This window comes from Oncorhynchus clarkii, chromosome 6, assembly GCF_045791955.1.
Source record: "Oncorhynchus clarkii lewisi isolate Uvic-CL-2024 chromosome 6, UVic_Ocla_1.0, whole genome shotgun sequence".
Lineage (NCBI taxonomy): Eukaryota > Metazoa > Chordata > Actinopteri > Salmoniformes > Salmonidae > Oncorhynchus > Oncorhynchus clarkii.
Window position 1 is genome coordinate 58,728,693 of NC_092152.1, and position 72,089 is coordinate 58,800,781.

A 72,089-nucleotide genomic window follows, 5' to 3' on the forward strand; every position below is an offset into this window, starting at 1 on the left:
ATAATTTTGATCCAAATGTGCGAATTGTCCAAACAGATCCTCAAGGTATATGGATTATTTTAAATATGTTATTGGACAATAAACAGATATGGCTTATTAACCTATACGGTCCGAATAATGAAGATCCAAGCTTCCTTGAAAATATATATACGAATTTATCAACTCTACAAGCAACACTAGACTCTATTATTATGGTGGGAGATTTTAATACGGTCTTAAATACCTCTATGGACCGGAAAGGAAATCACACTACAAACTATCACCCTCAGGCACTTAAGGAAATCATGAATGTAATGGATATATTGGAATTAGTGGATATATGGAGACTTAAATACCCTGACCTAGTGAGATATACATGGCGAGGCTTAATCAAGCTAGTCGCCTTGACTACTTTCTTATACCATTCTCTCTCTCACCAAAAGTTAGTGTTGATAGGGGACAGAATGCAGTCGGATCATCACATAATTGGCATATATATATTACTCTTACAGACTTTCCACGTGGGCGAGGATATTGGAAATTTAATCAAAGACTACTAGATGATAAATTGTTTAGAACTAGGACATAAGAATTTATAACTGACTTTTTCAGACATAACATAGGTACAGCAATGCAATACAGTACTCATCTATAAAACAAAAGCAATTTAGATCAAAAGAGTCCATATTAACAAAGGAAATTGAAGGACTAACAGTACAGTTAGAGAGCAATAAAAACAGTACTATAGAGGAAGTTAGAGGAAAAACAAAAAGAAATGGAGGAACTTATTCAAGAAAGATCTAGTGTAATATATTATAAAAATAAAGCGAACTGGATGGAATATGGGGAAAAATGCACCAAATTCTTTTTCAATCTTCAATATAGAAATGCTACCAAAAAAAATGTATTAACTTGTTACAAATGATGGAGTCACACATGATTCACCGGATGATATTTTGAAGGAGGAAGTAAAGTACTTTGGGAATATGTTTTCATTTCAGACTCCTCCATCTCCACTAACTGAAACTAATTGTATGGATTTTATTCCTAATAATAATGTAAAATTACTATCTGTACAGAAAGACTCATGTGAAGGCCAAATTACAGAGGAGGAACTGCTTGAGGCAATTGGGGCCTTTAAGGATGGGAAAACTCCAGGGCTGGATGACATACCAGTGGAAGTATACAAAACTTTTTTTGGTATACTCAAAGGATCATTGTTGGCTTGTTTTAACCACTCCTATATAAATGGTAGATTATCAGACACGCAACAAGAAGGTCTGATATCATTATTACTGAAACAGGACCCAAGTGGTATATATAAAGATCCAGTCCATTTAAAAAAATTGGAGACCTCTTACACTTGTCGTGGAAATTTCCTGTATTTACCAAATCATGAGAGCAAACCACACACAAGTCAGAGTTTATCACAAAGTCCATCTTTAATTATATGAGCTCCATCACAACCCTGTGACTCTCAGATCAATTCAGTGTCTATAAATGAATTCTCTGAGTCCTTTACACATTGCAACTGAGATCCTTTATAGCAAAGACACACATAGCCAGACAGCATTGGCCATAATTTATCGTTCAGCTTTGTCTCCTAAACTATGTTCTTTTCTCAAACTCAGAACCATAAACCAAATCCACATATCAACAGGCATATATCAAATCCATCCCTCCTTGACAAGATCACAGAGACACATTGACTAGCACACAGACATTGTGGAGCCAAGAGATACACGCTTGACCTCTCCCCTCTCTCCGGCCCCAGTAACTTAGTCTTGACAGAGAACAGATGACTGCAAACCCGGCCAAGGTATTATACAAAAATAAACATTCTGATGAGAAGTAAATTACAAACATATGATGAATATAAAACATCTTACCTATGTTACCAACTAATTCTGATTATTCCCCAACACACTTCAGTGTTGTGATGCAAAAATCCTAGCAAAATACTTGGCACACAGAATTAAAAAAGTATTGTCAGATATTATTCATCCTAATCAGACAGGTTTTTTACAAGGATGATACATTGGAGATAATATAAGACAAGTACTGGAAACAATAGAACACTATGAAATATCGGGGACACCAGGCCTGGTTTTCATAGCTGATTTTGAAAAGGATTTTGATAAAGTACGACTGGAGTTTATATATAAATGCCTAGAATATTTCAATTTGGGGGAATCTCTTATAAAATGGGTTAAAGTTATGTATAGTAACCCTAGGTGTAAAATAATAAATAATGGCTACATCTCAGAAAGTTTTAAACTAGCTAGAGGAGTTAAACAAGGTTGTCCACTATCGGCATATCTGTTTATTATTGCCATCGAAATGTTCGCTGCAAAGATTAGATCAAACAATAATATTAAAGGATTAGAAATCCGTGGCCTAAGGTGTCATTGTACGCTGATTCATGTTTTCTTTTAAAACCACAATTGGACTCTCTCCACGGCCTCTTAGAGGATCTAGATACTTTTGCTATCCTCTCTGGATTAAAACCAAATTATGATAAATGTACCATATTACGTATTGGATCACTAAAAAATGCACATTTTACATTACCATGTAGTTTACCAATTAAATGGTCTGACGGAGATGTAGACATACTCGGTATACAAATCCCAAAGGAAAGAAATTATTTCACTCCAATACATTTTTATAGAAAGTTAGCAAAAATAGATAAGATCTTGCTACCATGGAAAGGAAAATACTTGTATTTGTTTAAAAATCACCCTGATTAACTCCTTAGTTATATCACATTTTACCTATTTGCTTATGGTTTTGCCTACACCCAGTGACCTGCTTTTTAAATGATATGAACAAAAAATATTTAATTTTATTTGGAACAGAAAACCAGATGAAATTAAAAGGGCCTAGTTATATAACGAATATGAATTCGGTGGGCAGAAATTATTAAATATTAAAGCATTAGATCTCTCACTAAAGGCATCAGTCATACAAAAGTTATACTTAAATCCAAACTGGTTCTCTAGTCAATTGGTACGAATGTCTCATCCTATATTCAGGAAAGGCCTTTTCCCCTTTATTCAGATTACACCTGCTCACTTTCGGTTGTTTGAAAAGGAAATAATCTCCAAAATATCTTTATTTTTTAAACAAGCCTTAGAAAGTTGGTTGCAATTTCAGTTTAATCCACCTGAAAGGACGGAACAAATAGTACAACAAATATTGTGGTTAAATTCAAATATACTAATTAAAAACTGTATTTATCGAAGAAATGTTTAAGAAAGGTATCATTTTAGTGAATGATATCATAAATAGGACAGGTGGAGTTATGTCACACATGCAGCTAACACAGACATATGGAAATGTCTGCTCTACCCAAAATTACAACCAATTAATTGCAGCATTACCACAAAAATGGAAGAGGCAAGTAGAAGGGGGGAAAAAGTAAGGAACTTGTATGTCGGCCATGTATTAAAGAACATAAATGGTTAAAGAAAAGTGTGATAAATAAAAACATATACCAATTTCATTTAAGGACCAAAAACTGACAGCTGTGCCATATAAATTGCAAAATAGTTGGGAAGAGATTTTCGATGTACCCATTCCATGGCACATGGTTTATGAATTGATACGCAAAACATTTTTTGATTTTATTTTTCAATATAAATTTCTATACAAAATTCTTGCAACTAATAGAATGTTATATATATGGGGGATACAATCTTCCCAGCTCTGCAGATTCTGCTGTGAGGAGGCAGTCATTAGATCATTTATTTTGGTATTGTCCATATGTAGCTCATTTTTGGTCACAGGTCCAGGAATGGCTGAAGAATTGCAACATTTGCCTAGAACTAACACTACAGATAGCAATACTGGGTGATTTGAAAAGCCATAGTCAATCAATCAATAATATAATAATTATTTTAGCAACATTTTTTATTTACAATCTGTAGAAGCTATGAGAATAGGAAGGTTCAATTATTTTGTGAAGCATCACAGCACAGTTGAAAAATATATGGCAAGTAGAAATCCGAAATGGATGATGTTGAGAGACAGATGGGAGGGGTTGATAATAACAAGAAACAATGTAGGGCATAAGGGATCTGTAGAATGTATATAGGTTCGGACCTTTTGTGAAATAGCATAGTTACAAATAGAAATCATCAAACTGGATGGACATCGGAAATAGAGGAAGGACTAAGAACAAACGAGAGAACTATTGTAAAGTAGACTGTCTGTAGAGTGTGTATAAGATGTATGGATTGAAGGTAGAAGCAGAAGTGTTTATTAGTTTACTCCAATTGGGGGATCGGCGGAAGGGTTTGCGGGGAATAATAATAAAGGTATATTCTTTAAAAAAATATGTATGTCTATATAGGTATGTGTATGTATATATGTGTATATATATGCATGCGTGTATGGATATATATATTTACCCAAAAAATATGGGGACAATTACATTGGAAGCAACATTCTTTCCGCAATATTAAGATGATCCACCCTCAGAAAAAAAATAAAAATAAAAAAATAAATAAATACATATATGATTCATAGGCAGCTTAAACGTCTTAAATTCAACCATTAGGCTACTGTGTTAAAATACACATGTGAACAGCCATCCAACAACCACAATCCGTAAGGTGCAAATGTTGAATACTCGTTTCTGATTGGTTTTTGCAATAATGCAATTGTACCTGAGAGGGAGTGCTAAACCACTTTTTTTTTGCAAGGCTGTGCACTAGTCATACGTATGCGGCGGAGTCGAGAACCTCTAGATCAGCATAACCATCAGCATAAAAAAGTTTTTTGCACAATTTTGAGTGAACAATAGCTTTTCTACATCCGGTTACCAATGTTATCAAACGTTATTTTGATGAATGTATTTATAAGCTACTATTTCATGCCTCAACAAAAATGTGGTCGTTCAGTCTATCGGTTAGGTTGCCAGAGGCGCGACCCAGTCGTGAAATCTTTTTGTTCTATACGCGACCCAATCATTCGTTGTCTACGCTCTTATCTCTTGCTTGCTAGCTAGCCAACTATGGCTAACAAAGTCAGGTCGAAACGTGCATCTAGAATAACAGCAAAGTTGCTCCATTTGCGTTTGTTTAAGCTGTTTTAGATGCATCCATAACAATGATGCACGATTTTGCCTGGCATTAACATTTTGCTCTGTCGTCAGGACACTGTTCAGAGGAGCTAGCCAACTACACAGCAAACAGACAAATGTTTGTACAAACCTCTATTGTTGTAAAGAAAATGTTAGGCTAGAAGCAAGGGGAAATAATGTCTATATGCTTTTTACAGTGGAGATCAAGTTGAGGATCTGGCTGGCTGGGCTGATTGGACAGTGGATATGCAGGGATTGCTCTGATGGAACACAAAACAAGATACCCATTTTTGCATCATAGGCTTACCTGTGCTAAATGTTTTTTTGTATGGCTTAGAACGCATCTCAACCAATCACAATGCTTGTTTTGACCAACAGGATGTCGTGGACATTGGAAATTAAAACCAAATAACAGGACAATGGAAAAGATTTTGAGACAGTTGGAAAAGATATCGGTACACCTTGAAATCATGAAGCAATATGCGCGTAGACATGCAGACCGTACTTGTTACAGAAAGCTAAACCAACAACCACACAAACTGAAATTGTATACATTGTAAACACAGGTCCAACAAGGAAAAACATAGCTAATTTTCCCCCAACATCGGCCACCACTTAACTTCAGACACTCTCTAGCTGTTGGAGGCCTAAATCGAGTTGGGGTGGACATCGAGCTCAACATTGAAATGGACTGGAAAATAACGATAAGTTTTGCAACGAAAGACACCGTTCCAGCTAGCTGACCACCGATTTTTATTGCAATTTATGTAAGTTAAGTTAGGTTTTGAGAGTTTTTTAAAAAGTAACATGTATACACATTTTGTAGGACACACTGTATATCATAAATTTAAACAGCGCGACAGACCACACACATCATTCAATATACAACTTTTTACCTCTGAAATAACGGATTTGCTAATGTTGCTAGCTTCATTATTAAATGTTGATATAACTACGAAGTAAGCAAAAAGGAAATAAATTGTAAGTGCTAGATAATACATATCACGAAAACAACTGAATGTGTCAAGCTTTTACCTTCAATCAAAATTGTCCTCTGACGGGGGTGTTTTGTACAATCTGCAAAAAAATATTAAAAAAATATTATTTAACTTTTTTAACTTTTAATCTTACAACAGCTACATAGAGGCAGTATTTAGTCAAATGTTACAATGTCTGCATCAATATTAAACAAATTTTCATTGCAGATAACATCAAACAAAAAAGATGGGTACACTTTCAGTTATTGTGAAAACTTTTCATCATCACCTTTCATTGCCTTAGCTCTGAAATGTAAATGTATATACATATTCAGCTTATACAGTTTTTTTTATACAGTTTTCTTTTCTTATCTACCAAGGTGGATGGTGTACCTTGGCAGACCTTGGCGAACAGGCTGAGCGGCCGGGTGACCCATGGTTGTCGCAGTGGACCACCCACATTGCTAGCACCAGAGCATGAAAATTCTCTGCAGTTGTGTATCTACTGCGCCAGCCATGGGTTGCCCTTCACCAGACAGAGGCTGATGAAATACGCAGGTATTTGGTGTTGTTGTGTCTCTGACTGATTAAATTATATGACAGGCTATTTTATCAAATCGATTACCTAATGTTTTATTGATTACGTGATTGAATTAAACCATGCAACAATTAACTTGTTAATAACCTGGGGCACCACAGAAGAGTTGAAATTAGCCCTTTTAAACGTATGGACACCAGTCCGAACGCTGTCGGGAACTAAATGTTAATTTTTTTAGGTTGTATTTGAAATAAGCCCTTTTGAACATATGGACACCAGTCCTCGCGTCATTGGGAACTAAGGTTGACTTCCGTCAACAGGCTTTTGTATTGGGGGAGAGAACGGCGTGTTTCATAGTTCTCAACCAATGTCTGTTCACTTAGACGTGGCCACTGAGTGAGCATAGTTTACTTATGAAAACAATTCTCTCATTTAGAAGCTAAAATTGCATTTCATCTTTTCACAAATAGTTTCATATTTAAACATTTAAATTGCACAACAATTCCATCTGAATCTAATAACTAGAATGTGTAGACTTTCCAAGATGCAGTTTATGTCGCCCTATCATCAGATATAATGTCCCAGACACCAACTGATCTGACGTTATATTCTTTAAGTACTGACGGATACTTTCAACTGGTTGGATTACAGAAATATTGTTATATTCCCAACCTTTTGATGTTACTGTATTGCAAAGTCTCTCTCCGTGGTAACAACGGATTTTCATAAGTCAATTTTTGTAGAGTGGAGAGAGGGGGAAATCTATTTATGGGGGGGGGGGGGGGGTCATAAACCAGTGGTGGGAAGAGAGGGAAAGGGGGTTTTATGACACTCACCCAAGAGGGCAAAGTCATGACAGTGTTCTATGTGTTTATGCATGTAGAATGCTGGACTGACTGTTCTCAATGTGTGTGATGTAAATGTGGATGTGGATGGTGATTCCAAAACAAACATTTTCTTCCTGGATGGACAATTTGGTTTTATGTTCTATTGTAGGTTTCGGCACCCAGGGGAAAATCCCACCACTGGGGAAGAGGTGGAGTGAAATGTTCAGGAGGAGGGACAAGAACTTGAGCATGAGGAGGCTGGACACCCTAGATGGGGAGAGCTGAGTGTGCCACACGTCCGACAATGGATACCTTGTTTACTTCTTATGAGAAGCACTTGGAGGAGAGTGGATTGAGGGAGAATCCCAGACAAATCTATAACATAGCGACCTGAGCAGGCACAAAGTGCTGGCTCCCCGGGGCGCAAAACATGTGTACCAGCAGGCTCTGGGAGCTGAGGAGCACATCACAGTGCTGGCCTGCTTCAACACTGCTGGGGAGGATGTCCCCCCGTTTATTATCTACCCCAAGTTTTCCCTGGTGGCCACTACACACTGGGAGGCCCAATATGTGCAAGTAATTTCTTTTTTACCGGAAGGCTAGCCAACTAGTCAACTATCTAGTAAACACTTTGGATACAAGGTAGGTTTCTAATTTCTGAACAAAATGAAACAGATATACTGTATCTTATAATTGAAGAAAATAGTAAGATGGCCGATAACCGTATGCCGATAATATGGGATGTATTTTTGTTGCTAAGCCGTTTATCAAAAAGCTGATAGTAGTAGTATTTTTACTGAAATGTCAAACATGCCAATTGCTAAACCGTTAGCGAACATTTTTAAGACACCAATAATCACAAAACATTGATGGCTTGATCACAAGATAACACTGTTGAAGGTAATATATGTCTTAAACGCTGTTGAATATGCCGATAATATGGGGTTCCACGCTAGCTAGCTAACTAGCTGATTTGTTTTTGCAGATACATCAGATGCATCTGATGACCTTGGTGAGTGATGAACACAAATTTCTCCGGTCACTATGTTGCAGTCATGAAGCAAGTGGCGCTATCCTGTCAAATCCTGTTATCGGTTATCATATTGGCAGGTTTGCTAGCAGCAAACTATTTAGCTAGCTTCTAGCCTATTGCATTTGAAATGGAATGCTATCCCCTCGTAATGAACAGTGTTGAGTGTTCCTCTTCTAGCTATGCCAGACAAAATTGGGCATCATCAGCTCATTGTTACAGACATATCCAAATGAATGTCAATAGAAAACAGCTTAAACAAACGCAAATGCAGCTTCTTTGCTGTTATTCTGGCTGCAGAGGTCGTGACTGGGTTAGCCGTAGCTAGCTAGCAAGCAAGCGACAAGAACGTTGCCAGCGAGCATGGCAATGGAACATATAGAACGAACACCTGGGTCCCGTCCATAAATATCGAACTAATCAAACAAACAACTGGGTTGCATCTCTTTTTACAAGCATTTCGCTACACCCGCATTAACATCTGCCAAATATATGTATGTGACCAATACAATTTGATTTGAGCAAGTAGGAGTTCTCTTTTAAAGATGAAAGAGGCCTGAGAAAAATCAAATCCGGAAGTGCCTCATGTTTTGAAAGCTCTGCGTTCCAATGCGTCCCTATTGAGCAGTGAATGGGCTATCAACCAGATTACTTTTTCTATGTATTCCCCAAGGTGTCTACAGCATTGTGACGTAGTTTTACGCCTTTCTGTTGAAGAATACCCGTAAGCGGCTACATTGTGTAAGTGGTCACCTGATGGCTCTCAGAGTGATTCTTGCGTAAAATACAAAGGTAGCCATTTTTCCAATCGGTCCTACTGAAAAAAACATTTTCCCGGTGGATATATTATCGAATAGATATTTGAAAAACACCTTGAGGATTGATTATAAACAACTTTTGCCATATTTCTTGACCGGAATTTACAGTCGATTTCTCAGCTAAACGTGAAGAACAAACGGAGCTATTTCGCCTACAAAAATAATATTTTTGGAAAAACGGAACATTGGCTATCTAACTGGGAGTCTCGTGAGTGAAAACATCCGAGGCGCATCAAAGGTAAACTATTTAATTTGATTGCTTTTCTGATTTTCGTGACCAAGTTACCTGCTGCTAGCTGGACATAATGCTATGCTAGGCTATTGATAAACTTACACAAACGCTTGTCTTGCTTTGGCTGTAAAGCATATTTTGAAAATCTGAGATGACCGGGTGATTAACAAAAGGCTAAGCTGTGTCTCAATATATTTCACTTGTGATTTTCATGAATAGGAATATTTTCGAGTAATATTTATGTCCGTTGCGTTATGCTAATTAGTGTCAGTCGATTATTACGCTCCTGGATCTGGGATGGTGTGTCACTAGAGATTTTAAGAATGTGAAATGTCAAAATAATGTTAGAGTGATTTTTTTTCTTCAGCTTTTATTTTTTTCATCACATTCCCAGTGGGTCAGAAATGTACATACAGTACACTCAATTCGTATTTGGTAGCATTTCCTTTAAATGGTTTAACTTGGGTCAAATGTTTCGGGTAGCCTTCCACAAGCTTCCCACAATAAGTTGGGTACATTTTGGCCCATTCCTCCTGACAGAGCTGGAGTCAGGTTTGTAGGCCTCTTTGCTCACACATGCTTTTTCAGTTCTGCACACACATTTTCTAGAGGTTTGAGGTCAGGGCTTTGTGATGGCCACTCCAATACCTTGACTTTGTTGTCCTTAAGCCATTTTGCCACAACTTTGGAAGTATCCTTGGGGTCATTGTCCATTTGGAAGACCCATTTGCGACCAAGCTTTAACATCCTCACTGATGTCTTGAGATTTGCTTCAATATATCCACATAATTTTCATCCCTCATGATGCCATCTATTTTGTGAAGTGCACCAGCCCCTCCTGCAGCAAAGCACAACCACAACATGATGCTGCCACCCCCGGGCTTTATGGTTGGGATGGTGTTCTTCGGCTTGCAAACCTCCCCATTTTTCCTCCAAACATAACGAGGGTCATTATGGCCAAACAGCTCTATTTTTGTTTCATCAGACCAGAGGACATTTCTCAAAAAAGTACAATCTTTGTCCCCATGCACATTTGCAGACCTTAGTCTGGCTTTTTTATGGCGGTTTTGGAGCAGTGGATTCTTCCTTCCTGAGCAGTCTTTCAGGTATTGTCAATATAGGACTCGTTTTACTGTGGATATAGATACTTTTGTACCTGTTTCCTCCAGCATCTTCTGGGATTGATTTGCGCTTTTCGCACCAAAGTACATTAATCTCTAGGAGACAGAACGCGTCTCCTTCCTGAGCGGTATGACGGCTGCATGGTCCCACGGTGATTATACTTGCGTACTATTGTTTGTACAGATGAATGTGGTACCTTCAGGCGTTTGGAAATTGCTCCCAAGGATGAACCAGACTTGTGGAGGTCTACAATTTTTCTTCTGAGGTCTTGGCTGATTTATTTTGATTTCCCCATGATGTCAAGCAAAGACGCACTGAGTTTGAAGGTAGGCCTTGAAATACATCCACAGGTACACCTCCCAATTGACTCAAATGATGTCAATTAGCCTATCAGAAGCATCTAACGCCGTTACATACTTTTCTTGAATTTTCCAAACTGTTTAAAGGCACAGTCAACTTAGTGTATGCAAACTTCTGACTCACTGGAATTGTGATGCAGTGAATTATAATTGAAATAATCTGTCTGTAAACAATTGTTGGAAAAATTACTTGTGTCATGCACAAAGTAGATGTCCTAACCGACTTACCAAAACTACAGTTTGTTAACAAGGAATTTGTGGAGTGGTTGAAAAACGAGTTTTAATGACTCCAACATAAGTGTATGTGAACTTCCGACTTCAACTGTTTATAATGTAAATATATTTTTTTGCATGTTTTTTAGGCATTACTACGTGTCACATATCAGTTTGCAAACAATGTAAAAACAAAAAAGGCTGCATATGGTCTCTTTTTTGCTTTCTTGACTAAAGCAGCTCAAAAATGTAGGTGTTTCAGCCTAGCTCAGTGCTTTCTGTGGTGGAGTGGCAGCCAGCGGAAAATAAAGAGTGTAATGGTTGGTAGTCTTTTCTAGTTCCGCCGTGATTGGCTCAGTGTTCTGTCACTCATGGGCACAGTACGTCACTGCAAAATCTACAGGGAGAGCTAGAAAGTTCAAGCCCCTTTGGGTGCTACCATAGATTTGAATTAGAAGTGCTCATCCAAGAAGGCTCAAAGTCATTGGCCACAGATAAACTGACATCAAATCACGTTAAATCTACCGTAGCTTTGATTGGACTGACAATGTCAACATCATACTTTCAGAATCGTAGTTAAAAATTGCTAGACAAGCAGTCGTCATCAATCACGTCAACAATCTACGGGCAAATCCTTTTCAGTCCTTATCATATGAAGATAAATTGTAGATAAAATGCCATTGGACATACACTTTACACAACATGTTGGAAGTCGCAAATTCAGTGGCTAACTGCAAGCGTTGCAAAACAATCACTATTTCACTTCCCCTGCTATTCATTCGGTGGACAGAGTATGTGGTCTAAGTCTGGGTTTAAGGGTCTCTTTTCGAAGCTTAAAAGGATCAACTTTCACATGCAACACCATGGGCCAGAAAACGTTGAATACTTTGGCCATGCTGACTTCTGCAGCATTCAAAACAACTGGAAACTCTGAACTGGGAAATCTCAGACTTCATTTAGTTCAAGACAACTGGGAACTCTGAAAAAAACTAGCTCTGACTAGGAAAATACGTTTTGAAAGGTCATCCAACTCAGAATTCCAAGTCGGGAACTCGGGCCTCTTTCTAGAGCTCCGACCTGAAGATCACTGACGTCATGATTCAGCCTTGTTTTTTTCAGAGCTCTCAAATCCAGAGAATGCCAGACTTGGATGACAAAGTTTGATAACAATGTTTGCCCACAAGAAGGACCACCCCGCCACCTTCCTGTTCAAGTGAGCACAGCACAATGGTGAGTCCAAAAGTGTCTTGTATGCTGCTGAGTAAATTACTGTATGTAATATGCCAGGGAGATATGTATACTGTAGCTAAGAAATTAATACTAGGTATATGTTTTGTATTAAGCTGTTAGTAGCCCATGTGCCCCACCCTATTAATTTGGTACCTTTCCCCTCATAACTTAGCCTACTGTTCTGACTTGTTGGTGCGCATGTAGCCTATAGCCTGATTTAGAGAAATGTCGTCATCGAATATTGTAAGCGCTTTCACTCTGCTTATATACCCCCTTTATTTATCCTACGGTTCTGACTTGGTGTACAGTGAGAATACTGTAAGAACAACCCATGTTCTGAATTCTGACACTGTACATTTCAAAAGTGTTGAACAAATAGTTATATTGACTTGTCCATCTTAGCTCGTTCATTAATGTCTTAATTGAATTATGGATTGCCTCTTATCCGCACATCGTTCCCTTATGCCATAGTTTGTATATGTCAATTGTCAGCAGAAACCATATTTGTTTAAGCAAGTCAGCCATATCAGCAATGTTTTTTTAAATGCAGTAAATGAGGCTGAATGAACTGTGTCGCTGCCCGTCAGGTGTAGCGTTGTAAGGATTCACTCCATGGTGCTGAAAAGAAAGCTCTGCTGTTGGGACAGCTTTATGTAGGCCCTAACAGTTTGTGGGCACCGTATGTCATCGTTATTGAGCAATTAATGTATTGTTCAGTGTTGTGTTGTTTAGTGGCTTTGCCCCACCAAGATTTGCATGCTAAAGTCGGCACTAATCTGATTACAATATTTTTGCTTGTAACGGGTTACAGTTTTTTTGTAATCCATTACATGTAATCCATTACTCCCCAACTCTGCATGCATGTATACACTCACAGACACATTAACACAGACACATGCATGTCTAGACTCCGACACATGTACACAGTCATATGCATGTCTACTTAGACATACAGTACACAGACACTGTCACGCCCTGACTGTAGAGATCCTTTTATTCTCTATGTTTGTTTGGTCAGGGTGTGGCTCGGGTGGGAATGTCTATGCTTTCTGGTTCTTTGTTTTTGGCCGGGTATGATTCTCAATCAGGGACAGTCTATCGTTGTCTCTGATTGGGAATCATACTTAGGTAGCCTTTTTTCCTTTTCTCATTTGTAGTTGTTGTCTTTGTTGGTAGCATGTATAGCCTTACAGAGCTTCACGTTCGTTTTTTGGTTTATTGTTTTGTTGGCGACATTTAAAATAAAAGAATGTACGCTTACCACACTGCACCTTGGTCCGGTGATTTCCTTGACGACAATCGTGACAGAACAACCCACCACAAACGAACCAAGCGGCGTGGCCGGGAGGAGCAGATGGAGTGGACATGGGAAGACATTCTGGAAGGAAGGGGATCCTGGACGTGGGAGGAGGTCCTGGCTGGAAAGGATCACCTGCCGTGGAAGCAGCGAGGAAGGTGGAAGCAGCTAGTAAAGGGGCCCAGCGTTACACAGGGTCACGGCTGGCAAGGAAATCAGCCAGGACGAGTGGTGCCAGCTTTAAGCACCAGATCTCCAGTATGGCTCCCCCACAGCCCGGTTAGACCTGTGCCTGCTCCACGGACCAGGCCTCCAGTATGTCTCCCCAGCCTGGTGAGTCCTGTGCCTGCTCCAAGAACCAGGCCTCCAGTATGTCTCCCTAGCCTGGTGAGTCCTGGGCCTGCTCCAAGAACCAGGCCTCCAGTAGGTCTCCCCAGCCTGATGAGTCCTGGGCCTGCTGTGAGGGTCCCCAGTCCGGGGCCTGGCATGTATAGCCTTACAGAGCTTCACGTTCGTTTAGTTGTTTATTGTTTTGTTGGCGACATTTAAAATCAAAGAATGTTCGCTTACCACACTGCACCTTGGTCCGGTCATGTCCTTGACGGTGATTGTGACAGACACAATAATTGACAATAATGCATTATATTCCATTATTCCCCATGGATCCTTACAGTTCCACATGCCTACCTAACGTAGTGATGTGAATGCAGTTTGATCTTACCTGGAGAGAAAGGATGAATGCAGTAGCATCTACAGATCCCTTCTGTTGTGAGAAATGACGTGTTCCTGTTTGCTGTGAAAATCTGGAGCACAGTAAGGTTAGGTTTGTTTTGTTCTAACAAATGTGGAAATTGTCAATTGTGAATGTCAAAGTGAGTGGACACTTTTATACAAAAAGTTAAAGGTAGAAACAAAGATTGATTATCAGATTAAAAACCTCTACAGGATCGGTGTCCCCCCCCCCACCACCCCCAGTTGAGCTAACGTAGGCTAATGTGATTAGCATGGGGTTTAAGGAACAATAAAACATTTCTCAGGACATAGACATATGTAATATGTAATTCTTAATCTAACTGCACTGTCCAATTTACAGTAGCTATTACAGTGAAATAATACCATGCTATTGTTTGAGGAGAGTGCACAATTATGAACTTGAAAATGTATTAATAAACCAATTAGGCACATTTGAGAAGTCTTAATACAACATTTTGAAGAGATATGCACTGGTTCATTGGATCAGTCTAAAACATTACACTTACACTGCTAGTGGCCAAAATCTAAATTGCGCCTGGGCTGGAATAATACATTATACATTAAAAAAACACGTTTTTTTCTTTGTATTATCTTTTACCAAATCTAATATGTTATATTCTCCTGCATTAATTTCACATTTCCACAAACTTCAAAGTGTTTCCTTTCAAATATTATCAAGAATATGCATATCCTTACTTCAAGTCCTGAGCTACAGGCAGTTAGATTTGGGTATGTCATTATAGGTGAAAATTAAAAGAAAATGGTTGGATCCTTATGAGATTGTTAGTTTTTTTTACACAAAATGTCTTCCACTGTTGGTAAGATTTGAGAGCATGGTTTAAGGTTTTCCTAACAACATAAATGGATTTGTTCCGTAGCGGTCATTGATTTGGTCTCTGTGTCAGTGGTCCACTGAAAGATGATATTACCTTACCCTAGGGTGAATGTAGATAATAATATTTCTGTCACGCTAGGCATGGCCCGGTGACCACTCAATACCACAATAATGTTGCTGCTTCAGGAAACATGATGTTCAGATCTGTGGAGTTCAGATCAATTACTTTTGTTCTGCGGGGCCTATTTGCTGTTACAGTGCTCTGTATTGTTCAAGTAATGACGATGAAAATATTTTCCAATACGCTGAGAGTACAAAACATAAGGAGCACCTTGCTAATATTGAGTACATAATGTCTCTGTCGCTAGCCTCGATTTGGATGAAAATGTCTACTTCAACAAGTCGGCAGCTCTGGATGTTCTGCTTACTCGGGACCAGGGAGTAATCCTTCGGACTCGAAAGAGAAAGTGTCGTCAAAAAAGAGGCGGCATCCTGACGAGACCACGTCAGCGAACAAATTGACCCCATTGCCCTCTGTTCTGTTGGCGAGCGTGCAGTCACTGGAGAACAAATTGGATGAGCCCCGTTCGAGACGGTCCTGTCAACGGGACCTGGGAAACTGTAATATCCTCAGTTTCTCAGAGTCGTTGCTGAACGAGGACATGAATATACACTGAGTGTACAAAACATTAACAATTTCCTAAAATTGAGTTGCACCCCCTCCCGCTTTTGCCCTCAGAACGGCCTCAATTCGAAGGGGCATGGACTCTACAGGGTGTCGAAAGCATTCCACAGGGATGCTGGCCCATGTTGACTCCAATGTGTCCCACAGTTGTGTCAAGTTGGTTGGATGTCCTTTGGGTGGTGCAGCATTCTTGATACACACGTGAATCAGTTGCAGTTCCTGACACAAACTGGTGAGCCTGGCACTTAAATTTTTTGTCTTGCCCGTTCACCCTCTGAATGGCACACATTCATGTCTCAATTTTCTCAAGGCTTAAAAATCGTTCTTTAACCTGTCTCCTCCCCTTCATCTACACTGTTTGAAGTGGATTTAACAATTGACATCAATAAGGGATCATAGATTTTACCTGGATTCACCTGGTCAGTATGTCATGGAAAGAAAATATGTTCCTAATGTTTTATGCACTCAGTGTAGATGGTACATTGGAACAAAGTATAATTTTTACCTTGAGACAATGTTTTATTTCACTCTCCTTTGTTGAGGGATGTATCTACGGAATATGTCAGCTATTTAGGGCTTGATCTGATCATCTAATTGACCAATTAGAGATTTCCGTTGTTTTTCTATTTCTCCCGGCCCAATGGAATTTCAAATGGCCATCATGCATTGCTCATTAGATTGAGATCCATTTTTATAACCTTAATTAATTCAGCGTTTTCCATTAGAGAAGGGAAAGGTTAGCCCACAGACGGTAAGGAAGAATGATATCTCCAAACAAAAGTTCTTAATGTTTTGTATACTCAGTGTATGTTAACAATGGCAACAAAACTGAACCAAAAGTTGACATTGCTTGTTACTATAATCGCATCAACAAAGTATTAGCATAGGCTGTTGACAACGTGTGTCAAGGCATTCGAAAGCATTTCTCTGAAGAAAGTGAAGGAGAAATGTTGTTCAACACAAGGGCAGTATTCTACAGTGATGGAAGCCTTGACTGTTGCAGCAACACAAACAGAAATAATGACGGTTTCTGGGTTGTTGACAAACAATACATTATTCTAGACAGGCTGCTAAACAATCTTCAATGGCAAAAAAACCCTGCAACTCCTGGAGAGGGTGAATTGACTCTGTGTATTTTGAGGTCTCCATTCAGCCTGGACTCTTATGTTAAACAATAGGCCTACACCGTTCCATTGAGTTAGAACGGAAATGACATGGAGAAAGGAGGTTAGTTCGACAGCCTACAGTATCCATACAGGCTGAACCATATCAGCTCACACTACATATCTCTAGCACATGGAAAGACACAAATGACAGAGCAAAACAGGTCCCGCAGTCTTTACACATGGGCACACACTCACTCACAATGCAGACTACCCGTGCTTCATTTCACTTCACTCTGTGTAGTTGGTCCGTATAACATTGATTAAATCACACAGCGCAGTGGGCACCCGTCACACACTCTTAACTCAACACTGGCTTCTGAACACTCCAGCTGGGCTTCTGAGCGCCTGATGTAGTCACGGATAAGTCTACGGATTACCATATTTCAGACAAACTAATGGCTTTGTAGAGTGAGCTTAGAGCTTAAGCTCCTCCGTAGAGCACTACAAAGCCATCACAAAGAGGGCCTATCTAAAAGTGTAAGAATACAAACCAGAGGTATTTATCATTTTCAGGGTTGCCGGGATCTCTGCATTTTTGCTTCTAGACCCTGTCTACATCTTGGTGGTGGAAGCAAGAACAGAGGAGAAGAAAAGGCCTGCCATTAGGAATGACCTGCTCTCAATTACCCCCAGGCAAAAGGCTTGGATCTCAACCATTGCTCTTCTTACAGGTATCAAAAATAATTGAGGTTTATTGAATCAACCCATTACTTTGTTCCAAATTCACTTTTCTAAATCCACTTTGGGGAGGAAATGAAAATGGTAGAGCACAAAGGCGAGGCCAAAACAAAATTGAAAGGCTCTTGTCTGCTCATTTGTTATGGAAGCCTCGCTGTGTCAAAATGAAATTAATACTTTTTACAGCACTTTTCTCTCCGCCTCTTCAGTCTCCCTTGAGTCGTGGACTCGTGGTCTCTCTAATTCCTGTGTCTGAGCGGGAGGTGTATGGCCTACCATAATGCTTTTGTTGTGCACCTCCAATTGCGTTGCTCCCAACCTAATTATCTAGATATGATTATACATATACAAACAGACCACAGAGAGAGAGAAAGAGGTGTGTGTGTGTGTGTGTGTGTGTGTGTGTGGATGTGTTAAATAATACGAGAGGCGTCGTTGGGATGCTAAACACTAGGCAATAAATACGATCAAAAAAGCAATGCAATATGCCAAACACGGTAATGTCATTTTGAGTGCGCGGGCATTTGAAATGGACAGGAGAGAGGGGACGTTGTGATTGGTAGCTAGTGGGTGGGTGTGTTTGTATATACATCGTATGGGCATACATTTAAAACTGGAGAAAGATCTTTAGTGAAAGGCAGGGATTCTTATTGTGACATTGTAGCAGCGTAGACCATAACATTCCCAAAACCTTGAGTTTCAGCTCAAATAGAATACTGTAATTACACTAATAATGCTTCCTCTGTCATTGTTATTATTTTCTCACACGTCCTCTAGCCATCCACCAAACCACCCACCTCTCACTCAGCCAAACCTTTTAAAATAAAAATTATGAGCTCTCAGATTAAATCTGGTGAGCTTCTTTGGTCACGGGCCACTTCTGGGTACACTGACAATGGGATTTGTTCTCCCTTGAGAGCTACAGGTGGAAATACCCAGCTCGTCTTCATGTTGCACCGATGCTACAATAGAGAGCGCTGCTTACAGGGCCTGCTAGTGAAAGGCTCAGATAAAGAGGGTTGATAATGAGAGCTAAAGGGATTATATTCCTGCAGAGGCCAGAGACTCCAGGCAGGCACAACAGGGTAATGAAAGGAAATGGGATTACTATCTGAATAGCTACTCCCTCTCATCTCTCTCCCGATTCACAACTGCCCTGTGGTCATGACTACGATTCAGTCACCACCACCAGCCTCCTTAGGCAGAATGCAGTACCTTCCCAAAACAATATGACAGAAGAGCATGAAGAGAAAGACAATACCTGAACATACACTAGTTTCTTCAGGTAAATGTGTCTTGTATTATCTAATGCGGTGAGGACCAACACTGAGGTCATGAACATCCCAAAAGCAAAGCGCCACCTATATTTTCTTGACCTTTAAATGATGTAGGCAGGCCAATTTCAAATAGTGTCCACCTGTCAAGCTGGTCTCCTCTTGATCCATTGTCTCAGTAAGGTCCTTTTCTCAGAAGCAGTTTCCAGGCTGTACTTTATGTAAAGTGGACAGAAATTCAACTAGAAATGAGTGAAACGGGACCTCTGAATGGCTTCAGCAGAAAATAGCCGTAGGGGACAGTTTGGCGCAGGGAACAGTTTGGTGTTTCGGTTTTGCAAATCGCCAGCTAATTTACCGCATCCTTTCTCCCATCAATCTGCACTGTGTCAGCGTACAGTGTGGTTTAGATTTGTGTGAGAGTGTGAGAGTGTGTGAGTGCTTGTGTGTGAGTTTGTGTACATGTGTAGGTCTATTCATTGGAGTTAATGACATTTTTATGGTGCATTTATGCAACACATTTCTCTACTCTTGTATGTTGGTGTTGTGGATACATCTGTGTGTAGCTGTGATTGCGTGTCTTCTCAGTCCTATCCTTTTGGCAGTAACACTATCATATTGTGAAGGTCTTAAGGATGGCCCACTTGAGTGTATGGATCCAGACAATGATATGGCTCTGTGAGGGAAGGGCATCTTTAACGATTGGACATTTCAGTCATCATAAAATCAATGAGTGTTATGGAGTACTCAGAGAGTTTCTTCCAGCAGTTCTGACAGTCTTGTGATTGGTGACCACTGCAAGGACTTAATTTGCACGTGTGATTGTATGGCTCAGCCGCTGGCTCTCTCACTGTCATAATCACAGTAATGGGCAAGCTGATAGCTAATCGAAAAGGCTGTGGGCGACACCAGGCAGCACTGAATGCCTTTGTTGTTCCACTGGCAAGGCTCTAACAAGAAGAAAAAACAGAAGGAATTATCACTTAGCGTGACTCTTAGAGGCATCCCAATGACACAGCTCTGTTAGTGGAGCTAAAACGCCTCCATCATTAGAACTGTGGATGTAATGGACGAGGCAATCTCGCCAAATGGGCTTTTAAATTTCTCGCTGGTAGCATCAGGGAAACCGAGGTTAGCCAGTTTCTCTCTCTTTCTCTCTCTTTCTCTTGCTAGCTGTCTCTCTCTTTCTCTTTTTTTTTCTCTCTCTCTCTCGCTAGCTGTCTCTCTTTATCTTTCTCTCTCTTTTTCTCTCTTTTTCTCTCTCTCTCTGGGAGTAAAGGGGCTGGCCCAATTACACTGACTGTAGTGAGTGACACATGCCAGTGCTGCCCAGCATTGGCATTATTCTAAACTTTATGGCTGCCATGTGGGGGAAACAAATGGAGCATGAGTTGATGCCCGGGTAAATGTCCCTTTTGCATGACATGGTGCATCAAGTAAGAACAGATCGCGTCTGTTGTTCTTTTGAGTTCACTGTCCATTGATATCAGAGTAAGTCCGGGGAGGTCCCATTGTTTCTGACGTTCAGGTATTTGGTTCATGTATCCCCTGACATTGTCTGATCTGCTCGTTCATGAGATGAGAGTAGTAAGAACAGTGGGTTTACTCAGCACTACTTCTGTCTGAGAGATGAAACAAACTCAGTTTAGGGTCTAAACATAATTAAAACAGGATTTGTTGTAAGCCTTTAGCCAGCTTACGATTTTAATGAATGCATAAAAATTGAAATAAGTGAATGGCCTCTTAATTAAATATGTCATTAAAAGCTTAGGTGGTTTGGCATCAGGTTCCTTAGATAAGCAGCACTATTAGACTGGATGAAGAGGAGGAGACAGTGTGACGACTTTCTGAGATGAGGTGGAGGCAGGGCGTAAGGGTAAATGGGAGACGGTGAAGCTAACAGGCATAGTTAGAGAGTGAGACAGGGGGTTTAGCCAGTTGATAGGGGAGGAGCAGAGGGAAAGAAACAAGACGTAAGTGAGCTCTAATGAACCTTTAACAGGTCTGAGATTGGATTGCGCTCCACAATCCCAGTAGGATCTGGTTCTGTTGGGCTGTGTGGCTGAGTGCCGCCGGGAGCCAGTCTGCCATGCACATGCACAACCGGGCCAGTTAGTATGCAGAGCGACCTGTTGAAGTCATAAACGTGTGCAGCATGGTCCACAGCCCTCACACAGGCTCTCTGAAATTGACTGCTTCAATTGTTTTCTGTAATTAATATTATCCTCCCCAATCACATGACAAGGCATATAAGCAGTCTGGTGTGTGTTAGAATGGTTACTCTCTTCTCCATCCCGAGCATTTCCAAACGATTTCACAGAATAGTGAGCTGAAACCAATGAAACGTGGAAAATGTTGATCAACTAGTTAAAATAAATGCAAATATTTAATTCAAACATTATGATGGTTACATAAAACCAAAGAGGAGAAATAAACCAAAACTAGAACTCAGAGATATTTTCAGAAAGAAAATAAAAAACATTTAAATCTGTGAACTACTGTAAGAGAAAAGATTAACTACACGAGTATACATTCAACAGGGAACAGAAGGAGGAGAGCATCTTGAAAGGATTGGACAACGATAACTTTGCTACCAGACATCCTTGTCCCCATGGACAGGGAAAGTGGGACTGTTAAGGATTCATGGTGGAACCTGTCCCATTTGTCTGATAATAACGACTCCAATGTCCTTCCGTGGCATGTCTTCCTCCTCCTTCTCCTCCTACTGCTCCTCCACCACCACCTCTTATCCTCCTCTTCCGCCTCTCGTCATCTTCCTCCGCCTCCTTCTCCTCATCATTCTCAAAGCTTTCACCTAACCCTGACTATTTACATTGACCCTCCCCCCATTTGCTGCTACTCACTGTTATTATCTTTGCATAGTCACTTTACCCCTACCTACATGTACAAATCACCTCGACTAACCTGTACCCCCCGCACATTGACACGTAATTTTTTTTACTTTTGTTTATTTGATAAATATTTTCTTAACTCTTTCTTGAACTACGTTGTTGGTTAAGAGCTTATAAGTAAGCCTTTCAGGGTAAGGTCTACAGCTGCTGTATTCGGCGCATGTGACAAATAACGTTTTATTTAATTTGAACCTGCTTGATGTGGCAATCACAATGGTTGTGTTTAGGAGAGGTTATTTTGTAGCATTGGAGATAAAAATGACCCTCTTGATCATGTCTCCATTTTCAATGTCTTCGATAATGTGAATGACAAACAGAATAGAACTGGCTGAAAAGCCTCTTGTCATCTTAGGATGTTTGCAAAACAACACTTAAAACCCAGTCAGACCATAGGTCTCTCCAGATAACTTGGACATGCAATCATTTTCATATAAACAGACAGCCTTCTTTATTCTCTTGGACTGACTCAAAAGCTTTCATTTACTCATGTAATGCAGGTCACCAAGGTCTTCTAATAGCCCACTCTCAGAAAACCTATTGTTTCCTCAATAGACAGTTTATGGAAATTTGTGACTTTACCATCCCATCCTGTACTTTATCCCACCACACAATAAAAACGGCTGTTATGTTTAGGAGCTGAGGAGTGTGAAGTATATCTGTAGCTATGCTGCGTCTGTCACTATCAATCACTCCACTGAGCTCCTTCATAGTGTTCCCTCTCTCGCCACTGTTCCGTAGCTCCGCAGGGATTTGCCTCATAAATCACCAATGTACTTTAGGTAAAACATCACTCAGCGAGAGATGGGAAGCTCTAAAAGCCCTCTAACGATTGGGTAATAACAGTAGATCCTCAACAACCAATTAAAGGTTTCATGTCGATCGTCATTAATATGTATCTATATTTTATTATCACTTAGCAAAATATGGCTTGAGGATAAAATGGAGAGCAAGCCAGGCAGTCTCTTTTTCTTTATAAAAGTGCTACTTTGTTTCATTCACAGCCGCTTCACTTTCGCCTTGAACTTGGGATCTGGGAGACAAGTGTTGTATTTGAAATAATTTAACACTCTACAGACCTGCCAGAACTGATGTGCTCGACTACATAAAGACAAAGCATTGCATAAACATAAATGCAGGGAAAGATATTGGTGCTGGAGATTGAGATTCGTGACCTCGCCTTCTTCAGTGGTGAGATTTGTCTTGGTTCGGTCATTTAATGTGGCAGGCATTTGGGCGGTGTGTATGTGTACCTGACGGTGTGTACATATTTGTGTGCTATTAAATGTGTTCTGGCATCCAGGGCTAGTGTGGGGGTTGAAATTGACATTTCATACAGAATGTACCTATCAACACTGGCAATCTCTAACAGCTAGGAATGCGCAGCGCAAAACAATTGTATTACGGATATTGCTGGCAAATCTACACATCTCTCAGAAAAAAGTTGAACGCATGCAAATCAACTAAAATAAATCTGTGACAACTGTTGGGTTACAGAAATCTATAAATAGACCAACCCTTATGGCTCAGCCACCATTGTGAATCTGAGGTAGTGGCAGGAGAAATAGGGCTGCATGCACATTCGAGTTTAGCAGGAACATTTCTTGTGGTTTTCCCCCACAGGTTCAGGACCACGGACAGCTGCGGTGAGAATCCAGCGCTGCAGCAGCTCTCTCAACATATTCAGCACCACGGACAGTGATCATTGACACGCACTCCTGCAGCAGTTTCCAGAACACGTGCAGGACCATGGACAGCTCCTAATCACCCTCTTCAATCCACTCAGCAATCAAGAGGCTGCACAGTGGAGTCATCATTTTGGCAGGGACATAAGACTTTCCTAGGTTTTTTGAGTTCTGTTTTTCAAAATCTGAATTAGAGTACACACATGGTGTACCGAGTGTATATATATAGTATGTATGTAATGCCCCATGCTTGCCTTCTAATGTAATTACAATTATTTTCAAAATGTTTTTTTCTAAATTATAGCTATTGTTCAGGGATTTATTTTAGTTGGTTCTGGTTTAGAAATTTCCACAGTAAAATCCAGCACAAATGTATGTAATTTAGGCAGTGAGCTGCAGAAGGTAAATAATCAAATAATGAAAATAATTCCACTGAGCAACTCATGATAAATAAAAGCCTACACACCATGCATCAGGCGTAAGCCCCCTGTCTCTTCCTAAGAAGGGCGTTTATAATCTCCACTAGCCCAATGCCATGTGTAATAACAAGTGCAAATGAGTTCTCCAGAAACCCTGCAGGTTTGGAATTAATTATACAATGTAGCTACCATGGTCCCAGTGTACTGCTGGTATGATTTATAAAGGGCTGGGGGCGAAGGAAGAGGAACTAAGAGAGGGAGTTTTTTAGTAAAGAGAAAGCAATTTCCATGGCTTGCATTCAATAAGACAATTGCATTAGATTTGTCTCAATAAATACCTACCTACACATAATCCACACAATCCACACATCCTACTCAATGTATGCATGTGAGTTTGGAGAGGGGGAGGTGGCACCATTGGACGATTAGTCACTTGTTTAGTTATTTTTCAGTGCAATATAATTGATGTTAAGGATATGAAAGTTATGTTTAAATACATGATGTGCCGGATGTTTCAAATACAGCATGCACAAGCTGAACAGACATTTTTTTTTTCTAACGTTAACTATAAGCCGAATGATCTGGCCTATACTGTTCTTTTTTTTTCAGAGAGAACTGTTTTTGAACCATTTTGCTTTCTATCCGTCTGTCCCTGTTTAACCTGCTGCAATCCAATCAGCTTGTGGAGATTTAGTCAAGGATCTGTCTTTCAATGTCACCAGCTCCCTGTTGGGCTGAGCTGCCAGATGTTCAGTGATATCAGAGTCTCTGTGCTTAAAAAAAAAAACAACTTCCCTCCACCACCTCCTCTCAATCACTGCAAAACATGTCTGTTTATCTGTCGTCCTCTATGTCCTCATGCAGCCTGGTCTAGACGTAACATATTAAACGTAAATCTGAGACATTCAAATTAGTATGATATGTTACGTTTGGTATGGTTACATAAGACGGATGGTTACTTGAGGCAAAAAACGAAAGTAGGGTGGTTGGTCAGGTTGGATGGTTGGGCATGTAAAGTGAACGTCTAGCAACCAGAAGGTTGCGAGTTTGAATCTCATCACGAACAACTTTAGCAGTTTAGCTACTTTGCAACTATAGTATTTAGCATGTTAGATAACCCTTCCCCTAACCCTAAACTTAACCCTTTAATCTAACTCCTAAACTTAACTCCTAACCCTAACCCTAGCCAAGCTAATGTTAGCCAGCTAGCTAACATTAGCCACCTAGATAAAATTCCCAACATATTGTTAATTTCGCAAATTCGTAACATACTGTACGTTTTGCAAATTCATAACATTGAATATGAATTGTAATTCGCAACATATCATACAAAATGGGTGATGGATATCCAACACTTGGTACACACCATACAAAACGTAACATATCATACTAAATGAAGTGTCTCAGATTTACATACAGAATAACAGGAAATGTTCTGAGACCAGGTTGCCTCATGAGGTCACCCTGTCAGTAGCGTTTTCACAACAATAACCTTCCATTAAATTTGTGGTCAGTAATTCTACACGACAATATAGCCAGCCCTACTGATAGTGGATAAACTAATATTTGCCAGGTTTACAGGATAGCCTAAAGCATTGTAAATGAGAATAGTCTATCTAAGTGAAAGGCAGCACCTGCTGTCCACCAGTCTTCTCTGCTGTCTATTTCCCTGGCCTGCTAGCAGGAGACACGGTGTTGTGGGCTGAGGTGCAGACAATCCTCAGAGAGTGTCAGGTAGCATCAGTGTCTGTTCAGGCATGGGTTCTGCTGTAGCATGGCTGGGCCTGATATGGCTGTGTAAGTTTGACCATGGTTTAGACACTGTCACTGGGGAGGTTGTCTGCCATGCATGAAGGCTGAAATGCTTCTTCCACTGTTGACCATGCTGTTTAATTGGCTCCCTGCTTTATCAGAGAGGGACAGATTGGAGCAAGGATACTTCATCTCAACATTGAATGTTTCAGGTGAAGGATTATTATGTACACACACACACACACACACACACACACACACACACACACACACACACACACACACACACACACACAGACACACACACACACACACCCAGACACACACGTGCGCGCACACACACACGCACACACACACACACACACACACACACACACACACACACACACACACACACACACACACACACACACACAGACACACACGTGCGCGCACACACACACGCACACACACACACACACACACACACACACACACACACACACACACACACACATGTGCGCACACACACACACGCACACACACACACTGCCTTGTACAAGTTTGACAGTTATCAGTAGCCCTTGATTTCAGGATGACTGAAAATATGATCATGATTCTGCTGTTCTCTCTTTGCCAGTCTGCTGCAGTATGCTCTGGTTGATGATAAATCTAAGAACTGGCTAAGGGGAGAAATAAACTTTATGTAATGCCCCAGGCAGCATTCTGAGGTCTTTATCTAGCTCATTCATCCCTGTTGCATTTAAATAATAGACTTCTGACATGTCTCAGTCCTCTGCATCACCATGCTCATCCTGCACGGCGTAGTCAGGGAATTCTCCAGATGTGTACATTTCTAGAACAGCTTGTGACCACATTGCACATCAGAATCAGAATCACCTTTATTCACCAAGTACCTTTACACATACCTAGAATTTTCCTTGGTGAGAAGGTGCCGCCGGCAACAGACAATATACAAACAGAATACATACACAAGTCCACATAGACATCATACAGAATATAGAGTATCGGGACAGTAACCATAAAACATAGAACTCTGGAGTATAGACTGACTACAGTGCGAATACAGAGGGGTATATTACAGAGGGGTATATCTATTTATAAACTGGGTGGTTCGAGCCCTGAATGCTGATTGGCTGACAGCCATGGTATATCAGACTGTATACCACGGGTATGAAAAAAACATGTATTTTTACTGCTCTAATTACATTGGTAACCAGTTTATTATAGCAATAAGGCACCTTGGGTGTTTGTGGTATATGACCAATACCCCGGCTAGGGGTGAATCCAGGCACTCTGATTTTTGTCCTGCCTAAGAACAGCACTTAGCCGTGGTATATTGGCCACATACCACACTCCCTCGTACCATATTGCTTAAATATACAGGGGGAGGGATTCTACTGTGACAAATATATACAGTGCCTTGCGGAGGTGTACCTAGTGCCAATGCAGTACAGTGCAGATTCATATTTGAGGCAGTCACTTAATTCCTATGAGCCTGATGGTGGGTTGATGAGGGCCACAGCATGGGGGAAGAAACTGTTCAGGTGGTTTTGGTCAGATTGACCTAAACCGTATGCCAGAGGGGAGTCTTTGAAAGATGGGGTGTCTGGGGTGGGCAGGGTCGGCGATGATCTTTCCTGCAAGTTTCCTTGTCCTGTTGATGTGCAGGTCCTTGATGGAGGCAGGTGACAGCCGATGACCTTCTCTGCAGACCAGACGATGCACTGCAGTTTGCCCTTACAGCGGGCAGACGCAGACCCAAACCACACGGTGGTAGAAGAGGTGAGGATCAACTGGCTCTGTAGAACCGAACCAGAATTGATGGAGAGAGTTTGAGTTTCTTCAGCAGGCGCAGATAGTACATCCTCTGTTGAGCATTCTTGGTGACCACTGTGATATTGTCCTTACACTTGAGGTCGTGGGAGATGATAGTCTCCAGGAATTTGAATGACTTGGCCGTGCTGATGGCTGAGCCATTAATCTTAAGGGGGAGAGATGGTGGGGATCATTCCCTGTAGTCAACTACCTTCTCCATGGTTTTGACTGTGACCTCTCAACAGTAATTGGTGAGACGATACACCGTCACAGATGAGACCGACCGACCGGTGGGGGGGGGGGGGGGGGGGGGGGGGGTATCGTCAGAAAACTTGAGTAGTGTGACATTTCGTAGTTTGACATTTCGTCGTTGGAGGTGCAGTCATTGGTGTAGAGTGAGTAGAGGAGGGAGGAGGGAGGAGAGCACGCAACCCTGCGGAATCTGAAATACAGTATGTTTCCCCAGCTTTATGTGCTGTGTCCTGTCGGTGATCCACCTGCCTGTAGCCAGATACGTTCAGCTGGGTACGTTTGTGCAGTAGCAGGTCCTGAATGATTGTGTTGAAGGCCGAGCTAAAGTCCACAAACAATATCCTCACGTATGTCCTTGGGTTGTCGAGGTGTTGGTGGACGTAGTGAAGGCCCATGTTGACGGCACCGTCCACAGACCTAGGGGTGAGGGAGGAGGGGGGTGAGAGGGAGGAGGGGGGTGAGGGAGGAGGGGGGTGAGGGAGGAGGGGGGTGTGAGGGAGGAGGGGGGTGTAAGGGAGGAGGGGGGTGTGAGGGAGGAGGGGGGTGTAAGGGAGGAGGGGGGTGTGAGGGAGGAGGGGGGTGAGGGAGGAGGGGGGTGTGAGGGAGGAGGGGGGTGTGAGGGAGGAGGGGGGTGTAAGGGAGGAGGGGGGTGTAAGGGAGGAGGGGGGTGAGGGAGGAGGGGGGTGTGAGGGAGGAGGGGGGTGTAAGGGAGGAGGGGGGTGTGAGGGAGGAGGGGGGTGTAAGGGAGGAGGGGGGTGTGAGGGAGGAGGGGGGTGAGGGAGGAGGGGGGTGTGAGGGAGGAGGGGGGTGTAAGGGAGGAGGGGGGTGTGAGGGAGGAGGGGGGTGTAAGGGAGGAGGGGGGTGTGAGGGAGGAGGGGGGCGTAAGGGAGGAGGGGGTTAAAAGGGGAGAGGGAGTGAAGGAGGGGGGGGGGGGCAGGGGGGAGTGAGGCAAGGAAGGGGGGTGGCAGGGGAGAGTGTAGTCAGGAGGGGATAGGGGTAGGAAGTAGATGGTTTTAAGTTTCATGTTGTATTAGTTTCATGTTGTATATGTGCGGGATACATATGGTATACACCATCCAATGAAATGCTGACTTGCAGGTTCCTTCTCGACAATGCAACAACAATAAGAAATAATAAAAGATAGGAACATAAAGTAAATGGCTGAGCAGAATATAATACATATTTTAGCATTTGGATAATACAAGATGGGATGGGGCAGGGTGGGTGGGGGGGTAGAGTCCTAATGGCTGAGGGTTTTGTCAGCTGAGGGGCTAGATGGCAGATGGCCCTTTTGTGTTTCAAAACAACAGTAGAACTAGTTCAGCAGGTTTGGTAGTAGAGGGTCGCCTGGTGCTTGGGGGGGGGGGGTCTTTTATTTGTAGTTGTTGATCTGCTGGATATCTTCCAGAGAGACGAACAGTTGTTGGTGGTGAATTGTTGTTCTAGCTACTCCTTGTAACGACTTTTGAATTTGAATTTGACCTTACTCTCACACCACAGGATATGAATGATGTGTTCTCACCCTGACCTTAAATGTTCTGTCATGTCCCAATGCTGTAAATGGAAAGACATGTTCATAATGCATTTCTTTTTCTATTTTTTGGCGCATCTTTTTTTGTTGTTGTCGTAAAGTCTAGATTATGGTGAAGGTAACCTCTTGGTGAGCCAGTAAACGCAGCAAATTATATATTTATAGGTCTTATATAAACCAAACTGATGTTGTGCTCCAACAGTACAAAAGAGAGAACGTCTAATGACCCCATTATTGATTCAAGTGTATTCTTAGTCCGGCCTAACTAAGGCAGAAGCAGCTTGTTAGTAGGCACATGAGGTTCCTCAATAAGTATCTTCAGAGTTAAAACAAAGAGGCTAACTATTCTTTATTTAAGATATTCTCATGAGTATTGGTCATGTGCTTTTCTCTGTGCAGCACTAAGCCAAAGTTTTTATTTCCATATGCACAATCCACAGAGCAGGAGAGTGTCTGCTTTACTCTCACTTGGCTTTGTCACTTCAATGCAGTCCATCTATAACGGCAGGGGAGAGGTGTGCGCCAGAATGAATCAGACGCCGACGAGGAGTAATCATTGGGCTCCTTGTTGACTGCCTGCCTCGCCGTACAGAACGCCGTCATGTATTACGCAAACGAGATGTGGCGAAACTTCCTAATACGCATCCAATACCCTGGATGTCATTGTCCACCTCGGTCATTGGTTAGAAGAATGGCTTTAGAGGGCGAGAAGGAGACACAGAATGTATTCTTGTCGGATGTTGTGTAACACATTTAAATGCCCTTGTCAAACACTCATTCATTTGGTGGGCAAACAGCCCCTAAAAAAAGGCACTGAAACATAACCGAACATGTTTTAATGTTTTGTTTTGCTGTTGTTAGCTTTTAACTATCTGACCTGTTTATTATTTTGTGGTGATATTCGGTTTTCGGGACAAACACAGTCCGTACACAAGAGTGAATCACAACGATAGTTTTAGGGAAAGATAATAAACTACCCAATGTCCAAAGACGACATTCAACACTTGCAATGAGAATTCTGTTTGTGTTTGTATCATGTCTGCTAGGCATCTATTGAGACCAAAGGACTGTCTGGAGCCAAACTAAAGTTCCCATTCTCCACCAATATTAATGTGATAAACTGATAAACGATGAAAGATCTTGAAACAGACAACAAGAGGAGACTAGGTAGGGAGTTGCCGTTGCTCTTCCCTGGGATGCACATTCGACTAATGAAATGAACTGTAGTGGCATATCGTGCTCCTTTTTTTGGTTAGTTAGTTAGACATGCTTACACGAGCAAGAATTCTTCCGCTGAATGTGTGCCTATCCTGCCGGAAAGACTACATCACAGCTCACTACTCCCAGGGGACTGCGTTGCGACCCTCAGTCTACAACGTGGGCGCTCAAGTGGTACCTTGCGTCTGCTTTGCCAGTATCAACAGCTGCTCAGCTGTCACATATCTCCCATGGATTCAATAGAGCTCAGACACTGGTTCTGCAACTGACTTTGGAGATAGACTTGGACAGGGATGCACGCAGGCGCTTCATTAGACATTAGTGCTTGTGGCACTGGCATGAAAGATCTGTCTGGACAGTGACCTACATGCCTAATTCACCTCCAGTTCATGGAATGATTTATCTCATGATATGGGTCAACCATATACTTTAGAGAGCACTAAGGCATGGCTTCCTGTATGGTCAAAGAAAGCGTCATAGATTTAATGTTCACATATAACGCTTTGGATGTCAATTTTTATTTAAAAAAAACAACAACTTTTATTTCAACTGGTGTTGGCAACATACCAATACGTTTTTTTTGTTTGTTTTTATAAATGAATGTCTTACCTTTTGACCACCAAATCTTTAATAAAAATAAACATTATTGAAGGTGACTAACAACAACTATGGTAATGTGTGCCTTATTTAATCAAAATATATAAGGTCATATTTGTATACATCATGAAACAAAGCTTGAGAAATCATAAGAGAGAGAGAGAGAGAGAGAGAGAGAGAGAGAGAGAGAGAGGGGCAACAGAACTACATAAACCCACAGTCTCCATGAATGAACCAAACATAAAAAAGCCCCATCTTTGATGTCTGTGAAAAAACATGATGTGTTTCTGTTCAACAGCTCATGCAAATCAACTTAAACAAACGTGAGTGGATCTCTTTTAGAAAAAAAATATTTTAAAAATCTACCAAATGCAGAATAAAAATAATTTCAAAATCCTGAAAAATGACTTCCAAATAAAATCCATAGAACTGAAAATATAATACAAATAGAAAATAAAACGTAAAAACATATCCACCCGAAAATAAATAAGAACAGCCATGCATGAAGCACGGCAGATACTATTTGGAAACTGGATGCAGCGTTTAGTGGATGTTGGTTGTGTGTATGACACAGAGGTGAAGTTCCTATTCACATAGATTCCTTGTTTCATGCTTCTCATACAATCCATATGAATCCAGTTCTTAGACGTGTCCTCTATTAGTCCCAGTCAGAAGACCACCGTCTCCTCCTTCCCCTTTTCTTTCATTCAGTCCTTATATCATCAGTCCTTTCTTCTCCTCTCTTTGCCATTAGTTTCCTCATCCTCAGTGATGTGCCATAACGGTTTACATCTATATATATTTCCCTTTCGTTGTTTGGTACATAAAGTAAACACTTTCGGGTCGTCGTTTGGTTGAAGTCTCTTACTGGGCAAACAGGAAGGGGAGGAGCTTATGCAGGATCAGGAGAGTGATGAAGAGGAACGGGTCAGTGGTGGTAATGGCTCCAGAACCTGGCCAGACAAAGAAAACCAGAAGGGGTAGAAAGGTCAGTGGAAATGTCTCTGTGCTTCAAATCAAACCTGCACACAGAAACTGAGGAGAGATACAGTGTTAAGACAGTACCATGGATGCCTGGCTGTGGTGAATGGGAACAATGGGGGATCCTCCAGAATAAAGGAAGCTCACAGTAGCTCATGATGGCTATTAACTCCCTGCGAGGAGTAGAATTCTGTATTACCTGGGCCATATTTCACACAATTATAGCTGACAAAATGGCAGTCGCAGAAAATCTCAAATCTACTTTCGTTCACGCTTCTGCTGCCACTTGAAGATAAAGGTGAGATAGAGGTGAGAGTTTCATCCACATTGCCTGGCTACCTTTGAGTAGATGAAATGGCAGCATCTACTTATGCTGATGGTTTTGTACAGGAAATGTGGGAGACATCCCGGGGTAGAACCTGGCTATGAGGAATAGTGGCCCTTGGATATAGCTCCTAATCCCTGTTTGACACGTTTCATTTCCTGTTTGAGCAGTAGAGCAACTGCTGGCTAAAAGCTGTTTCATTACGACACACGCACACTCTCTCACACGAGCACACATGCTTGTTTACACACACACACACACACAAGTGCAGAAACGGACACGCACGGTTACACGAAAAACAGACCCCAACAAACAAAAATCAGGCCAGATGGATTTTTCAGATCACACACACACACACACACACACACACACACACACACACACACACACACACACACACACACACACACACACACACACACACACACACACACACACACACAGAGAAACAAGCGTAATGAGTCAATGTTTAACTAGGCTGGAGTTTCTGTGACAGCTACAGTGTGAAACAGCAGTCTGTTTTTTCACTCTCGTGCCTTCCCCGGGCCATGCCCCACTACACGTCCATACACCAACGTTTCCATCATCCCCCAGCCCAAAGACACAGCATCAACACAAAGACATGAACTCTACCACACGCAAGCAGGGCAATACACGTGCTTAACCGTGACTTACAAGACTCACCCGGAGCCAGGCCAGCTGTCTTAATCCCAAACAGAACTGCAGTGAATTCAGGACAAAATGGCGTGGAGTGAGAAAGCGTTAGACCAAATGTCTTTCTCCGTACTTTGCTGATTTGTTGATTGGCTCTAATCTTCGCATCAATTCCCCTTGTTTCTCCCTCATTCCACTTCTATTGTTTCAATCTCTCATGTCCCTCCAGCCGGTCTCTGTTTATGTCTCTGGCTCTGTACCTCTTTGTAAACTGTATCTGTTCTTTTGTGTCCCACCCCCATTTTATTTTTTGCCACATTTCTCTTTATTTGCCCTTTAAAATCTCTCTCTAGCTAACAATTGGATACCATGAAAAAAAATAATAAATAAATAAATCTCTCTCTATCCGATCTGCACTCTCTCTGTCTTCCATGGTCATTGAGTAGATTGGCTATAGAGTGATGGACAGCATCTGGAGAGGGCAGCTTATCGGACCCTCCTCACCAAGGATACAAATGACAGGTGTTTATTTGAGGCTATCTGGAGACAGCCGGCTCTGACGATCCCTGTCAGTCACCCTGCCCCTCGTGATGCACCCCACCTCAGCCCCAATCAGACCCTTACAATCACCCCTTATGGCAGGTGCTTACACAGAAATCTTTAAAATGTCCAATCCAATCTAAATTTGTTGAACAAATGATTTCCTGAGAGAAATTGTGATAACATACAACCAACCACCTTAGTATTAGAAAAGCACTTTGGGATTGAAATGTGGAAACAGAGCAGGATTATCAGTTGTGGTATTGGTAAGGACCAGAGGACTGCGTCAGATCACCTTTTGAAATGGGTTAATCACGCAATGCGTGAATGATCCACATCTGGTAAAAAGGTAATATCTGGTGTTGATAGATATTAATTTAGCACTGGGAAAACCCACACTTTTCAGGTACACCGTTTGAGAAACCAGAACTTCTTCTCACACACTGATGCCTGTAACATGTATATAACATCTTTGGCACAAAACTCTATTCTATGTTCTATTCTACTCGATTCTATAGAATATTCTACAACTTCATCAGACTCAAGGAAACGCTATTATTTACATTAATTGGTTCACCCTGTGTCATCTGTGGCAATATTTATCAGACACTCTCCTACTCAGACAATTAAAATGTTAAATACAAAGGTCAAACAAAAGCCATGAAAATAACAAAATTAATAAACCCACATGAATCAGCTAAAACCTGAGAACTTCTTCTAGGACCATTGTAGCCAGAATCACTCCGCACGTTGACACAGCAGTCACCAAACGTGTAACACCAAGGTATTACTCCATCTACACTCATCCCCCTACTGGAAGCACTACATAAGAGAATAGAAAACATCAGGGATTGTAACATACTCTCTTTCACGGAAACATGGCTCTCTCGCGATATGCTGTCGGAGTCGGTACAGCCACCTGGACTCTCAGTTCATCGCGCCGACAGGAATAAACATCTCTCTGGGAAGAAGAATGGCGGGGATATAGGTTTCATGATTAACGACTCATGGTGTAATTGTAACAACATACAGGAACTCAAGTCCTTTTGTTCACCTGACCTAGAATTCCTCACAATCAAATGCCAGCCATATTTTCTCCCAAGAGAATTCTCTCAATTATTGTCACAGCCGTATATGTCCCACCTCAAGCCGATACCACGACGGCCCTCAAGAACTTCACTGAACTTTGTGCAAACTGGAAACCATATATCCTGAGGCTGCATTTATTGTAGCTGGGGTTTTTAACAAAGCAACTTTGAGAAAAAGGCTACCTAAATTCTATCAGCATTTCGACTGTAGCACTCGCGCTGGAAAAACACTGGACCATTGTTACTCTAACTTCCGCGATGCATACAAGACCCTCTTCCACCCTCCTTTTGGCAAATCTGACCATGACTCCATTTTGCTCATCCCTTCCTATAGGCAGAAACTCAAACAGGAAGTACCCGTGCTAAGACTATTCAATTATTTTCTGACCAATCGGAATCCACGCATCAAGATTGTTTTGATCATTGGGATATGTTCCGTGTAGCCGCAGAGAACAATATTGATGTATACACTGATTCGGTGAGTGAGTTTCTAGGGAAGTGTATAGGAGATGTACCCACTGTGACTATTAAAACCTAACCTAACCAGAAACCGTGAAAAGATGGCAGCATTCGAGCATAACTGAGAGTGCGTACCACAGCATTTAACCATGGCAAGGCGGCTGGGAATATGGAAGAATACAAACAGAGTAGGCAATCCCTCCGCAAGGCAATGAAACAAGCAACATTTCAGTATAGAGACAAAGTGGAGTCGCAATTCAATGGTTCAGACACGAGACGTATGTGGCAGGGTCTACAGATAATCACCGACTACAGAAGGAAAACCAACCACATCGCGGACACCGAAGTCTTGCTTCCAGGCAAACTAAACACCTTCTTTGCCCGCTTTGAGGATAATACAGTGCCACCGTTGCGGCCCGCTAGCAAGGACTGTGAGCTCTCCTTCGCCGTGGCCGACGTGAGTAAGACATTTAAACGTGTTATCCCTCGCAAGGCTGCCGGCCCAGACGGCATCCCCAGCCGCATCCTCAGAGCATGCGCAGACAAGATGGCTGGTGTGTTTACGGACATGTTGAATCTCTCCTTATCCCAGTCTGGGGTCTACACATGCTTCAAGATGGCTACCATTGTTCCTGTACCCAAGAATGCAAAGATTACTGAACTAAATGACTATCGCCCCGTAGCACTCACTTCTGTCATCATGTAGTGCTTTGAGAGACTAGTCAAGGATCATATCACCTCCACCTTACCTGTCACCCTAGACCCACTTCAATTTGCTTACCGCCCCAATAGGTCCACAGACGATGCAATCGCCACCACACTGCACACTGCCCTATCCCATCTGGACAACAGGAATACCTACATATGTTAGAACGCTGTTCATTGACTATAGCTCAGCATTCAACACCATTGTACCCTCCAAGCTCATCATTTAGCTTGAGACCCTGGGTCTCAACCCCACCCTGTGCAATTTGGTCCTGGACTTCCTGACGGGCCGCACCCAGGTGGTGAAGGTAGGAAACAACAACTCCACTTTGCTGATCCTCAACACTGGGGACCCACAAGGGTGCATGCTCAGCCCCCTCCTGTTCTCCCTGTTCACCCATGACTGCATGGCCATGCACGCCTCCAACTCAATCGTCAAGTTTGCAGAAGATATAACAGTAGTAGGCTTAATTACCAACAACGACGAGAGAGCCTACAGGGAGGAGGTGAGGGCTCTCAGAGTGTGGTGTCAGGAAAATAACCTCTCACTCAACTTCAACAGCACAAAGGAGATGATCGTGGACATCAGGAAACAGCAGAGGGAGCACCCCCCTATCCACATCGACTGGACAGCAGTGGAGAAGGTGGAAAGTTTTAAGTTCCTCGGCATACATATCACTGACAAACTGAAATGGTCCACCCACACAGACAGTGTGGTGAAGAAGGCGCAACAGCGCCTCTTTAACCTCAGGAGGCTGAAAAAATGTGGCTTGTCAACCAAAACCCTCACAAACTTTTACAGATTCACAATTGAGAGCATCCTGTCGGGCTGTATCACAGCCTGGTACGGCAACTGCACCGCCCAAAGCTGCAGGTCTCTCCAGAGGGAGGTGCGGTCTGCACAATGCATCACGGGGGGAAACTACCTGCCCTCCAGGATACCTATAGCACCTGAAGTCACAGGTAGGCCAAAAAGATAATCAAGGACAACAACTACCCGAGCCACTGCCTGTTCACCCCGCTACCATCCAGAAGGCGAGGTCAGTACAGGTGCATCAAAACTGGGACCGAAAAACAGCTTCTATCTCAAGGCCATCAGACTGTTAAACAGCCATCACTAGCACAGAGAGGCTGCTGCTTACATTCAGACTTGAAATCATTGGCCACTTTAATAAATGGAACACTAGTCACTTTAATAATGCCACTTTAATAATGTTTACATATCTTGCATTACTAATTTCATATATATATATACTGTATTGTATACATCTATTACATCTTAGCCTATGCCGCTCTGACATTGCTCATCCATATATTTATATTTATATATTCACATTCCATTCCTTTACTTATATTTGTGTGTATTAGGTATTTGTTGTGCAATTGTTAGATATTACTTGTTAGATATTACTGCACTGTCAGAACTGGAAGCACAAGCATTTCGCTACACTCGCAATAACATCTGCTAACCATGTGTATGTGACCAATACAATTTGATTTGATTTGATTTATTTATTTACTCTCATAAGAGCAAACACTGCTCCAACTCCAAATTCACATGACACTCTGTCGGGATCTGTCTTGTTTATCTTTGAACCATGTTTTAGTACCAGTGGATATCTCTCTGTAGGAATGACATTGCTTTGCCTTGAGGTTCAGATGATTCTCCCCTGAGTTTTGAATCAATCAAAGCATACACTTAACCTCAGAACACCTCAGTGTCTGTAAGAGCATCTGTCTACTGCAGATAAATCATTTAGCCAATATTTTACATCCAATGGAAATGCAGGTTTGTGAGAGTAACCTCGACCTTTAAAAATGCAATTAATTCAATAGTCTATTTAACTGCCGACAATCTGCTATACTTCATATAACCCACCACATTCATATATTCGTAAACTAAAACCTGGACATTAGGTTAAAAAGTCATCTGTGGTGTATGAAGTGGGGGTGTTGAAATTTGGGAAATGAATGGGCCCAACACATTATTTGGAGATCGCATTCCAGATCACTGGGGCCAAAGGGAAGCAGAAACAATATACCTTTCATACAGTGTACAACACTAGCTATGACTCAGCTACATGCCCTGTTCGCAAAATAATTACTGTCATTAGTACACCAACGCTGTGAGGTTGGAAGGTTCCACACTTGATTTCTCTTCTCTCTCTCTCTCTCTCTCTCTCTCTCTCTCTCTCTCCCTCTCTCATTTTCTCCCTCAAACATTAGCAGACGTTGAGAATTTACCTAAAACAGAACCCCTTGGTTAGATACAAGTGTTTCTGTAGAGTAACAGCTATGCACTGTGTAGACCTGTAACTAATGGCCATTAGGATGACATCACTATTCTCAAAGGTTACGGTTGGCATCTGCTAGAAGGGGGATGATTAGGAATCGCATATGGGGGAGAACAAACAAAGAGAGACAGAGAAAAAAAGAGGGAACTATTGACAGGTGGTTGACTTTGTTCTATTCGTTTAATTGGACTGAACATACATAGAAGGATTTTGTATGATATTTTCTCTGGTGTGTGCATAAGTTTGTCATCATGGATACATACAGGTCAAAATTCAACGTTCTCTTTCGTTAGGGGGAGGTTGAACTCCAACAGGCTTCCTCACCACAAGGAAACAAAAAGCCTTGAACGTTCAATAATACAAGCTGAGGGCGAGGCAAACAAGGCCTCCTCCACCACTTCACCCTCAGCTTGCAGTGCGCCATAGGTTTTTTAACTCTGACTGCTTGGGGTAGCTGCAACAGAGAGAACTGCTACAGAGATCTACCGTTATGGATAGCCAGCTACCATTGTTCTCTATGTGTCATGTAGTGTCTTTCCTTATAGGTGAAAGTGACCACTCATTGAAGTGAGAACTCTCCACCTCTCTACCACTTATCCCACTGTCTCGTGGTATTGGATGAGCTATAGGCAGCAACACAAAGGCCCAATAATAATAGAGTAATGTAAAGTTCCCATAACCATCCAGGCATCATCTGTCACAGAGATGACAAAACCACCACAGTGTCTTTTGCCAGGCGAAAAAAAATGAACGGAAGTCAATCAACACCACATTGGGAGAAGTAAAGTACCTTCCCGCACAGTCTGACAGTTACCTAACACTTGTCATAATTATCCTTGGAGAGGAGACTGACACCTGAAAAAACACATCAGCCTGTTAACATGCGACACACACAGTGGCCATTACCTCAGACGAATGTACTCTCTCACATTGCTACCTCCCTCGCCAAGTCTTCACAAACGGACAGGAAAAACAACCATGTCCAATATACAGTTTATAATATTTAAATTAATTTGAACCACATTTTATAGTAATGCAACTAACAGGCATACATGGCATAAACACACACACAAACACACATAGGATGAGATAGACTGGGTGTTTAATGAGGGATTGAGACAGCTGTCCAGCCAGAGACAAGTACTCTTGGTAGGTGTATTTGAGTGAGCTCTTGCAGCATCTACTGTCTGGCTGTCCTATTGCTCTATGCCATCCTCCTCACCTCCTACCAAACAAGCTCACCTGCCAAGTCATTGCTCCCGAACTGCTGAGTGAACACAGTCAGTTTTTAATCTTTTTTCATATCCTATTGCGTAGTCAACTGCTCCTACTGCTCTCTCTCACACCTCACTTTCATTGTGAATAATACAAACAGCAACATTATTGAACTAACTCCCACAGTTACAGTTGAAGTCAGAAGTTTACATACACTTAGGTTGGAGTTATTAAAACTCGTTTTTCAACCACTCCACAAATGTCTTGTTAACAAACTGTAGTTTTAGCAAGTCGTTTAGGACATCTAATTTGTACAAGTCATTTTTTCAACAATTGTTTACAGAAAGATTATTTCACTTATAACTCACTGTATCACAATTCCAGTGGGTCAGATGTTTACATACACTAAGTTGACAGTGCCTTTAAACAGATTGGAAAATTCCAGAAAAGGATGTCATGGCTTTAGAAGCTTCTGATTATTGACATCATTTGAGTCAATTGGAGGTGTACCTGTGCATGTATTTCAGGCTTACCTTCAAACTCAGTGCCTCTTTGCTTGACATCATGTGAAAATCAAAAGAAATCAGCCAAGACCTCAGAAAAAAAATTGTAGACCTCCACAAGTCTGGTTCATCCATGGGAGCAATTTCCAAACGCCTGAAGGTACCACGTTCATCTGTACAAACAATAGTACACAAGTATAAACACCATGGGACCACGCAGCCGTCAAACCGCTCAGGAAGGAGACGCGTTCTGTCTCCTAGAGATGAATGTACTTTGGTGAGAAAAGTGCAAATCAATCCCAGAACAACAGCAAAGGACCTTGTGAAGATGCTGGAGGAAACAGGTACAAAAGTATCTAGGTCCACAGTAAAACAAGTCCTATATCGACATAACCTGAAAGGCTGCTCAGGAAGGAAGAAGCCAATGCTCCAAAACCGCCATAATAAAAGCCAGACTGCGGTTTGCAACTGCACATGTGGACAAAGATCGTACTTTTTAGAGTAATGTCCTCTGGTCTGATGAAACAAAAATAGAACTGTTTGGCCATAATGACCATCGTTATGTTTGAAGGACAAAGGCGGAGGCTTGCAAGCTGAAGAACACCATCCCAACCGTGAAGCACAGGGTGGCAGCATCATGTTGTGGGGGTGCTTTGCTGCAGGAGGGACTGGTGTACTTCATTAAATAGATGGCATCATGAGGGAGGAAAATTACGTGGATATATTGAAGCAACGTCTCAAGACATCAGTCAAGAAGTTGAAGCTTGGTCGCAAATGGGTCTTCCAAATGGACTATGACCCCAAGCATACTTCCAAAGTTGCTCTGTCAGGAGGAATGGGCCAAAATTCACCCAACTTATTGTGGGAATCTTGTGGAAGGCTACCCTAAACGTTTGACCCAAGTTAAACAATTTAAAGGCAATGCTACCAAATACTATTTGAGTGTATGTCACGTCCTGACCTTTTTTATGTCTCTATTTTAGTTTGGTTGGGGTGGGCATTCTATGTTTTGTGTTCTATGTTTTCTACCTCTATGTGTTTGGCCTGGTATGGTTCCCAATCAGAGGCAGCTGGCAATCGTTGTCTCTGATTGAGAACCATACTTAGGTAGCCTGTTTTCCCATTTTGAGTTGTGGGAGATTATTTTCTGTTTAGTGTTGTGTGTGAGTACCTGACAGAACTGGTGCATTTGGTTCTATTTTTGTCTTGCTTCAGTGTTCCGGTTTTAATTAACAGCATGGACACTTACCACACTGTGCAATGGTCCGATATTTCCTACTCCTCAGAAGAGGAGGAGAATCGTTACAGTGTATGTAACGATTCTAGGAATAAATCTCAGGAATTGTGACAAACTGAGTTTAAATGTATTTTGCTAAGGTGTATGTAAACTTCCAACTTCAACTGTACATATATTTCCACAAACCAAATGTTCCTTTTAATCACGCAGTCCGTAATCAATATAGATAGTCAATCAAATTCTAATTAGAATATTCCAGTGAATTAGTTTGATGATTATTCAATTAATGATCAAAGTATTAGCGGTTCACATTGTAATTGGCTTTCAGATTGGCCTATATACAGGTTGATGTTGTGAAACAAGTGAGCCGAATTACTGAGATACGTAAAAAATATATATATATTTCAGATGAATTTAAAGTAAGGGAAAACAGTATTGTATATTATGCTTGGGAGGTGCCACAAACAAAGAGATGTGATGAGATTAAAATCTCAACAAGGTTCCGTTTCACTGCTAAGTAGTAGATTTTCTGTTAGTGAACTGAGAACCTAGAGGAACATTCACAGCTGTGCAGTCGCCACACATTCCGCTCTGAATTCATGATAGACAACCTCCATCCCCAAAGTGTTAGTTAGCCACTGATCCTCCATGGGACTATCTATCTGGTTCCCTGTGAAGCACTGGAGAAAGGTGCACTGCAAGTTTATGTTATCACAGCAAGGCCGCCAAACCCCCAGATGAAAAATGAAAATGTGAGAGGCAATTTGAGACACCTGACAGTGTGCTGAGGGCGCGGCTTATCTGCCACATGCCCGTGGCATTTCCCCTTTAATATTAATTGTTTCTGCCACTCAGCCAGGTGACATTGCAGAAAAGTGACAGATGCACGCATTTCCCGAGAGGTGGGCAGATCGCATTTTTTCCCCCCTCAGCTGTCGTTATTGTGGTAAGACAGGAGAGGGCCAATCTTTCAAATATGCCAGGGTGCTTTTTAACCTTCACAATATGTTGACAAATATGTTGAGGGGTTCACTTAAATTTTTTTTTTAAAAGCCAAGACAAATTGTCAGGGAGGCACTTTCACATGGATTCATTTACTGTATTTGATTTAGTCTGACAGAGATACATGACGAGAGACAGAGAAGCAAATATTGACCAGCCAATTTGAAGTAATATAGCAGCCATGAGCAAACAGTAAAAGATGAAAAATAATATCCCTCAGATTACCCTAAATAAACTAGGTGAGCTTGCCCTGCTCTGTCATGTACAATCATGTTTAAACAACAAGCCCAGAAGTCAGTCTGTAATACCTCTAAACCTTAGAGGATGTTGTTTTTCGATACTAAATCAGAATTTAGAACTGAAGCACACAAGTATTGCTACTCAGTATGAGGCATATATGAAAGTTGGTCAGTCAATTCAATTGCCCTGACAATGCCTGACCTTAGCTCGTTGTGTAAGCAAAGCAGAGCACAATTGTACTCAAGTCTACCAATCAAACAGTGAAAAGGATTCTGATTTTAGAATTTAAAATGAGAGCCTAGTGGTAATATTGAAAAATCGATGACATTAGACTATTTGGACATTTAGGTTGATGAGAGAGAGAGAGGAGAGAGAGAGAGAGAGAGAGAGAGAGAGAGAGAGAGAGAGGAGAGAGGAGAGAGAGAGAGGAGAGAGAGAGAGAGAGAGAGGAGAGGAGAGTCCGTGAACTGGCAGTGGTATTGTTTGATTTTCTTGCCAAATGGCCGCCTCTGTCTCGCTTCGCTAAGGACAGGGCTGGCCGAGCATGCTGATTCCACAGTGCCAGTTCCTAGGAGAGGGCATTTAACGTGCTCCAGGCTATGCTCACGTCCACAGTACATGTCCAGGATGGCAGCATCAGTGTTATGAACAGTCCAACACGAGGAGGACTAACAGCATGGTGCCATTCTATTAGCTTGGTGTTTTTTGCATGATTACCCCTCGGTTGGCAGTTAGCTTCATTCAGAAAGTAAGGGATTCGACTCAAATAGAGAAGACCAAATGGATCCCTGGCCTCTGGATGAGAGAGTCTGCTAAATGACTAACATGTAGAAGTAAATGTATGCTCCGATTACTAAATTGCACAACTCTGTTGGTTACATTTTAAATAGAACTCAAGGCTCTGTAGATGGCATTGGCTTCAAGCATACATTTAGATATACGTGTTGTTGGGTGACATTACTGAATCAGAAGTCTGGACTAGTTGTGAAAGCAGAGGTGAAGCACTGCACTCAAGGACACAGGTAGAGTTGTAAAACTGTATAAATATTTCCCCTGGAGTCCTCTCCTCCAGTCATGGCCCACCAGCTTTCCTCCTCTGCCCTGAGGACAAAGCCCCAGCGAGGAGAGAACAGCCATCCCGACTCGCCACAACATACGTTGAGCAGGCACAACACTGAGTAAGATAGACACAATAGGGAAGGAACAGAGAATGGAACTCCCCACCAAGTCTCCTCCAAGGGACTCTAAGGTCTTTCTAAAAAACCCTTGAGGACCCCCAAGTAAAGAGGTCACAACCCTGGCAACAGCCTATCATTAGAGGAGGGGACTTTTCTACATTACCCTGCAAACCACCAACGCACTGACAGCAATAGCCAGGAAAGAGGAAGAGAAGTCTGGACACATGCTTCCAGCCAGAGAAATGAACATGGTCTCCCTGGCTGCTTTCACATCATGTCTGTACACACACGCAGGCACAATCAAAACATACATCAGCACACATGCTAATGCACATAAACAGACTAGTGTGATCCCACATACTGAGAAATAAAAGTATCCACCTTCCCTATCCCCAGCCAGACCACCACTGCGCCAGCAGCTGTAAGTCTGATATGGCAGAACGGAGAATGAAACTCTCCTGCGGAGTCTGTGAAATTTAATTATTCAGCAGTGCGCTTCATCGATCAGTAGCGAGTCTGGCGTGTGAGATAACCCCATGCTCGCTCTCTCCAAAGGCTACATTAAGGCGCTCTCACGTTATAATGTGGAGATCATGAGGAGACATATCCATTGTGAATCATATCTTCATCATTTCTTTCTCGGTATGGTGGACACTATAAAGGCAAGAACATGTCACTCTCCTCAGTGGGTAATTGTAAGTATTCACCCCCCGTTGGATTTTCCACATTTTGTTGCATTACATAGTGTGTATGAAAATGATTCAATTGTGATTTTCTGGGGGGGGGGGGGGGCATCGAGCAAGACAAAAATATTCCAATATCAATGTGAAAGAAAACACAAATTGACCTTGATTAGATAAGTATTCACCCCTGAGTCTGATAAAACGAATACATATATGTTAGAAACAGCTTCTGCAGTGGTTACAGCTGTGAATCTTTCTGGGTAAGTCTCTAAGAGCTTTCCAGATGGTTTGTGAAAAACTGTAACTTGGCGACTCAGGAACATTCACTGTCTTCTTGGTAAGCAACTCCAGTGTAGATTTGGCCTTGTGATGTAAACTCAGCAAAAAAAGAAACGTCCCTTTTCAGGACCCTGTCTTTCAAAGATAATTAGTAAAAATCTAAATAACTTCACAGATCTTCATTGTAAAGGGTTTAAACACTGTTTCCCAGGCTTGTTCAATGAACCATAAACAATTAATGAACATGTACCTGTGGAATGGTCGTTAAGACACTAACAGCTTACAGATGGTAGGCAATTAAAGTCACAGTTATGAACACTTAGGACACTGAAGAGGCCTTTCTACTGACTCTGAAAAGCACCAAAGGAAAGATGCCCAGGGTCCCTGCTCATCTGTGTGAATGTGCCCTAGGCATGCTGCAAGCAGGCATGAGGACTGCAGATGTGGCCAGGACAATAAAGTGCAATGCCCGTACTGCAAGACGCCTAAGACAGTACTACAGGGAGACAGGACGGACAGCTGATCGTCCTCGCAGTGGCAGATGACGTGTAACAACACCTGCACAGAATCGGTACATCCGAACATCATACCTGCGGGACAGGTACAGGATGGCAACAACAACTGCCCGAGTTACACCAGGAACGCACAATCCTTCCATCAGTGCTCAGACGCAATAGGCTGAAAGAGGCTGGATGGACTGAGGGCTTGTAGGTCTGTTGTAAGGCAGGTCGTCACCAGACATCACCGGCAACAACATCGCCTATGGGCACAAACTCACCGTCGCTGGACCAGAAAGAACTGGCAAAAAGTGCTCTTCACTGACGAGTCATGGTTTTGTCTCACCAGAGGTGATGGTCGTATTCGCATTTATCGTCGAAGGAATGAGCGTTATACCGAGGCCTGTACTCTGGAGCGGGATCGATTGGAGGTGGAGGGTCCATCATGGTCTGGGGGGGTGTGTCACAGCATCATCGGACTGAGCTCGTTGTCATTGCAGGCAATCTCAATGCTGTGCATTACAGGGAAGATATCATCCTCCCTCATGTGGTACCCTTCCTGCAGGCTCATCCTGACATGACCCTCCAGCATGACAATGCCACCAGCCATGCTGATCGTTCTGTGCATGATTTCCTGCAAGACAGGAATGTCAGTGTACTGCCATGGCCAGCGAAGAGCCTGAATCTCAATCCCATTGAGCACGTCTGGGACCTGTTGGATCGGAGGATGAGGGCTAGGGCCATTCCCCCCAGAAATGTACGGGAATTTGCAGGTGCCTTGATGGAAGAGTGGGGTAACATCTCACAGAAAATCTTGTGCAGTCCATGAGGAGGAGATGCACTGCAGTACTTAATGCAGCTGGTGGCCACACCAGATACTGTTACTTTTGATTTTGACCCCCCTTTGTTCAGGGACACATTATTCAATTTCTGTTGTTATTCCATTTCTTTTCTGTGGAACGTGCTCAGTTTATGTCTCAGTTGATGAATCTTGTTATGTTCATACAAATATTTACACATGTTACGTTTGCTGAAAATAAACACAGTTGACAGTGAGAGGACATTTCTTTTTTTGCTGAGTTTATGTTATTGTCCTGCTGAAACATGAGTTTTTCTCCCAGCGTATGGTGTAAAGCAGACTGAAGCAGGTTTTCCTCTAGTATTGTGCCTGTGCCTAGCTCCATCCTGTTTCTTTTTATCCTGAAAAACTCCCCAATCTTTGCCGATTTCAAGCATGCCCATACCATGATGCAGCCACCACCATGCTTGAAAATAATGAGGCAGTTACTCAGTGAAGTGTTGTGAAGGATTTGCCCCAAACATAAGTCTTTGCATTTAGGCCAAAAAGTATTTTCCTTTGCTGTGTTTTGTTTCTCCCAGTATTACTTTAGTGTACAGTATATATATATATATATATATATATACAGTGCCAGTCAAAAGTTTGGTTCAAGGGTTGTTCTTTATTTTTACAATATTTACATTGTAAAATAATAGTGAAGACATCAACACTATGAAATAACACATATGGAATCATATATTAACCAAAAAGTGTTAAATGAATCAAATTATATTTTATCTTTTAGCTTATTCAAAGTAGCCACCCTTTACCTGGGGCGGCAGGTAGCCGAGTGTCTAGAGCATTGGGCCAGTAACCAAAAGGTTGCTGGATCAAATCCCTGAGCTGACTAGGTAAAAATCTTTCGCTCTGCCCCCGAACAAGGCAGTTAACCTACTGTTCCCCGGTAGGCCGTCATTGTAAATAACAACGTGTTCTAAACTGGCTTACCTAGTTAGATAAATGTTTTTTTTAAATTATTATTATTATTATTATTATTTTTTTTTTTACATATCTTGATGACAGTTTTGCACACTCTTTCCCTCAACCAGCTTCATGAGGTAGACACCCGGAATGCATTTCAATTAACAGGTGTGCATTGTTAAAAGTTAGTTTGTGGAATTTCTTTCCTTCTTAATGCATTTGAGCCAATCAGTTGTGTTGTGACAAGGTAGGGGTGGTATACATAAAATAGCCCTATTTGGTAAAAGACCAAGTCCATATTATGGAAAGAACAGCTCAAATAAGCAAAGAGACAGTCCATCATTACTTTAAGACATGAAGGTCAGTCAATTTGGAAAATGTCAAGAACTTTTAAAGCTTCTCCAAGTGCAGTCGCAAAAACCATGAAGCGCTATGATGAAACTGCCTCTCATGAGGACCGCCACAGGAAAGGAAGACCCAGAGTTACCACTGCTGCAGAGGATACGTTCATTAGAGTTAATTGCACCTCAGATTGCAGCCCAAATAAATTCTACAATAACAAGCACATCTCAACATCAACTGTTCAGAGGGGACTGCGTGAATCAGGTCTTCATGGGCGAATTGCTGCAAAGAAACCACTACTACACACCAACAAGAAGAAGAGTCTTACTCGGGCCAAGAAACATGAGCAATTGACATTAGACTGTCCTTTGGTCTGATGAGTCCAAATGTTTGATTTTTGGTTCGAACCGCCATGTCTTTGTGAGACACAGAGTAGGTGAACGGATTATCTCTAAATGTGTGGTTCCCACCGTGAAGCATGGAGGATTAGGTGTGATGGTGTGGGAGTGCTTTGCTGGTGACACTGTCAGTGATTTATTTTGAATTCAAGGCAATCTTAACCAGCATGGCCACCACAGCATTCTGCAGCAAATAACCATCCCATCTGGTTTGCGCTAATTGGGACAATCATTTGTTTTTCAACAGGACAATGACCCAACACACCTCCAGGCTGTGTATGGGCTATTTGACCAAGAAGGAGATGGAGGTCTGCATCAGATGACCTGGCCTCCACAATCACCCAACCTCAACCCAATTGAGATGGTTTGGGATGAGTTGGACAGCAGAGTGAAGAAAAAGCAGCCAACAAGCGCTCCGCATATGTGGGAACTAATTCAAGACGGTTTGAAAAGCATTCCAGGTGAAGCTGGTTGAGAGAATGTCAAGAGTGTTCAAAGCTGTCATCAAGGCAAAGGGTGGCTACTTTGAAGAATCTCAGTCAGTTTTCAGTTAGGTCAGTTAGGATCACCACTTTATTTTAAGAATGTGACATGTCAGAATAATAGTAGAGAGAATTATTTATTTCAGCTTTTATTTCTTTCATCATATTCCCAGTGGATCAGAAGTTTACATATACTCAATTAGTGTTTGGTATCATTGTTTGTCTTTAAACTGTTTAACTTAGGTCAAACGTTTTGGGTAACCTTTCACAAGCTTCCCACAATATGTTGGATGCATTTTGGCACATTCCTCCTGACAGATTTGGTGTAACCGAGTCAGGTTTGTAGGCCTCCTTGCTCGCACATGCTTTTTCAGTTCTGCCCACACATTTTCCATAGGTTTGAGGTCAGGGCTTTGTGATGGCCACTCCAATACCTTGACTTTGTTGTCCTTGAGCCATTTTGCCACAACTTTGGAAGTATGCTTGCGGTCATACTCCATTTGGAAGACCCATTTGCAACCAAGCTTTAACTTCCTGACTGATGTCTTGAGATGTTGCTTCAATATATCCACATAATTTTCATCCCTCATGATGCCATCTGTTTTGTGAATTGCAAAAGTCCCTCCTGCAGCAAAGCACCCTCACAACATGATGCTGCCACCCCGTGCTTCACAGTTGGGATGGTGTTCTTCGGCTTGCAAGCTTCCCCATTTTTCCTCCAAACATAACAATGTTCATTATGGCCAAACAGTTCTATTTTTGTTTCATCAGACCTTTCTCCAAAAAGTACGATCTTTGTCCACATGTGCAGTTGCAAACCGTAGTCTGGCTTTTATTATGGCGGGGGCTTCTTCTTTGCTGAGAAGCCTTTCAGGTTATGTCGATATAGGACTCATTTTACTGTGGATATAGATCATTTTGTACCTGTTTCCTCCAGCATCTTCACAAGGTCCTTTGCTGTTGTTCTGGGATTGATTTGCTCTTTTCGCACCAAAGTACGTTCATCTCTAGGAGACAGAACGTGTCTCCTTCCTGAGCGGTTTGACGGCTGCGTGGTCCCATGGTGTTTATACTTGCGTACCTTCAGGTGTTTGGAAATTGCTCCCATGGATGAACCAGACATGTGGAGGTCTGCACTTTTTTCTGAGGTCTTTGCTGATTTCTTTTGATTTTCCCATGATGTCAAGCAAAGAGGCACTGAGTTTGAAGATAGGCCTTGAAATACATCCACAGGTACACCTCCAATTGACTCAAATGATGTTAGTAAGCCTATCAGAAGCTTCTTAAGTCATGACATCATTTCCTGGAATTTTTCAAGCTGTTTAAAGGCACAGTCAACTTAGTTTATGTAAACTTCTGACCCACTGGAATTGTGATACTGTGAATACCTCGTGAAATAATCTGTCTGTAAACAACTGTTGGAAAATGACTTGTGTCATGAACAAAGTAGATGTCCTAACCGAATTGCCAAAACTATAGCTTGTTAACAAGAAACAAGATATATTTAATTATATACTACATGATCAAAAGTATGTGGACACCTGCTCTTCGAACATCTTATTCCAGAATCATAGGCATGAATTTGGAGTTGGTTCACCCTTTGCTGCTGTAACAGCCTCCGCTCTTCTGGGAAGCCTTTCCACTAGATGTTGGAAAATTGCTTTGGGTACTTGCCTCCATTCAGCCACAAGAGCATTAGTGTGGTCGGACACTGATGTTGGGCGATTAGGCCTGGCTCGCAGTCGGCATTCCAATTCATCCCAAAGGTGTTTGATGGGGTTGAGGTCAGAGCTCTGTGCAGGCCAGTCAAGTTCTTCCACGCCGATCTCGACAAACTATTTCTTTATGGACCTTCCTTAGTGCACAGGGGCATTGTCATGCTGAAACAGGAAAAGATCTTACCCAAACTGTTGCCACAAAGTTGGGAACACAGAATCATCTAGAATGTCTTTGTATGCTGTAGCATTAAGACTTCCCTTCACTGGAACAAAGGAGCCTAGCACAAATCTGCTAGGCCATGGAAACCCATTTAATGAAGTTCCCAACGAACAGTTATTGTGCTAAAGTTGCTTCCAGAGGCAGTTTGGAACTTGGTAGTAATTGTTGCATACGAGGACAGACCATTTTTACTCACTAGTGGCTTCAACACTCTGCAGTCCAGTTCTGTTAGCTTGTGTGGCCTACCACTTCACATCTGAGCCATTGTTGCTCCTAGACATTTCCACTTCACAATAACAGCACGTACAGCTCATCGGGCCAGCTCTAGCAGGGCCGAAATTTGACGAACTGACTTCTTGGAATGGTGCCACGTTGAAAATCACTGAGATCTTCTGCCATGCCATTCTACTGCCAATGTTTGTCTATGGAGATTGCATGGCTGTGTGCTTAATTTTATGCACCTGTCATCAACAGTTGTGGCTGAAATAACCGAATCCACTCATTTGAAGGGGTTTCCACATACTTTTGTATATATATAGTATATGTAGTGCATTCTGAAATTATTCAGACCCCTTCACTTTTTCCACATTTTATTACGTTCCAGCCTTATTCTCTAATTGATTACATTTTTTTTTTTTTTTACCCTCACCAGTCTACACACAATACCCCATAATGACAAAGAAAAAACTGTTTTTTAGAAATTTTGCTAATTTATAATATGTAAAATGCAATATCACATTTACTTAATTATTCAGACCCTTTGCTCAGTACTTTGTTGAAGCACATTTGGCAGCGATTACAGCCTCAAGTCTTCTTGGGTATGACGCTACAAGCTTGGCACATTTGTATTTGCGGAGTTTCTCACATTCTTCTTTGCAGATCCTCTCAAGCTCTGTCAGGTTGGATGGAGAGCGTCGCTCCACGGCTATTTTCAGGTCTCTCCACAGATGTTCGCCTGAGTTCAAGTCCGGCCTCTGGCTGGGCTGCTCAAGGACATTCAAAGACTTGTCCCGAAGCCACTCCTGTGTTGTCTTGGCTGTGTGCTTAGGGTCATTGTCATGTTGGGAGTTGAACCTTTGTCCCAGTCTGAGCTCCTGAGCACTCTGGAGCAGATCAAAGATCTCTCTGTACTTTTCTCCGTCCATCTTTCCCTCGAACCTGACAAGTCTCCCGTCACAGCTATTTAACTCTGTAGCTGTTTGAAAAACACCAATGGCCTCATGGTGACATCACTGATCTGTTTCCATCTTGTCCTGGAGCTTACTTCAGAAGGACAACTGTGTCTTTGTTGTTTTTGGGTGGTTTAATACGTCATCCACAGCATCATTATTAACTTGACCATGCTTAAAGTGATATTCAATGTCTATTTGTCATGGTCAACAATCTACCAATCACTGCCCAGTCTTTCAAAAGCTCCCTGGTCTTTGTAATTGAATCTGTGGTTGAAATTCAATACTGAGGGACCTTGCAGATAATTTATGTATGGGGGTCAGAGGAAGGGATAGTCATTCAAAAATCATGTCAAACCATATTATTTCACACAGAGTGAGTCGATGTAATTTATTATGTGATTTTGCCAAAACAAAAGAGGTGAATACTTTTGAAACAACTGTATTTTAGTTATTTAATTTGTAGGCCTATTCATTTGTTAACCTTTGTAGAATATTCTTTTCACTTTGACATTATGGAGTATCTATGATACCCACTGTATATATACACCTTCCCTCACTCTCCATAGTCTGACTATAGGCATATATGTCCCAGCATGTATCATTTGTATTTATTTATTAAGGTAAGATGAACTAATCAATACCTCCCCTTAAGAAACACTGCCCTATAAGCAATATAATTCTATGTAACATGTGTTGTACTCTACAAGCATCATCAAATGTATTATTTGTAAAAAAAAAACATTATATTATTCAATGACAATGAAACTGTCAGTGTAATGTATCATTCACTTTAAAAAGGACAAATCACTGGTCAGAATGACATGCTACTGAGGGTCTGACTGGAGATTGAGGAGAAACACACACAAACTCCCGTATTCTCGCCCTATATCACTAGGTGTCACTGTTGCACTTTAACTTACCTGCTCCATGCTGCTGTCGGAGGATGGCCGCATTGCCGGGCCTCGGAGAAGCTGAGGACTTTGCTGCGGAGGCAGTGGTCGTCGTGCTGGCGGGGAGGGGGCCATGTCCTGCTGGAGGAGGCACGCGAGGCTTTCCCTGACCCGGCTCAGAGGTAGCCCGCCCCCCTGCCACCGCGTCCTTGCTGTTCCTCAGTGGCCATCTATTCTGGATGTGGGACACGGCCTCCTCGGCCACCATGCCATCACGCGGAATCACCCGGAGGGTGGCTTGAACCTTGTATTCCTGAGTCTCGTCGGAGTACAAGTCGGAAACTCGGCACTCGTACACCCCCTCGTCCTCCTTCCGCACCTTGGACAGACTCAGCCTGTGAGATATGGCGCTGCCCTGCACCCTCACAGTCTACAAAGAGAAACAGAAAATAAGAAATTGCTACATATACAATATAACCTGTTGGTTTCAACAATAAATATGTCTATATCAAAGTAGACTAGGCCAGCCACTCATTAGACTACTGCCACATATGTATCACGCGATGAGGGCATATGCGTTTGATAGCCTAAAGCCCTATTATCCAAAAATTCAAAAACGTTTGGAGATTTAATGCTGCCTGTTGTTTGGCAAGTGTCTGAATACATTTCAAAACAAGATGAGGCTATATTTATATTCTAAAGGCGACATGATAATGGTGAGCCAGCCAGGTTGGAGACAACTGTACAAAATGGAGTCCTAAGTCTAGAAAAAAATGCTTGGAAAAATTCCCACCAGAGGCCTGGCCAGTTACCTCCATAACTTGTGCTAAATTATTGGCCTTCGGCCTTCATAGTGCCACTTGGCCATATCATGTGGCTAGCCTTGAATAACAAAATACACATTTTATTGCTCAAATGCATTATGGCACTTAACTGTGCAGCCATATCCAAATACTAAAAAAAGAAAACATTTGAAGAAATCAGATAGATATCTCCACTATGATAAAGTTTTAACGTGAATGCTTCAGCTGGACATGGTCAGTGACAAAAGGAAACACTTACGCTTATTTTTGTGGCATCCTTTTGAGTGACCTGAAACCAGAAATGTGTCGAAGTGTTATGGTCAGCCAGAGACACAAGACTGCATAATACTCTATTGTATAGCAATTACACGTTTGGATATGAGCCTCACCACAATGGAATTCCCTCGGTGCAGTTTTGAATCGCTTTCGACAGTGTAAAATAGTTTCTACAACTGCGCGCATTAGCATCAGCAGCATGGACAGCAACAGTTGCGCTGTTACCAAACTTGTCCCAAACAGCGTGCATTGACATCAGCACCTTGGACAGGGACTGCTGGATTAGCTCTCAGCTGTCATAAATAGTCGGTTGTGTTTTCTAGTGCATGTTTAATGTGGTTAAATAACAAAGCAGAAACTACAGATGGGGTTGTTCAATGTCCATGAGTCGATTGCAACAGCGGCGCAGAGGGCGTAATCACATCACAGTTATCCAACAGCATTATGGAATATTCCAACACGGGCATTTCCGCCGCATGCATGAGAACTCTCCCTGGACTGATTTTAAAAGCCAACAAATGCCATTTGTATCATTAGTTGTGTCGTCCCCCCTCCCGCCCACCCCAATACACCCCCACACCCCCACCCCTTCTTAATATAAATGGCCACACAGTGTTAATAATCTCCAGTATTTCCACTCACATGCATTTAGTTGGCAACATGTTGTAATAAAGTCCATAAAATAAATAGCGACATATGTCGTGCATATGGCGATGCCATCATGAAAAGACAGGTTGCACACAGCCGTAGCTGCCAGTGTCAATCACTTTTGGTGCAACTTCGAACATTTAAACAGACCCCCTCTCAGTAGCTGCCAGGGAGCAGCCCAACCTGCCTTCCCTGTCATGGGGACAGCATTACCTTGGCTCTGTTCGCAGGAGCGCTTATTTGCAGTTCGTGTACATGTTCTTTAGGTGTTGTCTCCTTTAGGTACCACCACTGGATTTCAAGCGAGAAGGGCGATGATCCGATGGCCCGAAAGGCGCACGGCATCTCAACGTCTTCTCCCTCACTGACACTCGCATCTTTGGGCACTTCAGTAAATGTAGCTACCATTGGGAAAAGACAACAGATATAATAGATTAAATGGTGGAATAACAAATTAACAAAGGTCTGAGATTACGTAGCCTCATGACAGACAACTGAAATGCGCTTTAGTGATATCCGTAACCAAATTGATCTTTATTCCGCAATACAATCATATTCAAGTTGCCATTCAATCTAAAATATCAGTTTATAATAGTTTAAGACTTAAAATAGACAATGAAGCAATGACGCAAAGGTAGCCTACACAACTAGGCATATTAGCGTTATGTGACCCGTGCACTGTGAATTGAAATGACCATGGCTTTTGATATAACCTGTAACACAATAAATACAAGTATTTGGTCACCATGAAATGACTAATTAGTGTTGCTTTACGTGTTTTGAGAGATCCTGTTCATTTAGCATTAGGTTTAGCATAACTGAGGAGATGTGGACATTATGTATAACTCCCGAAGCACAGTTTTGACATGTGTTCGTCTAATACTTTATTCCTATCAATCTATTCTCTCACCCACGTATCATTTAATCGACAACGTCATTTGTAACGATCAAGTTACTGCAGCAGAATAATGCGCTTGACTTCAAATAATGACCGGGTCCGGTCCATATCACAACAGCTTGAAATCAAAAATCTAACGACAGGGGCTGTTCGTTTGACAGCATTTGTGTTGACCATCAATAGCACGGCATGCCACGACTGACAAAGTTGACTTACCATTTACACAGAAGAACAAGGGTGCGTTAAGAATTAAATAATAAAGGACGCCGTTGAGTCCTCGTTTTTCCATCTCATAGATAGGCTAGGGCAGTTAGATTAGAGAGCGCGTAAAGACGGTCATTTGACCACAAATGTATCTTTATAACATCAGCATTTCCATTTCCATGATGGGCAAGCGTTGGTCTCTGATCTGTTGGGTTATTCGTCTGCTTTTCCAAAGATTTAGGATATTTCACAAGATCCAAATAACGTACTCCAATATGTTTTCCTGCCAGTCAGGCGAAAAACGTACAATCCAAAGGTGCGAACCAGAATACCCTCTCTTGATTAGTGAGAATGTTCTGCAGCTACTCTATATTCTGTTGTTATCCCTTTATAACTGTGATTCCTTATTTCCTGATGTGCTTCAGGTCGAACCCAAACTTCTTCTCGGCTGAAAGAAACCTGCTCATTCTGCTTTCCACATGAAGGGAAGGTTTCCCGGGCACTTCTCCAATACCCATTACATAACCATCCTTGTGTCCGCTCCCATAAAGAGGACCTGCCGAGGACGAGATTCCCGTATTTTGTACTAAGACCTGGAGGATCAGTAGATAGTTCCCAGCTTCGCGAGCGGATCCCTTTGCTTTGTGTGCGAGTGCATATCAGCGAGGAGGCGCTTTAGCATTTCCAAACCCACTAATTTAGTGTGGCATGCGCGCGACGCCACCGATAGCCTGACTCCCGTTGAAGCCTAATCAACCCTTCCCTCAAATCAACGCGCGGCTCAACCTATGAGGACAATTCTCACAACCTGACCTCCAAACGAAATGTCAACCCTTAAAACATGTAGAATCAAGATGATTCATGCTGTTTTCTCTCCAAAATCAACAAGCCACCCTAAAATTAGCCATACAGTAAAAACAGCAGTGCTTTAGACAGCCTCCGGTATTATAACCACCGGGATAATCCGTATTCCCTAAAACAGACAATGTGGTAATTCGGATTAAAATCAATCTCACTATGGTATTGAACCATTCAACACAGTCTTGCTCCTATTTAATAATTTTGTGCTATTTGCTTGGAAAATAAATACGTAATTATGTCAATGTCACCTAATACATGTCATAACGGTTTATGGTTTGATGATTGTGATGATTGGTGTGACCAGCCTGCTGTGACACACACACACACACACACACACACACACACACACACACACACACACACACACACACACACACACACACACACACACACACACACACACACACACACACACACACACACACACACACACCTATATGGAGTATGGACCATGGTGGATTGCCACCATTATTGCTTTAATCTAGGGTCTTTCTGAGATGCTTGGATGGTGCAGCAGACTGATCCCCTGGCTGAATCCTAAAACGTCTCTCACAGCTGCCAAGCTGCCAATAATGCATTGCTTGTTCACTGAATTCTTCCCATTAGCACTTCATCCAAAGCTAGTATAGGGTGCTAGAGTCAGAGAGAATTGGGAGAAGAGGACGTGAGAGCTAGAGAAAGGGTTGACTGTGGGAAATTATGACTTCCACTAGTTTTAACAGTAGCGCTCAATTCATTTTGAATAAAGAGTTATACTGGAAGGTTATGCTGGAAGGTCCATTTCAGTTCTGATGGCCTCATTGTTTCCAGGAGCAGCATTGGTGCTGTCCCTTGACAATGAGTTAGTGTCAGGAGAGTGACATTCTCTTTCCTTAACCAGAACCCCTCTACATGCACTTAGGGGCTCATAATATAATTTGCAGCAAGCCTTGTACACACACTTGTACTTGCACACAGATACTGTAGGTCAGGGGTATTAAACTCTTACCCTATGGACAGTTACAGATGGTTTTCTGTTCTACCTGATAATTAATTACACCTACCTTGTGTGCCAGGTCTAAATCAGTCCCTGATTAGAACAATAAAAACAAACAGTGGACCTGGCTTCAAGGTCCAGAGTTGAGTTTGAAGGCTGTAGACCATACTGCAGTTTGTGAGCGTGCTCATACTGTAAACTGCACCACGTTCAAACTATAAAGTAAAAAAATGTACTAGATGAATAAGGAAAAAATATCTCTATTTAAAGCGCATGAATGCTATCCAATCAAGGTGCATTTTCAAACTGTGCTATTGATTACCTCCTTGTAAAACCTCTTTACATGGAACAGCAAGTCCCTGGTCTTATTTGACAGTGGAGAAATATCAATAGAAGAACAGCCTGAGCTGAATAACAACGGGCAGCTTGAGTCGAGCAACTGATTCCACAAGATGGATCATGATCTTCAGCATTCCGAGCCCCCAGACTCCGAGAGATCCACACCATCAAAACCAGCCATTATGTACCACTGACCTCGAGTAAGACCTATTGATTGTTTCATCGACACCCATCATGGGCGAGAGGAGGAAGGAAGGCATTGCTCATGTGTCATGGGCATTGACCTCTCTGCATTTTCCCAAGTGGTATTTTCCCAACACCCAATTGGTTCATTTTCACAAATGAAACAAAACAGTCAATTCTATACTAATTCTCTATTTCTGTAAATGAGTAACAGTTCTCATGTATACAAGCTCCACTGGTTGCATCTGTGTGCTCATCAAAACATACCTCTTTGTAAAACTGCTTTTCATTCTTGGCCTATTAGAGCACATTGAGAGGAATTTGGCTGAATGAGATGTCATGTTCCCTCAAATGTGTTTAAAGAGACATAGCTGGTGACGTAGGTCTTAGCTCTGCCCGCATGTAGCCGTAAAAGGCAGGGAAGGCACTATATGAGGAGCCTGCTTGTGTCAGGCAATCCTCCTCAAATGTGCAGTCTCTTACATTTAGCCGAAAGATCATGTTTAGTAATTCATGACCTTACTGCATGGCTGGCTGTTGGTACTACAGTATGACGGGGAACGGTGTCTCGGTGTGACATGGAGGCTGCTTTCTGTCTTATTCATGATAAAAAAAAACATATGATATTAATGTTACGCAGAAAATCCAGTCGTGCAGCTTCAGGCAACATGGGTGCATTCTCAATCTTGTTATTTGTGCATTTTACAGAAGATAGACCCTTTCATGTTTTTTTTAACCTGAGTTAACCCTACATTTGAATACCCTCGATTGAGGTATTGTTTTTGTCATTTGTTCCATCTCCATGCATTTCCAGATCTGATTGTTTTATTTATTTATCATCGTTATTATCTTCATCATCATCATCATCATCATCATTATCATCGTCATCATCGTCATCATCCTCTTGTAACATGCATTTTAAGGTTTTTTCATTTACTTACAAATATGAATATGATCTTGGACTTCTATTCGAAGACTCAACCAAAGGTTCTGGTAGGACGATCATTACAATACTATTGCGCTGGCAATGTCCTCCAAGCTCAAGACCCTATATACGTACTTGCAAACAGTGATACGGTTATGATACTGACTGACCTTGGGACAACTCAATACTGACCATTAGCCAGATTAGTAGAAAAATAAATTACATTCTCTGTTCTCCTGTGCAAATCTGCACATCTTAATCACTCCTATTAAAACAGCCATGGAATAAAAAAGGACAGCTTTATGGTTAAGAAAATCCATTATATATCAAATACGATTTTAAAAAGTATTGTCCGCTGTATGTAGTGGGTGTCATAAAAATGAACAAGTCGTGGCCTTGTATCTCTCTCTTGAATAGGCTTGTGTATCTTACTGGTTGTTTGGCGTTATATATTCTATCCCTGACCTCACCAAATTCAATTTCTTTACTTCATATTGGACAACACAATTCCCAGACAGAATCTGTCTCTCTTAGATTTCTTTGGAGTATGCTAGATTTGAGGACGAGTGAGAGAGAGAGAGAGAGAGAGAGAGAGAGAGAGAGAGAGAGAGAGGAGGGGGGGGGAGGGAGAGAGACAGATTCTGTCTGGGTATTGTGTTGTCCAATATGAAGAAAATAAATTGAATTTATCTGCTTGTGTATATGTCTTCATAACACAAGATTTTTGTATACAGCTTTAAGGATTAGAAAGATAATAATCTTGGAGGATAACACATCACACCCCGACTGTTGACACACTATCAGTGGAAGGTGTCCTGTTCTCTTTGTTATGCAGAATTGAACAACCTCATTGCTTGTTTTAAATAGAGAGTACTTGTCACACCCTGACCATAGAGAGCCCTTGGTTCTCTATGGTGTGGTAGGTCAGGGCGTGACTAGGGGGTGTTCTAGTTGATGTATTTCTATGTTTGGGATTGAGTATGGTTCCCAATTAGAGGCAGCTGATTATCGTTGTCTCTATTTGGGGATCATGCTTAAGGTGTCCCTGTTCCCACCTGCTTTTGTGGGATATTGTTTGTGTAAGTGCTTGTTGCACTACGTTACTTCACATTTCTTTGCTTGTTTATTGTTGAGAAGGTTCACTTTTAATAAAGATGTGGAACTCCGATCACGCTGCGCCTTGGTCCGTCTCTCATAACAACCGTGACAGAATATCCCACCAACGCAGGACCAAGCAGCGTGTTATGGAGGTTAAGGAGTTTTGGACATGGGAGGAAATCATGGGAGGATTTGAGACCATTCCTTGGAAGGAGACACCAAGGAAGGTGGAAAGACAGCGACGTGCTGAAGAGCGTGACACCAGTCCGGCTCCACGCACCAGGCCTCCAGTGCGCCTTCTCAGCCCGGTACGTCCTGTGCCGATTCCTTGCACTAACCCTGAAGTGCGTGTCATCAGTCCGGTGCCACCTGTACGGCTCCACGCACTAGGCCTCCAGGGCGCATCCCCAGCCCGGAGCGTCCTGTACTGGCTCCACGCACTCGACCCGAGGAGCGCGTCATCAGTCCAGTGCAACCTGCGCCGGTGCCCAGTCCAGTCACGGCATCCAGTCCCACTCCAAGGCCAGAGCCTTCCTCTGTGCTGATGCCCAGTCCAGGCACGGCGTCCAGTCCCGCTAAGAGGCCGGAGCCTTGCTCTGCGCCGGTGCCCAGTCCAGGCATGGTGTCCAGTCCCGGTCATTGGCAGGAGCCTTCCTCTGCGCCGGTGCCCAGTCCAGGCACGGCGTCCAGTCCCGCTCCATGGCAGGAGCCTTCCTCTGCGCCGGTGCCCAGTCCAGGCACGGTGTCCAGTCCCGCTCCATGGCAGGAGCCTTCCTCTGCGCCGGTCCCCAGTCCAGCCACAGCGGCCAACCCAGCTCCATGGCCGGAGCCTTCCTCTGCGCCAGTGCCAAGTCCAGGCACGGCGTCCAACCCAGCTCCATGACCGGAGCCCTCCTCTGCGCCGGTGCCCAGTCCAGGCACGGCGTTCAGCCCGGCGCCATGGCCGGATCCGGGGTCTGGGCGGGGGCTACGACCCGCACCGGAGCCGCCACCGACACTAGAGAACCCCCCTCACCCTCCCCATTTGGTTTCAGGTTCCCAGTCCGGTCCCCAGTCCGGGGTCTCCATGGACGGTCCCCAGTCCGGTGTCTCCAGCGACGGTCCCCAGTCCAGAACATCCGGCGATGATCCACGCATCGAGGGTCCCCAGCCCGGGGCCTACGCCGAGGACTCAATGTAAAGAAGGGGGGCGGCGTCCAGAACCAGAGCCGCCACCGAGGTTAGATGCCCACCCAGACCCTCCCATGTAGGTTTAGGTTTGCGGCCGGGAGTCCGCACCTTTGGGGGAGGGGGGGGGGGGGGGGGGGGGGGGGGGGGGGGGGGTACTGTCACGCCCTGACCTTAGTTATCTTTGTTTTCTTTATTATTTTGGTTAGGTCAGGGTGTGACGAGGGTGGTTTGTGAAGTTTTTTGTATTGTCTAGGGTTTTTTGTATGTCTAGGGTTGTTGTATATCTAGGTGTTTATATGTCTATGGTTGCCTAGCAGCTGTTTATTGTTGTCTCTGATTGGGGACCATATTTAGGTAGCCATATTCCTTGGGTATTTAGTGGGTTATTGTCTATGTATAGTTGCCTGTGTCAGCACTCGTTGTTCATAGCTTCACGTTTGTTATGTTATTTTGGTTAGTTTAAGTGTTCTTCGTGTTCTTCTTTCATTAAAAGAAGGATGTATTCTAATCACGCTGCGCTTTGGTCTCCTCACTATGACGAACGTGACAATCGTTGGCAGCTGATTATCGGTGTTCCTAATTGGGGATCATACTTAATTAAGGTGTCCCTGTTCCCACCTGCTTTTGTGGGATATTGTTTGTGTAAGTGCTTGTTGCACTACGTTACTTCACGTTTCGTTGCTTGTTTATTGTTTATTGTTTTTTCACTTTTAATAACGATGTGGAACTCCGATCACGTTGCGCCTTGGTCCGTCTCTCATAACAAACGTGACAGTACTCCTCTTCTTTATTGAAATAAAAAAAACACATTCACACACAAAACAGCAAAGGCATTTCACTTTCTCAAACCCCCAGCTTCATTGAGACAAAGAGACCAGAGGATGTCAGTCGAGAGGAGAGATTGATGTATACCTGCAAGATACAGCGACTGTCATGATTAATTTGCATGTTTACAACTGAAGCATTTTTACAGCACTATCACAGTGGCTGGTTTCCATGTATTTACTGTACATGGCTCCACAGTCTGGATTTTGCCGAGATAAGACGAAATGATGAAGTCCATTCCTTGTAATGCAAATATTTTGATAGGGGGATGACTTTGAGATGCAACAAACTCAATATACTCCAAATACCAGCACAGTCAAGTCGACAGTGAATGCTCTTGAAATGGGAAAGAGACTGGAGACTCATTATTCGAATGAAGCCTTGATACTAAACATAGGCCATTTTGAAATAGTGAGGTGAGGGTTCCTCATGTAATTTAAATGTTTATGAAATTAACTCTCCCTTTCTCTTCCTTGTTTATTCTGTTCCCTGGAATATGCCACAGGCTCCAGGAAAAAGATAACCCACCGATTAGGTGGAAATGAACAGGTGACAGTTTTAATGCACAGGATGCCGTGGACTCGGGATAATGAAAGGTTTAGGTCGCGGGCAGTGCGGGTAAGGCACCCTTTCTCCCGGTGCACTCAGCAGGCCTCTTCACAGGCAGTAAATTACCGTGGTTAAGCATGGGGAGAGGCTCTGCCAGCACCCCGCTGTGCATCCCCTAATCACAGCAAACTACTGGAGGAAGGGGAACAAAAGCCCGCTGACATAACGACAGACTGAGGCGAGCGGAGGGAAAAAATTGTCCAGACTCTCATAAGTTTTAGAAATGAGTCATGAAGACATTGATCAAGTAGATAATGGAAGTTATTTTCATCATGACTGGGTAGGAGGGATGCTGGTATAGAATATTCAGTGTTTATGTGCTCTGACATAATCATGAGACTAAATATGGTATTCAAACACTTGCAGATAGTGGCTTTCTGTAGCACTTTCAGAAGTGTGGTTGATAATATGTTATTTGGAAGCCGCTTTCTGCAATTGATGGAATACAACACTAAGATTCCATTTTTTCCAAAGCCTTCATAATACAACGTTGTTTTTGACCTCTACGTTTGGGTCAATATACTAAATACAGGCATGAAAAACCTTGAATGAGTTGTATTCATTCTCTTTAACGTGTTTGGCATTCAATTTGCTAGCGATTAAGCTAAAATCTGTAAATGTTGGGTTGGTAGTCGCAATCAAAAAAGGGTCTTGTCGCGTTACAGCACCATTTTTAAGAAATATTGACAACAGAAGTACAAACCATCACCACTGCTTTTTCTCTTTATAGCTTGATATGGTATTTTAAAACATTATGTCGCACACCAGTTTCTGAAATTGCATCTTAAGTGGCTTTTAGTGCATCTCTTTTCAGAGAAGTAAGGCAAGCTTTTTGTCTAATGTCTTTATGTTCTCCTCCGCCTCTGTTTTTTGAGCGAGGGAACACATCCTGATATTTATTGTCAGTTGGAGAGTCCCTGATTACTACCATTTGTTCTCGGCACGGGGAAACAAAAACAGCAGGCTCCTCGCCACTGCATTATACAAGGAGTTGTCACTCTGTTTAGCAGACTGTCTTTTCTTCCCTCTTCCTTTATCCCTTTCTCTTTCACACTATCCCACTTTTAACTATTTATCTCTGTCTTTGCACTCTTTTACCCCATCCATCTTTGCCTCGCTTTATCTTCCGGTTCTAGTCAATCTCCTCACATACCCACGCATTCTTCTGTGGAAACTAGCACTCTCTCCCACCACTTTCTCCCTCAAACTATAGTTCTCTGCAAGTTCAAAGTATCCACATAACTAACTGTATTCAAAGTGTTATGCCCACACTTAAATTGTTGTTGTTGTTCTAAGCGTGTTCTCAGCATATGATTTGTGTAGAGAGTACTGTGTTGTGCCACTAAGTTGGATTTTGAAGACTCCTGAGTCCCCAGTACTTCTTTGATCCGAGTCAGACAAGCCTCGTTGAGATTCAATATGTGAAATAGATTTGATTTGGTGCTTTATGTGATAGTTATGCAACCAGGAATTGAAACATGACCCGACCCACTGTGCCCTCTGCCTTCAATTGATAAATCACACCTTACGGAGATAGTCTAACACTGTTGTGATATTTATGTGAAATGAGACACCCAAATGTACATATCATCTCTCGAGTGACATTGTTGTCCATGTCCTGTCTACTTTTCAGGCGGAACGAGATCTGAGAGGAAACTGCTGAGGAAATGTAAGGTCTTGAATTACATTCTCACAGATAAGGTCATCACTAGTTTGAACGGAAAGATGAAACTGCACTTTGAAGATGTTATCATAATGGCTAACTTAGTAGAGTTGAAGGTAGAATACCTGTATGCATAGATTGACAGGCGTTTTAGGTTTGCCCTTCTATGCTGGTGTAATTGATCAGTGATTTTGGGTTCTGCTAAGTGTTGAGGATTGGAACCGCTCAACGCTGTAAAATCCCAAGTGACCACACTAATGCTGTGTACCCTTCCACAAGGTTGTTTGCCAAAACCGCCTGAATCGGCAAAAAGAACCCACCGCCTCTGGCTAACAATACATCACGGCTAGGCCTCAATTTAGGATGTGTCCAATTTTGTATCTTCGACTACTGTGTCAATATATATATATATATATATATATATATATATATATATATATATATATATATATATATATATAAAAAGATATCCTGAGATTGTCCATGACAAGTCGTGGGAGAGGGAGGCGTATGAGAGAGCAGTAACAGGTTTGACTTGTAATAAGCAATGAATGCATTTAGCTTTCCATGCATTACATCTCAACCTACACATCATGGCACATGACTCTTTGACTGTTATGACTCTATAGCCCCCAGTTGATGTGCAAAATAAACACAGGCACCAAAGACACTACTATTTACAATACTATACAAAGCTGACCCTCCTCTGCACTGTTTACTTGATATCTCATTGTTTTTGGCACCCTCCCAGTCTTGGTGAATCAAAAATGAGTCTTTCAGGCCTTATGATCTTCCCGCTAAAGAATCATTGCCTTTTCATGTGTTTCCACTTGGGATAATGTGTTAGATCTTCAAAGCCTGGCCCTCATCTGCAGCTCAATACATAGACTTGAACCTTCCTCTAAGGCAAACCTATAATATTATCATGACAAAACCACACCACGGCCTCTCGGTGCCCCACGGTTTATTTGCATTTATATTGATGGCGGCAGGCCCCTGTATAGCTTAAAAAAGTAAGATTCTAAAAACTGATCGGGGCAGCAGAGTAAGGGAATGGCTATCAATGCAAATAAATACATAACGTCAATAATTACTACAGTGTCTTGCAAAAGTATTCACCCCCTTGGCGTTTTTCCTATTTTGTTGCATTACAACCTGTAATTTAAATATATATGGATTTGGATTTCATGTAACGGACACACACAAAATAGTCCAAATTGGTGAAGTTAAATGAAAAAAATAACTTATTTAAAAAAATAGTGGAGCGTGCATGTATTCACCCCCTTTGCTATGAAGCCCCTAAATAAGATCTGGTGCACAACCAATTACCTTCAGAAGTCACATAATTAGTTAAATAAAGTCCACCTGTGTGCAATCTAAGTGTCACATGATCTGTCACATGATCTCCGTATATATACACCTGTTCTGAAAGGCCCCAGAGTCTGCAACACCACTAAGCAAAGGGCACCACCAAGCACGCAATATGAACTATGAAGACCAAGGAGCTCTCCAAACAGGTCAGGGAAAAATTTGTGGAGAAGTACAGATCAGGGTTGGGTTATAAAAAAATATCCAAAACTTTGAACATCCCACAGAGCATCATTAAGTCCATTATTTAAATAATGTAAAGAATATGGCACCACAACAAACCTGCCAAGAGAGGGCCACCCACCAAAACTCACGGAGCAGGTAAGGAGGGAATTAATCAGAGAGGCAACAAAGAGACCGAAGATAACCCTGAAGGAGATTGGAGTATCTGTCCATAGGACCACTTTAAGCCGTACACTCCACAGAGCTGGGCTTTATGGAAGAGTGGCCAGAAAAAAATAAACAAACATGTTTGGTGTTCGCCAAAAGGCATGTGGGAGACTCCCCAGACATATAGAAGAATGTACTCTGGTCAGACGAGACTAACATTTTTCTTTTTGGCCATCAAGAAAAACTATGTCTGGCGCAAACCCAACACCTCCCATCACCCCAAGAATACCATCCCCACAGTGAAGCATGGTGGTGGCAGCCTCGTGCTGTGGGGATGTTGTTCATCGGCAGGGACTGGGAAGCTGGTCAGAATTTAAGGAACGATGGAGGGCACTTAAAACAGGGAAATTCTTGAGGGAAACCTGTTTCAGTTTACCAGAGATTTGAGACTGGGACTGAGGTTCACCTTCCAGCAGGACGATGACTCTAAGCATACTGCTAAAGCAACAATCGAGTGGTGTAAGGGGAAACATTAAAATGTCTTGGAATGGCCAAGTCAAAGCCCAGACCTCAATCCAATTGAGAATCTGTGGTATGACTTAAAGATTGTTGTACACCAGCGGAACCCATCCAACTTGAAGGAGCTGGAGCAGTTTTTCCTTGAAGAATGGGCAGAAATTCCAGTGCCTAGATGTGCCAAGCTTATAGAGACATACCCCAAGAGACTTGCAGCTGTAATTGCTGCAAAAGTTTTATAAAAATTTATTTCTTGTTTGTTTCACAATAAAATATATTTTGCATCTTCAAAGTAGTAGGCATGTTGTGTAAATCAAATGATACAAACCCCCCCAAAAATCAATTTTAATTCCAGGTTGGAAGGCAATAAAATAGGACAAATTCCAAGGGGGGTGAATACTTTCGCAAGCCACTGTAGGCACCGGAGCAACGTTATCCACCTATTAGTTTCAGAAAGGAAAAAAACTAAACAAAAACCATAAAACTGTTTCACTCATTCTCTTAATCTTAATTGTACATTTGTTTTCCCTTTTATGTTGTTCCCTCTGAAAAAACAAGGACCAAACAGACAGGTGGAAGCATTGCAGCAGTTCACCTGTGCAAATTGTGCCTCTGAGAGAAAGACAAACAAGAAGAGACACTTCACTAAATTATTTCCTTTGCCGAAAAAATTTAATCATAGACGAATTACAATGGCAAACATGGAGCAAGTAACACTCGAGGATATTGTGTTGATTGTTTGAGTTCAATACAACTGGACAAAAAGAGATACTGGTGAGAGGATGCCAAGTTTGATCTTGATTAGCCATATTTTCAATACGATTAACAGGGATCCCCTACAGTTGTGAGAGTTTCCCTGGTTCTCAGTCACTCAGAAATATCTCTAACAATATACATTGCTGAACAATAGTATATATTCACAATCATATACACAATATATACAAAAGTATGTGGACCTTTAAATTCTGCTTTAAATTTGGCTATTTCAGCCCCACCCGTTGCTGACAGGTGTATAAAATCGGGCACACGGCCATGCAATCTCCACAGACAAACATTGACAGTAGAATGGCCTTACTGAAGAGCTCAGTGACTTTCAATGTGGCACCGTCGTAGGATCCCACCTTCCCAACAAGTCAGTTCAACAATTTTCTGCCTAGCTAGAGCTGTCCTGGTCAACTGTAAGTGCTGTTTTTGTGAGGTGGAAACCTCTAGGAGCAACAACGTCTCAGCCGCAAAGTTGTAGGCCACACAAGCTCACAGAAAGGGACCGCCGAGTGCTGAAATAAGCAGTTTGTAAAAATAATTTGTCCTCGGTTACAGCATTCACTACTGAGTTCCAAACTGCCTCTGGAAGCAATGTCAGCAGAATAACTGTTAGTCGGGAGCTTCATAAAATGGGTTTCTATGGCAGAGCAGCCGGACACAAGCCTAAGATCACCATGCGCAATGCCAAACGTCGGCTGAAGTGGTGTAAAGCTCACTGCCATTGGACACTGGAGTAGTGGAAAAGCGTTCTCTGGATTGATGAATCACGCTTCACCATCTGGCAGTCCGACGGACAAATCTTGCTTTGGCAGATGCCAGGAGGACGCTACCTGACCAAATGCAAATTATACAACTGTAAAGTTTGGTGGATGATGAATAATGGTCTGGGGCTGCTTTTCATGGTTCAGGCTCCTTAGTTCCAGTGAATGGAAATCTTAACACTACAGCATATAATGACATTCTAGACGCTTCTGTGCTTCCAACTTTGTTGCAAAAGTTTTGGGAAGGCCATTTCCTGTTTCAGCATGACAATGCACCCTTGCACAAAGCAAAGTCCATACAGAAATTATTTGTTGAGATTGGTGTGGAAGAACTTGACTGGCACAGAGCCCTGACCACAACCCCATTGAATACCTTTGGGATGAATTGGAATGCTAGATTACATTCTATATAGAGAGTAGTCAAAGGAAAATATACATGCAGACTCTCTGCCAAAAGAGCTAAACCTTATCCGAACATTTCTACATTCATTAATCACACCAAAGCACAGAAAGGAGTATAGAATGGCAGCCTTTATTGCCAAATGCTCTGCATTTCATTTCAGGCCTCATTACTTGATAGAGGCTACGGAGCCAAACCAGCAGTGCACCTTAGCTATTTGTATAGCTGTGACAGTGGGGTGGAGGTGGCTACCATGGGCACAGATTGATTGGCATATTTTCAATGTACATGAGAGACAAAGGGGATGGGGAAATCATCATACGTTTACATTGTGCTCTTTCTTCAGCTGAAACCTTGCTGATAAAATGTGACTCATATGTCCTTTCTCACTGAAATTATTCTCAGCTTTCCTACATTCATCAACAGAAATGGCCCTACCGTCCGCCATGCAGTTCTACCTTTGAGACAGATCATAAAATAATTAAGCACACGACCTTTTCAGACTGCATAATCCCCCTTTTCCAAAAATGGGGACTAGCAAATGTGCAGTGTAGCATTACACCAGCAAGTGTTCAGAGTAGTGTGTTGTAGGAACAGGAGAAGGAGGAAAAAAGAGAGATGAAGAAGTGACGAAGCAAACCTCTGCATGGTTCTGTTTGCACAAGTCATATTTATCTGAGTATTTCTAGCATTTTGCCTGCTTTAAAAGCAGAACATGACTCTTCAGTCTTCACCTGTCCTCTCCTCTCCTCCTTACTTTGCATCATTGAGAGAAGATGCCTTTGCCATGTCATCGTTACGTTATCATCATTAGCAGGTTAAACGCAATCAAAATTATGATTCTGGAGTCAGTCTTGCCACCAGCATTACTGATGGATTCTGTGAAATACTGAATTTGTCAATGGGATAAAAAAAAATCTATAAAAGAATCATGCCAAAGATGATAACAGAAACATGCAGGTTTCTCTGTGATATTTCTCATATCCAACTGTCTACATGACTCTATGGATGTGGGCCTGCCGTGTTAAAGCTCTCACACGTCAGCAACTCTTAGTGACAGCTCACTGCACCTAGGAGGCCCCCTCATCATTAGGGAGACATGTAGGGCTTGTACCTTTTCTACCTCTATCTACATATCTCTTTTTTGGTGGTTGTATGTCCATCCAGGGGGTACCCATACGCAGTGAGTGGAGACTAAAATCCAATCAATGCCTCGCCTTGGGGTAACTGGATAAGCCAGTTGTGTTTATGCAATGTAAAGCTCTGGAATGTGACCATGTATTCACCTGTTCATGTAATGCTATAAGTGAAGCATACTGTCCTACACGTATGTACACTTCGTGTACAAAATAGTAGGAACACTCTTTCCATGACAGACTGTCCAGGTGAATCCAGGTGAAAGCTGTGATCCATTATTGATCACTTGTTAAATCCACTTTAATCACTGTAGATGAAGGGGAGGGGACAGGTTCAAAAATGATTTTTAAGCCTTGAGACAATTGAGACAGATTGTGTATGTGTACCATTCAGAAGGTGAATGAGCAAGACAACATATTTAAGTGCCTTTGAATGGGGTATGTTAGTAAGTGTCAGGTGCACCGGTTTCTGTGTGTCAAGAACTGCAACGCTGCTGGTTTTTCATGCTCAACAGTTTCATGTGTGTATCAACAACAGTCCACCACCCCAAGACATCAAGGCAACTTGACATAACTGTGGGAAACATTGGAGTCAACATGGGCCAGCATCCATGTGGAACGATTTTGATACCACGTAGAGTCCATGCCCTGCTGAATTGAAGTTGTTCTGAGGGCAAAAGGGGGAGGGGGATGCAAGTCAATATTAGGAAGGTGTTCCTACAAACCCCCCAAAATTAAATTTTAATTCCAGGTTGTAAGGCAACAAAATAGGAAAAATGCCAAGGGGGGTGAATACTTTCACCACCAACTGTGCATATGATGTTATAACAAATGGCAAAATGGGACAGTGTGTATTTGTGATTTATGAGTAACCACAGCAACATCATTCTACAGAGCTTGTGACAATGCACTTAAGAGTTTACTTGTTCTCTGTGAAGAATCAGATGTGGTGGGACAGTCTGTCAACTCTTTGCTGGAAAGTTTGCCATGAAATATCAACTGAACATACATTGCACTCTGGGTAGCACTGGTCAATTCAGACACTCTACCTGGCTCCAGCAACTGTTTTTATTTTTAATGGGGACTGGGATTATAATGGAGAATATATCTGTGTTTTCAGATATGTTCAATCTTTCCATATACCAGTCTGTTGTCCCCACATGCTTCAAGATGGCCACCATTGTCCCTGTACCTAAGAAAGCAAAGGTAATTTAACTAAATTACTAGCACTCACCTCTGTCATCATGAAGTGGTGTGAGAGACTTGTCAAGGATCATATCACCTCCACCTTACCTACCACCCTAGACCCATTTCAATTTGCTTACTGCCCCAATAGATCCACCACACTGCACACTGCCCTGTCCCATCTGGACAAGTGGCATTCCTATGTTAGAATGCTGTTCTTTAACTATAGCTCAGCGTTCAACACCATAATACCCTCCAAGCTCATCATCTAGATTGAGGACCTGGGTCTGAACCCCGCCCTGTGCAACTGGGTCCTGGACTTCCTGATGGGTCGCACACAGGTGGTGAAGGTAGGAAACAACACCTCCTCTTCGCTGATCCTCAACACTGGGGCCCTGCAAGAGTGAGTGCTCAGCCCCCTCCTGTACTCCCTGTTCACCCATGCCTCCAACTCAATCATCAAGTTTGCAGATGACACAACATTGATAGGCTTGATTACCAACAACGATAAGACAGCCTACAGGGAGGAGGTGAGGGCTCTGATAGTGTGGTGCCAGGAAAATAACCTCTCACGCAACATCAACAAAACTAAGGAGATGATCGTGGACTTCAGGAAACAGCAGAGGAAGCACCTGCCTATCCACATGGATGGGACCACAGTGGAAAAGGTGGAAAGCTTCAAGTTCTTCGGCATATACATCAATGATAAACTGAAATGGTCCACCCACACAGACAGTGTGGTGAAGAAGACGCACCAGCACCTCTTCAACCTCAGGAGGATAAAGAAATTTGTCTTAACACCTAAAACCCTCACAAACCTTTACAGATGCACAATTGACAGCATCCTGTCGGGCTGTATCACCGCCTGGTACGTCAACAGCACCTCCCACAACCGCAAAGCTCTCCAGATGGTGGTGCGGTCTGCCCAACGCATTACCGGGGGCAAACTTCCTGCCCTCCTAGACACATACAGCACCCGATGCCATAGGAATGCCAAAAAGATGATGAAGGACATCAACCACCCACTCCTCTATCATCCAGAAGGCAAGGTCAGTACAGGTGCATCAAAGCTGGGACCGAGAGACTGAAAAACAGCTTCTATCCCATCAGACTGCTAAACAGAGGCGGCTGCCTATAGACATAGATTAGAAATCAATGGCCACTTTTAGAAATGGATCACTAGCCACAGTAACCTTTTCATACGTGAGTTCCAACAATCTCTAACAGTTGCCCCAGCATGAGTTTTTTATGCTCGTGATGTTTGAACGTTCTCTCCACACCAGAATGTGATTGTTACACAGCAGTATATTGCCCTCAAACCAAGGCACTTAGCCTGTTTTTAGTCATAGGCTGTTTCAACATCAATTTCAAATGATTTTCTAACAAGTTTTGAATTGAGGTGTGTTCCGCCTCCTCATTCATTCACATAAAAATAGTCCTTTTTACTTCTGCGGACAATTCATTTTTAGGACATTCCTGACTCGGACAAAATTCCCCAAGCACTTCCCAATTGTTTGTGCTGTTCAAGTCTGCAGACATTTGCTCATCTCCCGTCAGAACAGGATCTGCACACACGTGTTCACATTTTCCATCTGTTGCCCGCATCACAGTCATTGTTGTTTTCGTTACTAATAATAACTTTGGAAATGTGTGCGTTTCTATCAAAGTAAGTGCCGTATTACGTTGTAATAGTTTCTGTATGTCATTTCTATTGTAGCTTACTGTATGTATGGAGCATAATATATTTGTGTGCATTCCTTATAACCATGGACACGTGAGGTAACGCTACTCATTTCATAACCTTTATGGTGTTATATTCAATAGTGCTTATGTAGCTAGCTACAATCTTCTATTAGCTCTGTAAAACAATGCTAATCGCATCAGAGAAGTATTAGCTTGTGTTTTATTTTGAAACTATCCTGGCCTTATGACTCCCAAATGGCGCTGCAGTCAAAGGCACAGCATGTCAGTACTAGAGGTGTCACTACAGACTCCCTGGTTCAAATCCA

At 42.3% G+C, this 72,089-nt stretch overlaps 1 protein-coding gene across 1 annotated transcript; it reads right to left on the bottom strand.

Annotated features, from left to right (window-relative positions):
- Positions 1-31,197: 31,197 nt before the first annotated feature.
- On the bottom strand, positions 31,198-55,689 carry LOC139412154 (V-set and transmembrane domain-containing protein 2B-like). Its single transcript, XM_071158970.1, has 5 exons — positions 54,983-55,689; positions 54,082-54,269; positions 53,204-53,233; positions 52,172-52,571; positions 31,198-32,233 (listed from the first exon to the last, which is right to left on the bottom strand). The coding sequence occupies exons 1-5, from the start codon at positions 55,053-55,055 to the stop codon at positions 32,145-32,147; spliced, it is 780 nt and encodes a 259-aa protein (XP_071015071.1). The 5' UTR covers positions 55,056-55,689; the 3' UTR covers positions 31,198-32,144.
- Positions 55,690-72,089: the final 16,400 nt, after the last annotated feature.

Excerpts from the sequence above, each read along its gene's own strand:
- LOC139412154 (XM_071158970.1), bottom strand. The coding sequence starts at position 55,055 with ATGGAAAAACGAGGACTCAACGGCGTCCTTTATTATTTAATTCTTAAC. Across the intron at positions 54,270-54,982 it reads CTTGTTCTTCTGTGTAAATG|CTACATTTACTGAAGTGCCC; the intron begins GTAAGTCAACTT and ends TCCCAATGGTAG. Across the intron at positions 52,572-53,203 it reads AGGATGCCACAAAAATAAGC|ACTGTGAGGGTGCAGGGCAG; the intron begins GTAAGTGTTTCC and ends TTCTCTTTGTAG.